Genomic DNA, 72,089 nt, shown 5'->3' on the forward strand with positions numbered 1-72,089 from the left:
TCTGTGCTTAGAAGGCTCTATATGTCTTCTATTTCCTGATTCATTGTGGTTCAAAGAAGGAAGGGTACTCATTTTTCCCAATGTATAAATTTATACCATAGTGAAAATAGTGGCGTGTTTTAATTACTGGGCTGATAAGAAATGATAGTTAGGATCTTGAGTTTTTCAGGTTTCAGAGTCACTGGGAAGCTTTATAAATAACATTTCATGTTATCTTTCTAATATTCTGAAAATAAAAATCTTAATTCACAAGAAGAAATAGAATATCTATTCCCCTGTGGTTATGATGTTGATGGTCATGCATTTTTGAAAATATAGATTTTATATTCAGACAATCTTTAAACAAGTCAGATGCAAAGCAGAAAAATGTATGTCATCCTTGAGACCTGGGTACCAAAGATTACCTGGTTTCCACTATGTATCAAATATCAGGAAGGAATGGGAAACAAAAATCTAAAAGCCAACACGCATACCGGGAAGTCAGGGAAGACCTGCGTTTTGCAACAGCATCAGCAAAAGAATGAGAAACAAAAAGGGATCAGGAAGACACTTTAAAAGGTGGTTTAATTACAAAGTCAACCCAAACACATAAGTAATTGGAGGCCAAGAAATATATAGTTAGGTAACATAAAGGACGATAATATCAGGAATATGTGATTGTTCTGGAAAGCTCTGCTCTAATCTTTTACAGAGTTCTTATGGGGCAGAAACCAACCCTAGTAGATGGAACTGATTCTTAGCCAACATGTGGAAATAGAGAAAGAGAGTGAGAGAACAATGAAATGCTAGAATAGGAGATCTCTGATATCACCAGGCTCAATAATCTTCATTTTATACATGAAGAACCTGAGGCCCAGACAAGGTAAACACTTCCTAGAAAAACATAGAATGTTGAAGTCACACCTGGAACAAAACCACAATTTCTCAGCCAGTATCTAAGCTGTCATCTAAGGTTAGTATTGATAAAATCCCGAAAACTAATATTAAATGTGCGTATATGCATAAACCATTTAGGAAGTTTACAGTATTTACCCTTCTCAAGTCCTTGGTTGTACAGAGGACATTAAATTACAGACCTTAGATGTACAAGAACAGGAACAATATTATGAGGTCATAGACCACATTTGCTTAGTCATTTCTGCCTCATGATTCACTTAACCTAACTTTGATCCCTCACCCAATATATTACTTATTTCTAAAGGTTCTTTCTGTTTTCTGAGCAATCGTATCACTGAAATCTTGGCCCCAAATTAAAATGAATGGTCATTTGATGAGGCATTCACCTTGGGAAGAAATTTTGCTCTGAACTACAGTGAATTAAGATCACCATTTATACCACTGACAATCAATAACAGTTTGGTTGCTTAGATCCCTCTCCAATGTGAGTGTGTGTGTGTGTGTGTGTGTGTGTGTGTGTGTGTGTGTGTATTCCCCTCAGTAAAAGATTTAACTCAAAGATGGACTATATAGTCAACTGTAATTGAAAAAAAAAAAAAGGTTGGAATGTGTGTTATTTAATAGAGTAATATAGAATTTCAAAAATTACTATTCCTATTATTTCTTGCAGCTCTCTAAAGCCATTTGAAATTCCGTCCATTTCTTTGTTACTATTCTCCCAAATGCTAATCTGTAGGCCAGTCTCTGAAGCTGTTTTGTAATCTCACAAATCACTTAGAAGTGTGCATAGAGGCCCCAGGTGAATTCCTTATGTTGTAACTGAATTCATATATTAAAGACACTTTGTGAGACTGTTTCAGTTAGTGAAATGTAAGCCCAGCAGAATAATAATGGCTGGTATGTGTTAACGTCCTGTGTCCCCTGTGAGATGCTAAATGTTGTGCATTATCTCAAGCCCAGGTGATAGTCACTCCTGCAAGGCCTAAAGCTTGACCGCATAGGATTGGTGACCTGATGGAAGATTCCACAGAAATATATTTCTATAAAAGAATTGAAAAATTCACCAAGTTTAAACTCAACTGAAGACAAGTTGTTTAACCTCATTAGCTGATCCAGTAACAAAACATAAAAAACTTTGGCTTTAAATAAACTGATGTCCCCGAACCCAGACACCTGAAGTCTGAGGTCTCGGGAGCCTTATGGCAGAAGCCATAAGAAACACAGAAGAGAAGTTTCACCAAAAGCTCCTGGTGGCTTTGGAATATAAGTGGTATGTTCCTGAGGTTCCTCTAGGTGAGTGTAATGCAAGGTGAGGAGAGGGAGGCTCCCCTTCATCTTGGAAACAGGTGATGGTTGGACAATTTAGGCTTTTCTGAATTGGGATTCCCCTCATCAGGGCACATTGAAACAATCCAGGAGATGGTGGTACTCAGCACCTGGCTAGGACAACGTTGCCCAGAGTAACGGTTGGGGGGTGCCAGAAATGTGACTGCAAGCTGGAGAGAGAGTAGCAAGTCTTAGAGAAGCTGGTACTTTGCTCTAGGGAAGTCTATAAAGGCTGACAAAGTGGTAATTATGCCACCTATCTATTCTTAGATATCCTGTAGGAAAATTTGCAGTGGACTTCAACTTGTATTAGAGGACAGAGACACATTATATAGGCATTATTGCTGTTAATGAGTATTCACAGGTGGATAGGGCCATTCAGTTGGCATACTTGCAAGTTTTGTCTCCTATTCACTAGCCAGTCATGGGCATTTATATGCCCTGTAGCAGCTGAGTTCTTTTTAATCAAAATCTAAAAAGATTTCACGTCCCTGAAAATCAAAGCCAATATTCTAAAGTGAACCCCTTTTGGCTACCTGATTCCACTCTGATAAGGACTCTTCTCTGATTTGCATATCAATTATCACCTGTACCATTCCTTTAGTGAGCATTATTATATAGACTTATTTGGGTCATTGCTTATATTGTTGTCCTGAATGCCTGAAACTACAGAGATGTGCTTTTAGGATTCTCAAGAGGGATATCTTCCTCACTAGACTGCAAACTCTGCGATTGTTGGGACTTGTCTATATTTAGCTTAGAGTAGTTTCTACTATGTTACAGTAATGATGGATACTCAAAAACACTTGAATGAATGCATAAATGAAATATTTCATATTCCATCACTAAGGCTATGATGGTCTGACAGAGGAACATACCCAGTTGCTGTTACATGTTTTGATTCATCTATTTACACTATATTGTAACCAATGATAAATAAATGGCTGAATTCTTCCTCTCAGTAAGGTGTAGGGATTTCCTTGGACAATTTCTCATTTATCAGAATTGCATTTTGATAAAAATACAAAGAGAGACGTAAAAAAAAAATGGGCAAAAATCTGCTGATAAATTTAAAAATTTTCACTAAAAACACAGCAGTAAAACAGCTGAAGCTCAAATGTAGAGAATCATGTCTCCTGAAAATAAATATCCCCCAAGCTCATAAACACCAAGGCTAGTGGTCAGGAATGAACAGATGTTTATTGCCTCATGCACCCTCTGCTACTCTGGGATAATCTCTTAAATATCCCAAATCCAGTTTGAATTTAAATTAGATTCATATTTTCTTTCACGATTATTCCATTAAAAATATCATATGATTAGCCAATTAAATGGAGGGAAAAAATCAGTAGGAGAGCAATCCCCTTTAATATTTTCAATTAAGATGTAGTGTGGCCAATAAAAACGGCTTACATTTTCATTTTATGGGTACCTATGGAGAGCATTATGACACAAATGACTCAGAAGAAGGTAATCGTTTCAAAATATATTGTAGTGGAAGACTGTAAACAGTGCAGTGTGTTAGCTTACAGGGGATGTGATGAAAATATAAAGTTTTTTTCAAAGGGGATTCATGTTTATTTTATAGTCTTTTAGGGTGCTTGAGCCTGCCAATTTACAGCGCGTATTTCTAAAATGCCATGTACTGTTCTCTCCTAGGGAAGGGTGGGAAGGTGAGGAGATACCCATTAGGGGATAATATGTTTTTAAGGAGAAGAGAGTCATGTAGCAACTCCATCCTGTCTACTGCCTAGATTTGAAATGGAACTTCACCAGGGCATAGTATAAAAACCTTATTTTCTTACAGGACCATAAGGGGAAGGCTGAAAGGCTGGGGCTACATGATGTCAAATGCAGCAAAGAATATGGAAAATTTCTAACTCACAGCACAGCATCAGACATTTTGAGATCTGTAACCACTGAAATTTGGACTGAATCAATTTCTCTGACTTCTCGAGATTGTATGACTTCAGTTAATATCAATCTTAGTAGTGTTAATGGTTATAGTATGTCATAGCATTTTTAAAAATATAAGCTCTTCCTTACATACGCTTTTATTGAATTACGCTAGCAATGATAACATTCTCATAGGCTGGAGAAAATGCTCAACTACCCCATATTAATTTTTTTATTGTAGTTTGTTGTACAATTTAAATACTTGATTTTGACTGAGAAAAAGTTCATCAAGACCCTACTGGCTAAGGATTGTTCCTTGCACATAGAGATTTAATAAATATTTATTTAGTCATCTATGTAAAAGAAGACCAATAGTGTTGAGAATGCTTCTCAACAAATTGAAGCATTAATGCAAAAATAATCAAAGCAACTGGGGATTCAAACACATGCTACAAATAATAGAAATTTTAGTTTTATAAAAATTCTTTAAAAAAATTGCACTTATCATGCATTGGATTCTAAACTACATCTTTAATATATATCCCTCAATCTTTTTCACAGTCAAGTGATATGGATATTGTCATCAGACTCAACAAAGACCAAATAGCTAGCAACTGGCAGCAAGTTGGAGCATAATTGCAATATCTACAGTCCATATTTGTACGTAGTTCATTGCATGGTTATATGTGCATGACACTATTCTAAGCACAGGAAATACTGAAATAAGCAGAGGTGAGCAACTCAATCAAAATGTCTTCCCTCAGGGCATTTGCATTTTATCTTATTTTGTGTATAATTAAAATTCGTTTCCCAAGCTATTTGATAAAGTTCCTATTGTTTTTAATGAATATGATGAAGAATTAAAAATGTGAAGCAGGACGTTGGACCGAAGCCTTTTCTCTCCCTGTAGCTTGTTCTCACGTAGAATAGGCCTATGTTTTCTATTTTTTGTCTTTACCCAGTAATCATATAAACTACATTAACAATTAATTCAAATCCCAGACTTCATGGATGAATTAGATTTATTCATTGTATACAGGAAAATTCAGAAGAACACTACAATTATTTTTGGCCACAGGCAAACTTAAGTCTAGAAATTTGTTTCGTTCATCACTTCACACCTACACAACTCATTTAGATTTCTTGAACCATTGTGTAATTTTATTTTCAAAAATTGTCCTATAGAAAGTATTTTAAGTTTATTCACCAGGATTTGGGGTGTGAGGAAGGGATGAAAGGCAGAGCACAGAGGATTTTGCAGCAGTGACCCTACTCTCAATGATGCTGTAATGGTACATACGTGTTGCTGCACATTCATTCAGACCCTTAGAATGTATATCAAGAGTGAACCCTAAAGTAAACTGTGGGCTTTGGGTGATTATATGTGTCAATGTAGGTTCATTTACACCTCTGGTAGGAGATGTTGACAATGCGCGGGGAGAGTTATGCATGTTTGGGAATGGGGGTTATTCAGGAAATCTCTGTACCTTTCTCTCAATTTTGCTGTGCATCTAAAAAAATAAAGTCTTTAAAATAGCTTGTCAGTATTAAGTGGTAGTCAGGAGAGAGAGCAAATCTAACTATCATGAACTACTGGTTGGAATACAAAATCACCAAAATTCCAATTGTCCTTCAACAGGTGAATGCATAAATATCTTGTGTACATCTGTGCATTGGAATACCTCTCAATAATAAAAAGGAATGCACAAGTGAGTCACGCAACATGCATGAATCTTAAGCACATTTTGCTAAGTGAAAGAAGTCAAATGAAAAAAGCTACATAGTATAAGGTTTGTTTGTTTGTTTGTTTTTAACTTATGTAGCAATCTGCCAAAGGTGACACCTAGAAAATGTTAGGGTTTGGGGTAAGAGAAATGATTGTCTACAAGGAACAGCATGAGGACATTTTGAGGTAAAGGGATTGATTTCTTATTACTTTAATGATGTATACGTGAGTGTATTCATTTCTTGAAACCTGTAGATCTGTACACCACAAATAATAAATTTTATAGAATGAAAATCAAAAGAAAAGTTCACCCAAGATGATAGAAGAGCCCAAGATAGAATGCCCATCGTACCAAATAACTAATAGTATGAGAAATTGGTCACATAATTGTATTAAAGGAAGTATATAAGAAAAGAGCTGATCTAAAAAAAATTCGAGAAGCAGTTTGTTTTCAAAATGTTTTTCTAAAGTTAAAAGAAAAAGTAAAAAAAAAAAACAAAATATTTATTTATAGCATTCATATATTTAAAATAAATATTTATACTACTTATAATTTATAAAATATATAGCAATATGTTTACTATATATAGATAATATAACATTCTCTCTCTCTTTTTTTTGTTTTGAGTCACAGGTATTGTAGAAGTGTATTCTTTCTAAGTAGTAGATCAATTCCTAGTTATCTTTTTGTTATTGATGTCTAGCCTAAATCCACTGTCGTAAGGTATCAAATGATGAATATGTGCAATTAAAAAATGTATAGAGAGGTTGCCAAAAAAATGTATACACATTTTAAGAAAGGAAGAAACTATTAAAATTGTAATACTCAATATATACCAATAACCAAAGATACATACAAGTCATGTTTGACTTCTGCAATTACAAGAGGTGCTCAAAGTGGTTACCATCAGCGTCCAGACACTTCTGATTATGGCGAACTACTGCTTGAGCATGTTGACCAGTGTCCACTTGGATGCATTTTTTTGGCATCCCCAGTATATTGATTCTTACTTTACAGAGCGATGTGTGGTCATTTTTGGTGAATCCTCCATGTGCATTTAAAATGAAGATACATTCTGTCATGGCTTGGGACAATGTCTATCTATGTCTATTAGTTCAGTCTTGTTATTTGTATTGTTCAAATCGTCTATGTAACTTTACTGATTTTTGTTTGCTTTTTCTATGTCTATTGAAAAAAGTGTGTCAAATACAGACGATTATATAATAATGGGTTTGTTTCATTTTTGTTTTTTGAACATTTCAATTTTCTTTTGCTTTATGTATTTTCATTCTGTATTATTGAGGATGTGGAAATTTAAGATTATGTTGTATTTCTAATGGACCAGTTGTTTCATCTTTATGAATTGTCACTTAAATATTGCTTTGGCATCGTGTCACAAGTATTTATATATTGTATTTTCCTTTTAAATCAGATATAAATACTGTCAATTTTTCTTCTTTATTTTTTCTTTTACTCATGAATTACCCAGAAGTATATTCTTTACTTTCTAAATATTTATAAACTTTCCAGACTTATTTTTATTATTTACTAATTTAATTCCTTTGTGATTAGAGAATAACTTCAAACATTTTAAATTTATTGAGAGGTTTTTATTTATTTATTTTTATTGGCCCAGCATATGGTCTATCTTGGAAAATGTTCTGTGTGTACTTAAAAAGATTGTGTGTATTCTGAGGTTGGTTGGCATGTTCTATTAATACTACTTAAGACAACTTGATAAATATTGTTGTTCACATCTTCTATATCTTTATAGATTTTCTATTTGTTCTATCCATTATTGAGAGAGGAATATTAAAACATCTGAGTGTAATTGCGGATGTATTTATTTCTTCTTGATATTCTTTTAACTTTGTTTTTAATATTTTGAAATTCTGTTATTAGATACATATGTGTATATGATTGTTATGTCCTCCTGATATAAGACTTTTTGTCATTATTAAATTACTTTCTAAACTCCTAGTAACTTTTTGTCTCATATTAATATGGGCACTCGAGCTTTATTTTGATTATTGTTAGCTTGTCGTGTTTTCCCCATCCTTTATTTTTATTTTATTTTAATCTAGTAGTGTCTTGTATTTAAAGTGCATTTCCAGTAAGCAGTACATAGTTGGGTCTTAAATCAGGAATCTCTTTAAATTATTTACAATTAATGCAATTATTTAAGTGGTTAGATTTAAGTCTTTCATTTTGCTATTGGTTTTCTATTTATCCCATCTATTGTTTATTGCCTTTTCCTGTTTTTCATCCTTTTTTATTTTTTAATTCTTTCCTAAATTTACATTATGTCTTATTTATTGGCATATTAGCTATGCCATTTTTATTTTTATGTTTCTTTAAGATTTGTAGTATGCATTTTTAACTTATCACAGTCTACCTTGTAGTGATGTTATATTCTTTCTCATAAAGTATAATAACCTTGCTATAGTATACTTCTACTTCTTACTCTGTGTCCCTTGTGTTGTCATACGTTTTATTTTACATGTCTATAAAACCTGTATTACATTATTAAATTTTAGCATTTGATTATCTTTTAAAGAGAGTAAATGATAAGAGATAATTGTTGAATGATAACTCATATTGTTACCATTTTTAGTGTCTCACATTCTTTTGTATAGATCCATCTCTCCATCTGGTATAATTTCCCTTCTTCCAGAATCTTTAACATTTATGGTAGTAAGGATCTACTATTGATACATTTTTTAAGTTTGGTTTTATTTGAAAAAGTCTGTATTTGCTTTCAGTTTTAAACAAACTTTTTACCAGGTATAGAATTTTAGGTTAATTGTTATTTCATTTTTGTGTTTCAACACTTTAAAGTTGTTGTTCCATTATCTTTTGGCTTGCATTGTTTGTGAAATATCTTCTAACATCCTATATGAGGTGTGATCACAAAATACGGTGAATGTTTGAATTAGGGGAAAAAATGTATTACAGTGAAAGACACATTGCCATTAATTCCCCTCAAAATACTATGCCTCACTTCAAATACACTTACTACCATTCTTACCACTTGAGTGTCTTTAGTTGTGCTGTTGTGGATGCCTCCATGTCCTGAATCTATTCAAAACATTTACTTTTAATTGTCATTTTGATTTTGGGGAAGAACCAGAAGTCGCATAGTGCCAGATCTGGTGAATACGGTGGATGAGGACACCCTGTAATGGTTTTATCTGACAGCAATTGCTATACCAGAAGTAATGTGTGACACAGAGCCTTTCCATTGTGATCACAAAATATGAATGCTGCTGCCAAGTGCCATCCAACAGAAAGGCAGGGATCTTCAATACGGAAAGCAGACATCACACTTCAGTAACAGTGTGTGACAAGTTTCAACTTGTTCAGCACAGTCAGGTGTGAACTAAGGTTGAAAGAAGGTGTTGTTTCAAGTTTTTTCAATCCTCTGTCATGACAATGCTCCATGTCACACATCACTTCTGATATATGGCCATTTTTGTCAAATAAAAACATTATGGTGTGTTCTCATCCACCTTATTCACCAGATCTAGCACTGTGTTACTTTTGGCTCTTCCTTAAAGTCAGAATGATGCAGGACATTGAGGCAGTCACGACAGTGTAACTAAAGACACTCATAAAAGAAGACTTCCAGAGCTGCTTCAGAAAGTGGCAAGAACGATGGGATAAGTGTGTTTGAAGTGAGGGGGAGTATTTTGAGGGGAATTAGTGGCAATGTGTCTTTTACTGTAATACATATTTTTTAAAATTTAAACATTTCACCATATTGTTTGATTATACCTCATATTTGTTTCTCTGCAGATAATGGGTCTTTTTCCCCCTAGATTATTATAAGATTTCCTCTTTGTTACTGATTTTGACAAATGTGATTATCATGTACCACAAGATAGTTTGTTTCATGTAATTTTGCAGTTGGGTTCATTTCATTTCTTAGATATGCAGGTTTTTCATTTTTATTACATCTGGATACATTTTTTGCCATATTCGTTCAAGTACTTTTCTCTCCTCCTTCTCTTTCCTCTTCTTTGTGGACTCCAGTTACACATATAGTAGTAAACTTGAAGTTTTTCATATATCATTGATGCTCTGTTAATTTATCATTATTCTTTTATTTTCTCATTTTTCATTTTTGATAGTTTCTATTGCAATATCTTCAAGTTCACTTATCCTTTTATCTGCAATAACTAATCTGCACTAATCTCTTCCAATATATTTTTCATCTTAGCTATTATAATTTTAAATTTGAGCAGTTTGATTTGCATCTTTAAAAACTTTTACCTATATCTACTTCACAGTTAAACATACTTGTATGTTATACAATTATTGACTTTTCTTTTCAGCATGGATCATGATGTCCTGCCTCTTTGGATGACTATGAACTTTTGATTAGAGTCCACCGACTATTAATTTTACCTCTTTTGGGTGGTGGATGTTTTTGAATGCTTCTATGTTTGAGCTTTTTAAAAACACAGGTAAGTGACTTACACACAGTTCAGTTATCTCAGGCCTCACTTTTAAAATGATAGGTGGGACTAGATCTGTGTTTAATTCATGGTGAATTACTTTTCACTACTAAGGCAAGACCAGTCTGATTACTTTAACATCTCATGAGTTACTCCAATGTCATATGACTTATGGTATTTTCCAGTCAGTTTGGTAAGAATAGGCACTATTCCCAGCTCTGTGTTAGTGTCCCTTACTGTCCCCATAATTATTTCTGGTGATTCTTCCCTTAGACACAGATAGTTATCTCACATGTATACATTGAATCTTTACCATGCTGAATACTCACATCTCCAGATGTTGGAATTCTCTCACTGTGCAGTCTCAACTCTCAGGTACTCTGTGCTGCTAACTCTAGCTGCTGTGGTCTTCCTGGACTCACTGGGGATATGTGTCTGGCTGGTTTCCACTTCCCTATGCTGCAGCCTAGAAACTTTCTCAAGGCAACAACCTGGGATAATCACAGGGCCCTCTTTGTTTTTTGTTTGTTTGTTTGTTTTCTTGTCTCTCGGGGATCTCCGTCCTCTATTTCTTGATGTCTAATTTCTTAAAACAAAACAAAACATTTTTTCCTTAATTTTTGACCATTCTTTTGAAGGGGAGTGGGTTCAGGTGGGAGGGTAATCTAGTCACGTTTTCTTCACCCTGTCCTGAAGCATAAGTACAGATAGCTGATCTTTTATAATAGTTTTTGACTGACATAATTTCTGTCGGAATGTCAATATGACATTTCACTTATTTTGGGGTACTTCTAAAGTCACCATTTATGAAATGGTCTTTTGTTTTCACATCCTCAAGATGCTAATCTTAGCACTTAGCATTCCTTACAGATATCTTCAATCTTATCCCTTTAAGTCCTGATGATTGTCAATGACATCCCTGAAGCTGTCCCTGCATCGTTGGATTGCAGCTGTTCCTGCAATGTTGATTTACGTTGGGACCCTATGACTTCATACAGTTAAATTTAACTGCATATTCTTAAAGTTTCTTTAATGTCAAGATTGTGTGTTGTACTTCTTTTCTATCATCCATAGCACCTAGCTCATTTTATAAGTACATAGTGTATAGTCTATAAATAAACAGTTTCATTGCCAGAGATACAGACTGAGATTATAACATTAGACCAAATCACATTAAACAATATCCGACTCTAACTTCTTCTACTTTAATTTCTATGAAACTGCATGATTTATCGCTGTGATAAAATATGTGCAGTACTTAAAAAAATTACTACCTTAAAGAATAGTTTAGAAATATGTAAGCAAAAAATACCTCCTGGGGATTTGGCATAATGATGGGAGGTCTTATACCATGTGACAGACATACTTTATGATCTTGTCTTCCTCAGAAGAGAATATGAATCTAATTCTGATCTTCTCAAGAGAAAAAAAAAAATATATATATATACACATATATATATATGTATATATATATATATGTATATATATATATATATGTGTGTATATATATATGCATTTAATTAACACCATGAGGCAGACAAAGATAGCTCAAGTGATCTTTATCTCTGATGCTTGCCTTGGATGCTTTCAGGAATAGAAAGCTTTCAACAATTTCATGCTTTTGTAGTACCCCTTTAAGGTAACTTCAGGCATCATGCACATAAGCTACATGTATAATATGGCTTTATTTATGGGGACACTTGCTGAAGCTTGTAAGAGCTGTTTTTATATTATTATTCAAATACCGAAATGAATATACTGTGTTACTTATGTAAGCACCTCTGGGAAAATATACTTTTCGTCTATGAAAAATAAGGTTTAAGTCATCCACATGAAAAATACTATTGTAACTCTTCCATAAGCCGAGATATAATTCTGCAGGATTTTCAGAAACTAGCTGAACTGACTTGGCAGATAATTATTGGCTTTTTCATTTTATTTATTTGTCACTTTCGTATTATAAAAATAGAATCATAAAGTCAGAATCTTCAGTACAAAATAAGGAAAATAGTAATCACTGATTTGACAAATATGCCAGGAAATATTTTTGATTACTTTCCTCCCAGGGTAATATATATATAATTGTCTTTTAATTTTTTTCTTTGTTTTAAAATATTTTTTATTATGATATAGCTATCATACAATATTATATTAGCTTCAGGTGTGCATGATAGTTCTTCAACAGTACCCACCTAGCATTATACAGAGTTATTACTACATTATTGATTTTATTCCTTATGCTAACGAAGTGATCACCATGATAAGTCCAGCAACCATCTGACACCATACCATGCTATCACGATATTATTGATTATATTTCCCATGCTGTACATTACATCCCTATGACTTATTTATTTTATACCTGAAATCTTGAATCTCTTATTCTCCTTTATCTCCCCCCCTTTTTAAATTTTTCAATTACAGTTAACATAAATATTATTTTATATCAATTTCAGGTGTACAGCATAATGGTTAGACACTATATGATTTACAAAGTGATTCCCCTGAATTGTTTAATACTCCCCTTGCACTATATGTAGCTTTACCATATTATTGATTATGTTCCTTGTACTTTATTTTATCTCCCCATGAACATTTTTTTGATAGAAATTTGTGTTTCTTAATCCCTTCACCTTTTTCACCCTCTCCCAACCCCCTTCACATCTAACACCATGATAGTTCTAGTACCCATCTGACACCATATATAGTTATTATAATATTATCGGCAATGTTCTTTATGCTATACCCTACATCCCTGTGACTACTCTGTAAAAAACACTTTGTACTTCTTAATCCCTTCCCCTTTTTCACCCATCCCTTTTCAGCTTTTTCACCCAGCTGAAAACCATCAAAATGTTCTCTGTATCTATGGCTTGTTTCTGATTTGTTTGTTCGTTTATTTTGTTCTTCAGATTCCACTTATAAGTGAAATAATGTGATATTTGTCTTTTGCTGTCCGACTTACTCCACTTAGCACTATATTCTGTAGAGCTATCCATGTTGTCAAGATGGCAAAATTCCATTTCTTTTTTACGGCTGAGTAATATTCCATTGTATATATGTACCACTTCCTCTTTATCTATTCATCCATTCCGGGACACCTTCGGTACCTTCATGTCTTGGCTATTTTAAATAATGCTGCAATGAACATCTGGATGAACACGTCCCCTCAAAGTAGCGTTTTGGGTTTCTTTGGTTAAATACCCAGAAGTAGGATTACTAGTTCCTTCTCTGTCTCTTGTTATAGTCTTTGTTTTAAAATCTATTTTGTCTGGTATAAGTATTGTGACCTCACCTTTTTGTTTTTTTTGTTCCATTTTCATAAAATATTATGTTGATGCAAAAGTAATTGCAGTTTAAAAGGTTAAAAATAATTGCAAAACCCGCAATTACTTTTGCACCAACCTAATATCTTTTCCCATCCCTTTGCTTTCAGTCTGTGTGTGTCTTTCAACCTCAAGTGAGTCTCTTGTAGGCAGCATATTTAAAGGTCTTGTGTTCTTATCCATTCTTCCCCCCTATCTTTTGATTGGAGCATTTAATTAATTTACATTGAAAGTAATCATTGATAGGTATGTTGGTATTGCCATTTTATTATTCATATTTTTTATTTATTTATTTTTTCATCTTAAGTCCCTCTAAGATTCCTTATAATACTGGTTTGGTGGTGATGAACTCCTTTAGTTTTTTTCTTGTCTGGGAAGCTCTTAATTTGTCCTTAGATTCTAAATGATAACTTTTCTGGGTAATCTTGGCTGTATGTCCCACCTTTTCATTGCTTTGAATACATCATATGAATCCCTTCGAGTCTGCAAAAGTTCACTGAGAAATCATCTGATAGTCTTAAGGAAGTCCCTTGTAGGTAACTAACTGCTTTTCTCTTGCTGCTTTTAAGATTCTCTCTTTGTCTTTAACTTTTGACATTTTAATTATGATGTGTCTTAATGTTGGTCTCTTTGGGTTTCTCGTGTTTAATACTGTGTGAGCTTCCTGAACTTGTATATCTATTTTCTTTGCCAGGTTAGGGAAGTTTTCCATCATTATTTCTTCTACTAGGTCTTCAATTCCTTCTCTCTTTCTTCTCCCTCTGGTACCTCTATAATGCAAATGAGGGTATGTATGATGTTATTAATATTGTCCTAGAGGATAATTAATAAACTATCCTCATTTTTTTTTTAATTCTGATTGGATGTTTTCTGCTACCTTATCTTCTAAATCGCTGTTTTGATCCTTTGCTTCATCTAATTTATTCTTGATTCTCTGTAATATATTCTTCATTTCCATGATTATGTCCTTTATTTCTGACTGGTTCTTTTTTATGTTTTCTATCTCCATTTTTATGTTTTATATCTCTTTGTTGAAGTCCTTCCTGAGATCAGTGAGCATGCTTATAACCAGGGTTTGGAACTTTGCATCTGGTAGATTGTTTGTCTTTATTTTGTTTAGTTCTTTTTCTGGAGCTTTGTTCTTTTATTTGGGACAGGTTTCTTTGTCTCCCCATTTTGGCTGTCTCCCTGTATTTGTTTCTATGTATTAGGTAGGACTGCAATGTCTCTCAGTCTTGGTAGTTTGGCCTGACGTATTAGGTGTCTTATGTGGCCCAGGGGCACAGTCTCCCTGGTTAACTGAGTTGGGGGTTCCAGGTGTGTCCCTTGTGTGGGTTGTGCTTGCCTTCCTCTTGTAGTTGAGACTTGGTTACTGTTTGCACATTAATGGGTTTGATTGAGCCTCAGGCTGATTGATTGTGAGGACTGGTCATTACCACAGTGGGGGAATAGTGGTACAGGGGCTGACCCTACAGAGCAGGATCTGCCTCAGCAGGGCTTGGTGCCTGCCCAATCCATCCCTGGGTGTGTCATCCTTGCAGACATCTGGATGATGCTTCAGCTCGTTTTGAACCTGGCCACTGGGCACAGCAGCCCCAGGGCCATCTGAAAGGGGACCCACTGCAGGTTAAGTTTAGTCACAGCCTGTGCCCCACCCAGAAACACCCAGCAGGAGCCACAAAGCAAATTGCAAATGGCCCCTGCCCATGCCTTGCTTGAAAGTGCCTTGGCAGGCCAAGTAAAGGACAAAGGTTGGCTGTTGTTAATGCAGGGCTTAGGGCTGCTCACCCATAGGTATAGGACATGACTATGCCAAATGATGCTTGTCTGGATTCTGTGAACCTTTGAGAGACCCTAGGAAAATTTGTAGCACGAGCCAAGGCAGGCAGTTTGTATGAAAAAGCCTCTGGAAATGGCTTGGGTGTGCTGGAAAGTTAGGTGGGGTGAGGTCTCATAATCACCAGGATGTGGTGAACAAATGGTGTCAGCTAGCTTGATGAAGACTCAGCTATGACAGCCACCTGTGTCTGCATGCCAGGAAGTGGGACAGCTCAACAAAGAAACAATTGTTTCCACCAGCTTACCCATCCAGGAGAAAGCTCCCCCTCCAGCACTTGTTCTGAAGCCAGACAATTCAGTTCCCTGCCGCACCCCGCCCGTATGTCCCTGTCGCCTCTCCAGCTGCTGCCTCAGCACTGGACTTCAGAGCAAGTGATTCTGTCAACGAGTAAATCCATGCATGGTTCCTTTATGAGGAACGCCTGGGACTCCACATGCCCTCCATCTCACTCAGCCACAATCTCCACTGATTTTCATTGGTGGAGGGGACTGGTGAAAATGGGGACTTTTCTCCCTGACTCTGGAACCCTGGGCTGGGGAGCCTAGTGTGGTGCTGGGACCCCTTGTTCCTTTGGGAGTCAGGGTACCTCTACAGCTGAGATATCCCTCCCAATTTTTGATGGTCACATGTAGGTGTGGGACCAGCCTGTTCTGAGTCTCTGCCTCTCCTAGTCTTGAGTTGTAGGGCTTTGGTTCAGCAACACTTTAGGTGAATCTCAATGATGGTTGTTTTGTAGTTTAGTTGTGATTTTGATATGGTCGTGATAGACAATAAGCACAGTGTTTACCTACTCTTCCATCTTGACTAGAACTCCTACAATAAAACTTTAAAAGCGACAAATGAAACTTGAAGTCATTTTATTGGAGCTTAAGGAGAGACAAAGGGTAAACAGATAAATAAATGAAGCAGGAAAATATCAGCATTATCTAGAGAATTTTTAAAAGGATGACATTATATAGAATGCCATGTAGATGGGTCTCATTGTGATTATTTAAACTAAAACCTAAATGACAAAAACTGAAATATGAAATAATAAGGGAAGAGGGATCTTAAGGTAATCTACTAGCCAGGAAAGGCTAGTTTTACTATTAGTTAACATAGGATAGATTACTTTTCAAGGTATTTACTTAGCAGGTTTTCTGCTTCATCAAAGCTTATTAGGATCTCAAGATTAGACTTCTCCTGAATGAAATCCTACCATATTTTGGCTGTATCATATGCAACACAAGGCCTTAATGCATGGTAAGGCAAGGGAAGCGAAACAGAGAATCACGTATAGGCTTTTCACTGACTTAGCCTGGAAGGGACTTGTCACTCCTGCTTATATTTCATTAGCCAGATCTTATCAAACACCCTGCTCAGTTGTAAGGAAGGCTTAGAAGTGAAACTTTACATGACTAGCCAGAGAACTAGATATTGGTGAACCCTGATAATAGCTCTCCTAGCTAGAACACAGCTTTAAAATGTAAGAAGCACAATAAAATGTCGAGATGAGGAGAAAGTCCTGTGAGGTGCTGTTAGAGATAGAGGTAAGGCCTTTTTAAGGGTTTTGTAAGCCAAGAATTAGTTGTTTGGGTTTTATCCTAAGTGCAATGGGAAGCCATCGTATGCTTTAAAATGGTCATGTGATCTGATTTACATTCTTAAAAGATCAGTCTGTGTGGTATATGGGAAGCAGATATTGGTCACAATAAAGAGAGCGGCCAGTAGTGGGCAACTGAAATCTTTTAGGAAATGGGTTAATATGAAAATTAGTAGTAAAGATCAAGAGAGGTAGATTTATTTATGATGTGGTTTGGAGGTAAAATTGATAGAATCTCCTTATATATTGGTTGTGGAGGGAATGATAATGTTTAGATTTTTGTCTTGAGCAATGACATGATTCCTACTTACTGAGATGGGGAGGACGTGTGGGTTATGGGTTTATAGCATAAATCTAGGACTGTCTTTTGATAGGTATATTAGAGGTCATTCAGGGTATATTGAATAAATGCTGTTCCTAGTGATTCAGGAAGTCCTTGAGAATGGAGAAATAGATTTTGGAGTCTTCAGCATATAGATGGTGTTTTTCAACCATAGGCAGGAAGTTTACCTGAGCAGACCTGATGAGTGTAATACAATAAGTTTATTGTTGATATAGGAGAAAGAAAGCACCGGGATTCTTAATCTTAACATTTTTTCCATTGTTACATGTATTTTTCTGGAACAAACTATACACATTTTCAACATGACAAACACCATGGTAAAGTTTCCAGGGAGTGAGGCTTAAAAATGGCCGGCCCTCCTCTCTAATCAATAAGAAACTATTTTTAAGACAGCTGCTATTTTCTGGTGCAGAATGCATCTCAACATTTCCTGGCTGAGTGGTTCTGGAGGCTGCTTCATGATTGCATTTTATGTTACTTATGGAAGGGCCCACAATTACTCTGCCATCTTTCACAGCAAAAGATGATTCTGTTGACCGTCCATTGGTAAAGCATGTCAATTATAGAATGGGTTTTTTGTCGATGTTCACGTTGTCTTACCTAGTTTCTCAAGAAACAAACCAAATACGTGTTTTAGAAAGTCTTTGTGATCATAGTTACCGAAATCTATTAATCAGGGCCAAACTCAAGTCTGAAGTTCAGTACAATCTCACCATGATGATCTCTATATGTTTCAGTTTGATGTGAAAATGTATAAGATTCAAATTATTAATCTAATGCTTATATGTATAATATGTATTATATATTATATGTTACATAATATATATAACATATATATATATAACATATATATTATGTATATATGCTTCCTCTTTCCTATAAAACAATTAGAATGTGTAATTTTATTTTCCTCTTTGAATTTCCTTAAAAAAAATTTAGCCTCGCTTCGCGCACATGGGAGTTGTTCAGTTGACTGTGTTTTCTGCATATGTTGTTTGTACACGTGCACATGTGTTGTTTTGTATGTGTGTGAGGGAGAGAGAGGGAACGAGTGTCAAAAGGCTAATGAGTCTATTTTTGAAACAGGGCATATATTTTTAATTGTTTTTTAATATAATATAATATCTGTGTTTTTTAATGATTTGAAATTCTAGAAATATTCTAAGAATTATATTTTATATAGCTTTAAATATTTTGGAATTTCTGCATGTAGCTATAAATTATACTGTTATCGAGTTGAATTATATAATATACCATTTTTAAATCAAAACAAGCTAGACATTGACAATTTCAAATAACTTAATCTAATCTATTTTAATGTTCATGTATTGATTTTCCATAATATATTGTGTGCATGTTTTCTGTCTATAAATGGTTCTCAAACATATGATTTTAATTGGTTGTTCAGCAATCCCTGATTTACATGTTGATTTATTCAGCCACTTCAAATATTGTTCATCATTTGTTTCCCTTTGCTATTGTTAATGAATATAAAATTTACTACATTAATCCTTGCCTATATACGTTATTTTCACTTTTATGTAATCCTGTTAAGATATCACTGACTTAAAGGATACTATCATTTATAAGTTTCTAAATTCATCTCAACAAATTTATACCTTGAAACAGAGTATTAATTTACTCTTCCATTGGAAGAGGATGAAAAAATGTTTTAATGTACCTTCTTTGTATCTTTTCTAATGCAATAAAATGCAATAGTATAATTTATGCATCTTTGATGACTATTGATGGCACACATTTTTCATATTTTATTAGGCATTTCCAATTTTTCTGAAATATCTACACCATTTACACTTTTTTATTTTATAAATTTAGTTTTCTCACTCACTTAAAGATTCTTAAAATCTCTTAACATGCTAGCTATTAATCTTTTCTCAAATATATTAAAATATTTCCAAATCTTTTCACTTATGTTTTAATTATTTTGTCAAATTTAAAGTACAAAGAAATAAAATTTGGGGTGGTAAAACATTGATGTTTTCCTATAAGTATGTTTTTATTCTTAAGATTTGTCAATTTTCAGATCAGTTTTTAGCTGTAAATTCTTCAAATGTTTATTTTTTATATAATTTTACAATGTATAATATTTAACTCTTTAATCTACCACTATGTTTTCTAAATGATATGAGCTAAGACTCAAATGACTTTTATCAAACACTTCCTTAAGTTTAAGTTCTATTTCTCAGTTATAGGAAATGTTATCTTTATTGTGTATTATGCTACACACACACATACACACACACACACACACACACAAACACGTCTGTTTCAGAAAACCAACCTATTTTCTTCTGTATTAATTTTTTGTTTTAAATTTTGACCTGTCATTTATTATGTCAAAAGAAAATTTAAAGAGCTTTACTTGCTATGGATATGTTATTGAGTGAGAGGAAACTATTCTCAAACAGGGATACTTGGAACATGAAACTGGTAAGATGCTCAGAGGCATCCTGTCACAGGATGACTTATAAAACGAAAATGAGGAAGTTGTGTAAACTTTATGATGATTGCTTATTGCAGTGGGGGTTTGCAGATAGGAGAAAATTTCTTAAAACTGATTATCTTATTCCTTTTTAGGAAGATGGCTTATATTTCACTTATGATTAATTTACAAAGAATAACCTAAATTACATTTTGCTTACATTTGTGAAATAAACTAGATCAAGTTTTACTTAACATAGCTTCACTGGTTTTGTCTGTTTGGGGCATCTTCAAGCCTGTTCTCCATTTTATTTCAGTTTAAGAATAATAACTCATTTAATATTTGAAATATTGAGAAGCAAGATTTACTCATGTTGTTAGTTTTTAAAATAATTAATTTGATATTTAGTTTTGGAAAAATTGTAAATAATATATCAAAGTCTCCCCTGCACAGGCATACTTACTTCATCGCCTTAAATAACTAAATAAATTATGTTAACCCTATAAATGCTGTGACTGTTTCTATATTTACTTGGGAAAACTAACTTACTTATAATATAAATTACTTTAAATATGTTTTTAAAGAATCTGCTTTGCAGCATTGTTAAATATTTCAATGGGTTATTTATGATACACAGGACATATATCACGCCCACAGTTTGAGACAATAAATTATGTTGTTAATTCTAAGCTTATTTCTGTATATTTGATTTTCTACATATATAATTTAGAACTAATGTTCGCAGTGATAATTTGTTTCCTCCTTTCTACTAACTACTATTTTAATACTATTTTATGTCTTACTGAACTGGCAAAATTTTTTTGAAAAGTTTCCACAAAAAAAATGGTTACAAATTTGTTGAGAATCCTAATATAACATGGTGACTTCTAAATTTGTAATAATTATTACATTATTTCATTGTAAAGTACACTTTTATTTTTAGTTTACATATACTTTTATATTATTTTGAATAACATTTGTGAAATCTATCATAAGTATCGTAGTTCTCCTTAATGATCCATTTTATGGAGGATGCTTATAGTTTTCAAATGATTAAATTACTCATTTTCTAATAGTAAATCACAAAAAAAAGATCAGGATTCTTTCTTTACAGTGATTCAACTGACATGCTGTTAAAATTATTTGACAAATATTTTAAGATTTTGAATACACCATAGACACAAACACACACACACACACACACACACACACACACATCCACATCCACCCCTGAAGGTAGAAATGATTATTATCCAGGTAGTGGAATGTTAAGTTTCAAAAATTAATTGGAGAGTTTTGAGAAATTCTTATATACTTAAACAAATTATATACTATGGAAATTATTTCCTATTTGAGAATTTGAAGTCATTGAATGGTAAAACTATCTTTCCTTGTGGAAATTTAAAGCCATCATAAATTTGTCAACATTTTTGATGAGTTTGTTTCATTATTCACTTGTATTTTTGTGGTATGTTATATTTTCATAGAAATTCATGTATTTCAAAAAGCTTATCAAACTTTTAGTAAATGCATTATAAAGCATATATATAGCTTTGTAGAACCTTTTAAAACTATGTATTTCAGATTGTTTTTATTTTGTCTCTCATCAAAGTGTAATTTGTATTTTATTTTGTTTTAAATAATAAGTATTTGGATTAAACTTACATACTTTCTCTTTTAAATTTATATGTTCATTGATTATTTTATTTTTCCTGTGCATTAGGTTGTCCTTATTTAGCTACTATTTTCCAAACTGACTGGCAAAAGGTATATTTTAGAACTTTTTCTGTTTGTTTAATAATGAAAATTTGTGACTCTGTAAGGACTTTGGCAAAATCCTATGCATTTTGATCTGTTTAGTTTCAGTCTTGTTTTAAAAATAATTTTAATAATTAATAATACTTATTATGCATTCCATTCAAAATATGTTCTAGGTTTTGTTGTGTGTCCTTGACGTATTAATCAGTCAACAGTCCATTTTAGAGATAACAAGAAAATTTAAGTGAAGAAAAGTCGAGTAACTTAGCCTAGGTTATAATTAAAAGCTATGTGCCTAGATTTGTAAGTTAAGCAGTTTACATGTACTTGCACAAAATGCTCTCTCTTAGAAAGGGCTAGTTACCCAGGTGTAACTGTTGTTTTGTTTATTTTTCATTTTTTTATCCATTTATTTGTTTGATTGATTATACATTGTAAATAGTACATAATTTAAAATGAATGGATTTTAAGCATGGTGTTTGATACGTTTTGACAGCTACATAAACAAGTGTAACCACCAACTCTACCAACCCACGTGGAAATTTCCATCAACTCAGATTGTTTCCTTGAATACTTTTCACGCAATTTCCATCCCTCAGCCACTGTTCTGATTTATATCAGCATAGAATTGTATCTGTTCTAAGACTTTATATAACTGAGCACTCTTCTGTCTGGCTTCTTTAGATAAACATAAAATTTGACATTCCTACATTTAGTTGCATTTATCTGTAAGTTTTTTGTTGGTTTTTGTTTTGTTTTTTAACTTCTGAGGCATATTCTGTGTATGGATATATCACAATTTTGTTTTCTCTATTATCTCTTGATGGACATTTAAGTTATTTCCAATTTAGAACTACTGGGAATAGAGTCTTTCAGGACATAGGTTTTCATTTCTCTTGGGTAACTACTAAGAGTACAATTGCTGTGTTATAAGTCAGGCTTATTTTTAACTTCATTAAAAAAAATAAATCTGTTTTCCAAAGTGGTTGCTACATTTGTAACTGCAACCAAAATATTATAAGTTTCTTTGTTCTGTTGTCCTCAAGAACATTTTATACTGAGATGCCAGTATTTATCAATACTAGTGGGTATGAATTGGTATCTAGTAGTTTGAATTTGCTATTTTCTGATAGCAAACAATGCCGATCTCTTTTAAATGTGCTTGTTAGGTATTCTTTTGTCTTATTTTGTGAGGTTCATAAGTGTTTTGCAGTTTTGGATTTTTATCTTTGTGTTGATCTGTAAGAGTTATTAGTATATTCTGATGAAAGTTCATCAGATATATTTATGGAAGTATTTTTGTACAATTTATAATACATAGTTTTCTTAATGATTTATTTGGAGGAGCAAATATATTTAATTTTGATGTGGTCCAGTTTATTATCCTTTTCCTTTTGTTCTTAGTGCCTTTTATCTTATCTAAGAATCAACTCTATCCCAATATTGTATAATATTTCCTATACTTTGTTTGAAAAGCTTTATACCTTTAGCTTTGATCTTTAGATGTATCTATGATCAGTTTCAAATTAATGTTTGTGTATGTCAGCAGGTAGAGTATTGAGGTAATTCTTTATTTATTCTTTATTTTTTTTTAATACAGATATCCAGTTTATCCAACATCCTGTGTTGAAAAGTCTTTGTTTTTGTTTTTGTTTCAGCAAACTGCCTTGATATCTTTGTCAAAATCAACAAATTTTGGACAAATAATTATGTGGATTCATTTGCAAATCTTTTGTTAAGATTAATTATATTAATGAGGTTTATTAGTCTTAAATATAATTTTCTTGTAATATTCTTGCCAGGGTTTTTGTGATATTCAACTCTCATTTCTAACACTGGAAGTTTTTATATTCCCTTTTTTTATCATTTTTCCTGGTTTTATCAATTTTCTTAATATATAAAAAAATCATTTGGCATTTGTTGGTTTTCCCTAATATTTTCCATTTTCTATCACATTAATTTTTTTACCTTTGTTATTTATATTATTCTCCTTATTTTTGGTTTATTTGTGTTAATTTTCTAGATTCTCAAATTGGAAGCTTAGATCATTAATTGTAAAACTTTCTTCTGTTCTAGTATAAACATTTGAAAACATAAATTCTAATAACTGCTTTACCTACATTCCTCAAACACTAATGTGTTGTGTTTTATTATCATTCATATTGAATTATTTTCTTATTTTCTTTGTTATTTCTTCTCTGATCAATTACTATTTAAAATAGTGTTGCTGTATTTTCAAATATTTGTTGTTAACTTAAAGCACATTGTATATGATTACATTATTTTGAAGTTTATTGAGATTTCTTTTATTGCCCAGTATGTGGTCTATCTTGGGACTCTTCCTTGTGCACTTAAAGATAATGTGTATTTTGCATTATTGAATTTAGTGTTGTATCACTGTCAGTTGGGTAAAAATTTTTTTTCATCATGCCATTAATCCATTCTGTCACCACTTTAAAAAATGTTTCTTCTTACTTAGCCTCAATTTTTCCCCCAGCTTGTGATTTAGTATTTTTATAAGTAGATTTTAATTAATTTATATTTACTTTGATAATTAGTATATGTGATCTTATTTGTGACTGTATCCTTAAATATTGTTAATTTGTCGTTTATAGCTTTGTTGTATTTAGTCTTGTTGCATTCTCTGTCTATGTATGTATATATTTATGATATAATTTAATCTTAGCCATTGAAAATGATAAAGTAGATGCTGTCGTATGTTAATTTGTTGAAGCTTTTTGAAGTTAAGTAACACAAAAGCCTGGAAATGAAGTGAGGTTTATTAAACCTGAAAGCCCATTCTCTTAAACAGTATATTATATTTTCTTATGTCAGTGATCTCCTTTTTCATTTCTATTTCTCATCTTTGCATGCATCATATTTTCTTTCCATATCAAGTTATTGTGCCTTAATCCATTTTGTCTATGGGTTTTTTCTTTTTAATATTTTCATATGGCACATTATATGCTATTAGGATGTCATGAAGATCTCTAAAATTTCATTTTATAATTTAAATAAATCAAAGATTTACTGTACTTTTATTTTGCAATTTCAGAAAGGGTATTTTTCTCCTTAACCGAGAGTTACAGGGAACTTCAAAGAATTATATCACTATAACTTCTCTGAGACTTTGTCTATAGTCGAATAACTTGTGTTTTAATGTCTTCTCACCTTCTTATAACAGCACCTAAAAACAGCATGCCACAATTGTAATTAGGACTCAATAACCGGTTTTTGTATGAATTTATGAAATTAGCAGGAAAAATACAGACTTGTGACCGTCAATAGATAGAACATGTGAATAACTTTTTTTTTTAATCTTACATTTTCCATTTTGTTGCTGATTTAAACTTTCTTTTAGAGTAATAGCAGGTCCAAACATTAGTATCCAATGTCCACTCACTTAGAGTACCTGATGGCTTGAGAGACTTAAACACATGGACTAGTGTTTTAACCCTTTTTATAGCAAACAAAAAACTATATGACTAAGCATGTTGGGTTACCAACACTCTTCCTTTCTTCTCCATTGCCATTGAAGTAGACATGTTTTATGTCTGTTCCACTTCTCCTTGATCAGCCATTCTCCCATGAATTAATAGTAGTCATATTCGTTCCATGGGGTTTGAGTTAGACTCACCCTACCCATGTTTCTACCATAGAACATATGACATAGGCCTGCACAGTCTCATGGCTCCATCTCACTGGATTCAGTTAAATAGTTTTAAGGATGGGAATATTAGCCATGTCAGGTCAGAATCCTCCATGTGCTTGCTTTGAACCTATTTGAAAAAATGTGTTGCTTTCCCAAGTGTTGCTAACATGATAGCATGAATCTTACATTACCAGTGGCATTCTTTGTAATCATTCAGAGAAGGCTTGCATGGGAATAAACTCAACTCATACGAATCTAGTGCTGAGAGATGAAGTTGGGAAAGAAAGAAACCCTAAAACAATAAACATTCCTGAATCTAGAAAGAAACACGTATGAATAATTTAATTATATAATGGGGTGCAGGGATTGGCACATGTTTTCCTTAAAACCAGATAGTAAATCTTTTGAGGGCTAGATAGCCTCTGTCTCAATTATTCAACTCAGCTAGGGTAGTGTGAAAAGAGTAACAGACAATATATAAGAATGATTGTAACTTTGTTCTAATAACATTTCTTTATAAAAATGAACAGTGGCAATAGGCCAAAATTTTCTGACCCTGATATAAAATAATAAATCCTATCTTTTTTTTTTTTTTTACTTCAATTAGAATTGGATGTATGTCATTTGCTGTCGTAAGATGCTTGACTTAGAGAAAATTTTTCAGTCTTGTGGAAAGTATACCTTCTATGCATGGCGTATACTCTGCAATAACTAAACCTGCTTGCCTTTCCTGCCCTACTTCCTACTCTTTTTTCAAGTAAACGCTATATTGTAATGGGCATAAGAGAAAGGTGATATTGTAGCTCAGAAAGGGGACAGTGATCTGTCCATTTAAAAAAGCAATGCCCTTGCAGTGGACAAAAAGCTGCTTTGTTCTCTGACTTTTACATTTCCTGGGTCTCTGAGGGAGACGCTTTCTCCCCATTTTATTTCCAGGGGAACAGACTGCCCCACTAAGGGAAGTGAACAAGAGCAGAGCCACCTATTATTTTCTCAACCCTGCTCAATTGTCTTTTTACTTAATGCCAAATCTTTCCAGAGAACAGCAAAAGATTTTCTGTCAGTTGAATTTTTGGGTGGTGGTGAGTTTTCAATGCTTTTTCATCTTCTTTCTTCAAAAGTGTTTCAGCAGAAAATGAGTGTGTATTTAGAGCTCCCGGACCAATGCTGTTTTGGACTCGGACATTGTTCAATATAATGAAATAAACACAGTACGCAGCTTTGGGGCTTTTTTTTTTTTTTTTTTTTTTTTTAGTCTGAAATTTTGGACAAATAAAAGAAAGATGAAAGGGCAGACTCTGGCAGTAATTAAACTTTCCCAGAAACCTATGAGTTCCCCAAACTCTTGGCAACCTTATTAGAAAGGGTCTGATTCAAAAACAGGTGCCAGACCCAGTAATTCAGCAGCATATGCATTATCTCAACCTGGGGAATGGAAATAAAAGAAGAAGCATTAATCAGAACTCTAATCAGTGAGTGATACAATAAGGTTGATCTCACCTTATTTAGTAAGAAGCTCACATTGAGGCAATATCCAGGTAGTCACCATTTTCATACTGATTATATCAGGAAAAATGAGGGTAATGATTCAGATTTGGCAGCTGTGGTGTTCTCTTGTATGAGAAACTAATAAAAGGACACTAAATCTTGATATACTTATCACATTCGGGCTGTCAGGAGTGTATAATCTTCTCCAAAGTTTCTTGGCTTTGTTCAGTGCAGCGTATTTCATTACAAAGAAAAGTCCCTTTACCCCGCCTTGTAGAGCAGTGCTGAAGGAAACAACCTACATCTTCCTAGAAAAGCAAGTAGATGTTGTTCTGGTAACAATCTACTTATTAAAGAGCTTTCAAACACACATAGACACACACATTATCTACACATTGATGTCCCAATTTAATTTACTTGGGAACAAAGTAGCTTCAGATTTGTGGAAGTCTTTGCAGGAAATATATTTATACGTAATATATGATTTTGACCCAATACCTGTTGCCACGTGCATTCTGAGATTAGATCGAAAGAGAGAGGCAAGTGAACAAAGCAAAGAATGCTTCACATCTAAAGTGCAATACAGACAGAGGTAACCCTGCCTCTGTGTGTGTGTGTGTGTGTGTGTGTGTGTGTGTAAAGTTGAAGCTGATGCAGATAAGTACTGTCAGTTTTACATTTGCTATGAGTTTTTTCGGTTCACCAAAGACTGGGAGAGACACACCACTCTGAAGAACAAGAGGTATCATCACTCTTGATACACTAGTGGAGTGATTGTTTAGGCTGTAATGGTTGATCTTCTAACAACACAAATAGAATGGAGTAACTAATTGTCCTTTTTATTTCATTGCTCTTTCATCTGTTTCAGGACATCTTGTGGATACAGAGCTTCTCACTGTGTCAGAGCTGTTTTGTCACAACACGTGGCCTCTCTTAAGGTAAGACTTTTTACCTCTCTGAGGTAAGACTAAAGTTTCTAGACATCTTGTAATGCACTCCCTGCTCGGTATCCAGTGGTCCTTGGCTCTCCTGCTTTTGAGAATAAACTATCTCAGGATTTTTTTTCTGTATCAATATGTTAATGTGTGACCATTTGCATGAACATATATATATGCATTTTATGTACACTCTTAGCAAACAATTAAAGATATAGACATACAGATTTGGAAGGAATCTAGCAAGTATTAATATGATCTTCTGAACAGAGAATTTGTGGAGTGTTGGGAAAATTGCTAAACTTGAAGTTAATAAACCTAGCTTTGAACTTTACCATCCCCCCACCAATAGACAACAAAAGTACCTTAATCCAGAGTTTTTCATCTGAAAATGGAGGACATTTTCTGTGCTATGGACTGTACTAGATTTGTAAACTTGTATAAATTTAAAATCAAAAAGTTTTTGATAACACAAACACCTTTCATAATATATAATGGGCTAAAAGAATTTGCATTGGAATCATGAACTTTACTCACTTAACTCACTTCTTTGGCTACCTTCCTTTTTCACAAAAGCCCCAAAACAACGTTTTGATTCCTGAAGAGTGTTTTGTTTGTTTTGTTTCATTTTATTTTGCTGTCTTATAAAACACTCTTCTCCAGGTATCTGCTCACTTCCTCCAGGTCTCTACCCAAAGACAGCGCTGACCAACTGATCTAAAATAACTTCCTTTTTCCTAATTTTATTACTCCCCATTCCGTTATCCTGCTTTCTTTTCCTCCCTAACATTTATTATCACCTGATGTGTTATATATTTAAGTCCACATTTATTTTACCTCCCCAATCTTGAGTTCCTTTTGTTTACTGCTATAAATTATATTCTCAAGTAATAAATTCCATTAAATGGCATCTAGTAAATGTCTGTCTAATAAGTGCAATATATAATATGTTCATAATATCGTAAAGATAATCATATCCAAAAGAGTGACTCTAGTATAAAAAAATGACAATTTCAGTTTTTATTGCTGTGGGAGGAAATCTAATTTTATGCCTAAAGGAACGTACAAACACTCTTTACATCAAAGTGATTTTTCCAGCAACATAGAGAGTTGTTCTTAAATTCATAGATGTTTGACCTCTTTCCTTTAGCAGGAATGCATGTGTGACCCTGCCATAAGAGCTCACAGTTTGAGCAAGATCTGCCAGCTCTCTAAGGAAATGTTTACCATGTGTAATCATGCTGCTCATATGTTTGTCCAGACCTTAGAATTATATAAGATATTTATTAGTTTTAACCAGAAGATGTGTCATAAGCATGAGTAGAGATGTGTCTGAGTATATAGTGCTTTCAGTATGTAAGTCATTCATATGACATCGTTTCTTTTATTGTTTTGTGGTTGCCAGGAGGATGGCAACCATCTCACCAGTGCCCAGATGAAAAAGAGAACTCAGCCTAGTGCTCCACCATGAAATGACATATGTATCATTAATCTCTATGCTTTATCTCTACACTTTCTTTGTCTGGTTTAGCATTATATCGTCTGTAGAAGTGGGACGTTTTGTATAAAAACACTACTATATACTTTTGCGTTATTTCATCAAAATTATTTATTTTGATAGTTTTCAACATGGGAAAAAAATAGAGAACTCATTATCGATTCAGATTTAGGAAAGATTAAATATTGTGATTACTATCCCCATTGCAGAATGAAATGGCATACCAAGGTAGACTAAATACATTTTACCTGAAAGTAGGTAATTAAGTGATATCCAAGGAACACAGTGAAACTTAGAGAATGATGCATCTCTATCAGTTGTTCCTGTTCTTGTTGTTGTTGTTGGGTAGCATGCATAGTTGGTCTGATTTTTATTGAATTGTCTTCCCAACATCTTTTTGGATGAGGATAAGGACAAATGGTGTCCCCTCTTCCCATAGAAGAACAACGACAGGGCATCCAGAGCAGTCAGAATGGCAGATGCTTTGTGTATGTTTGTGCATATGAGTGTCTGCTAAGTGTTTAAAACAGACTTTGTAAATACTACAATAATGAATAGTCATGTAGATTTTAACTTGGACATTAAGGCTTAACAGGAAATAAGACTGTTCTCTTTGGGAGATAAGTTCATCGTGAGAATTGTGTTTACTGATTTAGGTAGAAAAGTGGTTGTGCAGACACCGCTCATTGCTTTTGAAGTCAATACAAAATTTGTATGATTCGGTATCTGTTGTTTCAATAAAGGGCTTTAGGAATGTGCCTGTCAAGTCTGGAACACATCATAAAAGGCAGAGTCATTTTAACTCTGACACTGTCATCAGCTCTAAGTACTAACAAAATAATAGCCATAAGTATTTATATAGCATTTCTGTATTGATGATATTTATCATCTATAACAGAATTTATCTCTAAAAATACAGATTCTATTAGTAGTGTGTGGACACAGTCAGATATTAAATATTCCCCAAATGCTAGAATGATAAGTAGTGTTAGGAACAACAAATATTTGTACCGATCCACTTTTTAAGCCATTTGAAATGTCTTTTTTTCATTCTTCCTCACAACATCCCTAGGAGCCAGTACAACTCTGTTGTGAGCAGTATTCTTCCCAGTTGACAGCTAAAGAAACAGAGGCACACGAAGCGGAAAGAAAATTATACAGAGACTACACAGGAACTGAGTAAAACACTAATATGAAAGTTCTGCTATATCTTATAGCCAAGGTTTTTGTTTATAGTTGCACTCACCCAATTTTTTCCTACATTCTAAGCTGGCTTGCTCCATTTTTAAGGGATAGATTTAAGGAGGCTGTTGTTTTTAATACAATTTTGTTTTGTTTGATACTGATGTGTTTAATCATTATTGCTGCTGGCTATTGTTCCTTTTCATGTATTTTAATACTTTAATCAATGGGAATTTTATTGGTACTTATATCCTGAGGCTATTGAAAGTGGAGGGTGCAATTTTATAAATATACAATTGAAATAAGGAAAATACAGAACAGATGGGCATGGAAGCCATGTTGGTAATAAGGTGATAAAGTCCTTCAGGAGCTAGATAAAGAGGCAGAGTTCTTTCCAGATGAGTGTTTGCATTAAACTCAGTGAGTTAAGGAAGTTGGTTCAGCTTTTGTTCATTGCATTTTTCTCACCCAAAATTTATTTCTCTTTTCTGCTTTTTAAAAAATCGTTTCAAGTGCAAAATTCCATATGGAACATTAATCTGAATAATAGTATCTCTTGAATAGCTTGGCTACATTTTATAAATCTAAGCTGTATAATTTATTTTTGTACTTGTTTGTAAGTGTAGTGACTACCTTTATGCTGGCTTATAGTTCCCTCTATTTGGTTTATATCTAATTGTAAATGTTATCCTTTATTTATGCTTTTCTCCTCTTTCCTAAATACATTTCAGAATCTCAAGCATGTCATTATCAGATGCTTCTTTGATATAGCCCCCAGGAAGTGATATAGCTCAATTTCTGTAACTTCTTGATAAATACCTGTGGGGTTAACTGGAAACAAGTGGATAAACCTAATGTTGAAAAAAAACTTAATGTACTCATTCACCATTGAATTTCTTCTTCTTTAGTAACCTGTTCAATAAGCATAGAAAATTGTTTTTCATCTGTGCTTCAACCTTTCTGCCACACTTCGCTCAAGTTTCATTTCCTATATTCTTGTTCTAATAAAGATGATACCAAACTGACAATTTATCACGATCTACCCTATTACATCATAGGACAGAGGGCTGAGGAGATACTAAAGAAAAAGATCTACAATATTTAATTATATCCAGTGCTGGAATAAGTACTGGGAAATACTATAATACTCTTGCCTGTATCTAAAAAATAAGTAGGAACAACTATTGGTTTTCTAAATTTTATTTTATTTTATTTTTCCCCCAACTGCTAGGAGTAAAAAGAGACTTAATGTTCCCTTAGGACTCTTTAACAATAAGGATTATCTACTTTCTTCATAATCATTAAATTGATGGAAGTGGACCGGTAAATGTTTGATGGACTGACCTTCAGATGAAGAAGGATGTTTCCATTCTTTCCCAATCGTGCTGAAAGTTGCATTTCTTTTAATGACTCCACTTAGAACAGCAGGAAGCAAAGTGATCATCACCAGCAGGTACTTAGACGAGAGTGAGAGGTTGGATGTGGACTGCTCTATTAAAACATCCCCTTCTAAACAGGGCTTCCTGGAGCTTAAGTGCCCATTGCTGCAGAAGCCAGGATACCATCTGTGAGTGAGCAGCAAAGCTCACAGCTCTGTCTAATGAGAGGAACTGCATCAAGAAGACATCTTTAAATAGATGAAAGATCCATGGCATCTAATGGACAATTAGTTAACTTCATTCTTCAGAGTTTTTAAGCATCTGATAAATGGAGAAATAAAGAAAAATGCTCCAAGCGAAATACTAAAGGGAATTAAAAGCAGTCTAAAAGGAAATGACTTCCAACTTTTATATATTTTCAATGTCATTCTGTGTTTGAAAGTAAAACAACTAGTAGTCATACAAAGATTGCTATTTTTTTTCCCTTTGCTTAAAATTCTGAAGACTATGGCCAATGCCATTTTGTTGTGGTTAGAAAACATGTTGGGCCAATTTTTTGAAACACACATGGAACTAAGTTCCCTCTATTTGGTTTATATCTATCATTATATGATATATAATGATAGTATATATAATGATATATATATATATATCATGATAATGATATATAATGATATATATATATAATGATAGTGCGTACCTATCATTGTCAAATTTAAGAAAATAATATTCAGTAATACTCAATCGGGAATGGACCTTAAGGTCACCTGTTCAATTTTGTTATTAAACAGATGGTAAAACTGAGTCCCAGAGAAAATTAGTTGGTTTTCTAGAAGTCAGTTCTAAAATGCAGGTTTGAAGGTTTTTTTAACTTAGTATTTCTCTCTCCATTCCACTGTTCAATTTAAGGGTATAGGGAAAGCAAATAAAAGATGGCATTGTACACTTAGTCTGTGTAAATTAATTTACATCATTTTAAGATAAAATACAACCAATGAGTTCTAATTTCTTGTTTCACACTGAACTAGCTTGCCTCAGAACCCTATGGAAAAAGCATGTAGTGTATACTCACTCTCAAGGAATGTATATCTACATTCCTTGGGAGAGAGAGATTTAGGCATGAAATGATAGAATGCAGTGTATGAAGAAGGACTCAAATGGATAATAAATGTCCTCAGCGGCTCAGAAAGAGAGAGGTAACATTGAGCTAGCCCACCTGGGAAGATTCAGAAAGTAAGGAAAGTTCTCTCTAAATGGTCAAAAGGTTGGAAGGATGCATATTGTTGGTTGAAGAATCGGGATTCATGAGTGTGGCATTTAACTGATTGATTTAAATGTAGACTATTTTTAAATCACCTCCATTTGTTTAGGGACAGTGAGTAGAGCTGTTTTTCTTATTAATAGAGAGTTGAGATTTGAGTAACTAAGTACACCATCAAATGCAATGGGCACCATTCGGTAATGCTAATAGCAATACCGATCACAATAACAACACTGTTATTCGATCCCTTTTCTTTTTGAGTCCTTGATCCAACGCCATGATTTGGGAACACTTCTTTTTCCCACATTGTACATTAGGAAATTGAGGAACAGAGAAAAGCAGATTGGTTCCCAGAGGGTGTGGCTCAAAAACCATAGGCTCTAAACTGTTAAATTTTATTTTAAAAAAATCACAAATATTATAAAAATATGCATTGCTTAAAAAGCTAAGAGTAAAACATTCAATATAAATTTCTCTCTTATCATCATGCTATTTTTTTTCCCAGTGTGAACAGGACAGATTCCTAAGGAAATCAAATTTTCCCAAAGATTTTCAGATTCTAACACTAATTTACTCTAGTAATGTCTCCTTTTAACTCAGCACCAGAGGTTGGTATCGATGGCGGCTGTTCCTGAATCCAGAGACGTGAATAAGCTCCGGAGAACAGTGTCTGTCATTAAAAAGTTGCCATCTGTCTTTATTTGATATCCGCTGCGCTGCAGTAAGTCACAGTATTTCCCTATCCTTTCAATGACAGCTCATGGTAAGATAAACTCGCCATGATAAGATAAATGGCAACTTTTTAATGAAAACCACTATGTGTGAGCTGCTTGGTTAGGTTACAGTTCCTCAAAGTGCATCTCATACCTTATTCCCTAATATCAAAACCAATGACCTATTCTTCAAAGGATTTTCTCCTCAGTTCTATAACCTACATGATTTACAAAGTTCCCTTTGCCATTTTTTTTTTTTTTTAATCCTCGCAGAATGAGACCTTAAATGACCCTATAAACTTAACTTCTTACACCGGATTTTTTGGAAGTGCTTGTTTAGAAGACAAAGACAGATTTTCACTGTTTTGAAAATCATGTTTGAATGAGGCTGACGAAGTAAGTGAAATAAGCAATCTTTATTTATTTAAATTACTCCCTCCCCTATAAAGATAAAAGTACTTTGAATAGTGGGAAGAGTTGGATCTAGAACTAGTTCTAATCCATCTTAACTATTCTACAGCTGGCTGGATCATGATTTCTCCAGGTTTCTGACCACCTACCTGTCAGATGGGAATTTCAGCACAACTTAATCTAAACCTGGTATTAATGCCACATCAGTTTGACATGCCAACTTGCCTCAGAAATACTTCCTTAAGGTCCATTCTTATTGCTGCTAGCTTCCCTGATATTTTTCAGATTAGAAGGTGAAAAATAACCTCATATGATGTTTATAGGACCTTATACAACAGTTAAGATAGTTTAGAGAACAGTTAATAATTTGCAAGCTTACTATAGTAAAACCATAGCAAAAAAAGAAAACAAAAAACAAAAACACATATACGCGCGCGCGCGCGTGCACACACACACACACACACACACACACACACAGAGATACAGCAGGGGTGCCAAAAAAATGTACATAAGTGGACACTTTGGTCAACTTTGCTCCAGCAGTCATTTGCTATAATCAGAAGTGTCTGGATACTGATGGTAACCACTTTGAGCAACTCTTGTAATTGCAGAAGTCAAACATGACTTGTATTCATCTTTTGTTATTGGTATATATTATTACGATTTTAATAGTTTTTTCCTTTCTTAAAATGTGTATACATTTTTTTGGCACCCCCTGTATATGTAAGGTACACATGTTTTACTCTGACCATCAAAAACCATATCTAAATTCCCCAAATACTTTTACTTACCTCAGACATACAAGTTGAGGATTCAAAACAAAATGTTTTCTCACTATGAATTTCAAAAGACATCAGGGTCATCCTTGTGAACATAAGTTTCTAGATATTTACAGGCAGAGATGGAGAAGGTTATGGATGGATTGAGTCAATTTGAGCTGAACCAAACACAAGAGATTAAATTTATTTTCTTAATATTTTTATTAAGAAGGTATATATTTCTATTTGCTACCCCCCCAAATTTGAGATGTTTTGTTTAAATGATAAAATTATACCTTTATTTTTACTTAATTTCAAAGTTTGATTAAGCCAGATTTTTTTGTACTTCATTTACTAAGATAATTTCTTACGTAGTGAGTAACTAAATGATAATTATGTATATCTGTCTATCTATCTATCTAGCTAGCTAGCTAGATATATGTGTATATATCTATATCTATCTATCTATCTATCTATGCCATCTATATCTATCTATCTATCTATAATATATGTATTTACTCAAGAATTATTTATTGAGCACCTATCATATAACAGGCACTAATCTGGGTAATGAGAATTCAATGTTGAATAAAAGTTTCTGCTCCCATGGTGAGAACCATTATATTTAAGGTTTGTGGTGGTTGACCAATAATAAATACTATGGATTTAAAAAGAAATGGAGTCAGAAAACAAGGAAATAGAATATAATAGCAAGTGTTATGGGATGCTAACAGATGGTTTGTCCCAATAGTCATTGAAGTTGCCATTTGTGTTAATATCTTATGATAGGGAAAGATCTAGGGAGGGTAATTCCAGACAAAGCGCCCAGGAAATGCAAATAGTAAGGAGTTTCAGATGTATGAAGGTAGGATGGATTGCCTTTGAGCTAGAACATTGCCAATCAGAGGCAAAGTGTTAGGAAATTGAAGATGTAGGCAAGGGTGAGATCATAGAAGGCCATTGAGGCCAACGCAAGTTTAGGTTTAATCTAAGCATGGTTGGAAGCCATAGAATTTTAAGCACGAGCATTGCATAATCTTAACTAAAAAGGAATCACTTTGATGATCATGTGGATGGGCCACACAAGTATAAGAGTACACACAATAAAGAAAGAGAAGGCTTTTACAGCTGTCTCTGAGCAATGAGAGTGATTTTATCAGAAGTGGTAGTGGTGAAAATGGAAAAAAAATGATGAATATGATGAATGTTTTGAAATAAATATCAACCAAATGTGCTGATGGGTAAGCCAATGAGGGAAGTGGTGTGAGGGAAAAGAATGAAAGATAACACTTAGTTTTTTTTGGACCTGAGCAACTACTTGAGATGGAAAAGTCTGGAGAATAGAAGATGTATTTGGAGAAAATATATTTTTCTTTGTTTGTTTGTTTATTATTTACTTACATTTGAAATTCGAGATGCTTGAATGGATAGCCAAGTACCAATCATACATGATCAATTGGATATATGAGTTTGGATTTTAGCAGAGAGCTGAAGATCAGCAATAGAATTTTGTATGTCAGAAGCATGTTTTTGCCATTAAATGATATAGGATTGGGTAGGTTCATCCAGGAAATATATGTAGATAAAAGGCATGTAGAGGTTAGAATGAGAAAAGGGACCAAGTAAAGTCAGAATAGCTGGTGAAGCAGGAGAACCAGATAAGTATGCTTTCAAAGAGCTTGAAAAAAATATTTCAGACTTCAAAAAGTAGTTAATTAGGTAAAATGACATTGAAAAGTAAAAAAAAAGGAAGACTGAAAACTAATCTTGGAATTTGGCAAGTAGTTACTTATACAAAATGCACATGCATGCATACATATGCACATGAAACAAAAATACTCATGATTTTAAATTACAGTGCTTGTTGCCTGACTCTAGTCAGGAAATAGTCAAATGCTAGTTCCTTATATGCTTAATAAATTGAATGACCTGAATTATACTACTTTCTGTTAGATCCATGCCTGTGGTTATAATTTTATAGATTTTACAGAGATTTTACAGAGGTTTCTCGCCTTTATAACAGATAGTAAGTTATATTTCAGATAACAGATAGTAAGTACTAAATACATAAGCTATATGTATTTAGACCCACTGAGATGATTTTATAAATCTTTCCAAGCGACTATATTTTAATTGATGGAAGAAGTAAATAAAGTGAAACTTATCTTTACCAATGATGAATGAAATAGGAGAAATAACACTTTTTGCCTTTTCCCAAATACTATACAAGTATGTCTTTATAATAAAAGGGGTAAGAAGGCAGTCCAAATTTCAGGAATCTTTATTTATTTAAGTTCTTATTTAAAGGGATGGCTATTATTTGCATGTTATCTTGCATTTCACAGTGATGGATCTCTGAAATTTAACAGGAGAAAATTAAAAGGTGAAGTTAAAAAAATGGTCTTATATTTCTTTGTAGTTAACCAGTATATATCAATTGATATGTTTTATCAATAGCTTTTCTTTAATAGAGTAGAATTTTAGTATATAATTTAATTTGGAGGGTGTCTAGAACTGCCTTCATAAAAATGCAATTCTTAGTAGGTGTGTCTATAAAGAAAAGAAAGTTTTATTTAAATAATAATCACAAACACAAAATTTGCAAATGATGAATAATTGTGCTAATAATAGAAGACACAGGCTTTGGAACATTTTGAAGCATTGCTTTTCCAGTAGTACACTGTAGCTCTTTCTCATTTCTCCCCTTTCTTTTACTTTTATTATTATTATTATTATTATTATTATTATTATTATTTTAGCATGCCCCTGGCACAATACTTAAGAGAGGCCAGTCTTCTAGCAGTTACATGGGTGACTTGCCTGTAGTCATCAGTGGCCACTTACTGTATCAATAGAGACCTGTTTCCTCTCCTCCTTCGTGATACAATAGTAGACCAGTCTTTCTTAACTTTTGGGAGGATTGTTGATACAGGAGAGTTAGCATGTCCCTAGGTAGAGAGGGAGGTCCCTGGTGGAATAAAGAAAAGACAGCCATATCCTAAAACTTCAGGTTTTAAAATCACTCCTTCACTCCAAGACATAATGAAACAAGGCCTTGAGGTTAATCATAAAATTCATTTTGGCCTGACAAACGGAGGTAATCTGATAGATAAGAGTGGGTTACTTTGCTAATCCCGTTAGGATGGGCAAGCAGAACAAACCTGGTAGACAAATTTCATTGGAAGGTGCCAGTTCCCTGGCACCTTCAAACAAGTTCCCTCTTCAAACAAGTTCCCTTCTTCAAATAACTCCCCTTCCCCAAGCAGGCAAGGGAAGGTATAAAAGTAAGAGCTTTTGCCTCAGTCATGGGGCACCCCCCATTCGGGACCCCCTCCCGCTCAGGAGCTGCGACCTCTTTCCCTGCCTCTAATAAACTGTCCTTAAAAAAAAAAAAAAACTTTTTGCCTCTCCCTGGTCGTGTTTCCATTCTTCAGATTCATGAGACACTATCCCGACCCACACTCAGAAACTGCAAGCAGATCCAACATCACCTACGTCATTATGAGAATGGAATGAAGTCTATGGATCCTTTCCACGAGGGGGGAAGAAAAAAATATGTGATCACAAACTCAAAAACATTTTGCATATGATCTCAGGTGTATAAGAACTTCTGGATTGGAAGGCAGCCAGATTTAATGTCTACCGTGGCTTCCATAAACCACAAGAGTTAGCAGCAGGCCGTGCTCATATACTAGAAGAACAGAGACCCAATTCACATTGATTTATAGATCTTGTTGTGCCTTTGCTTGGTCAAGTGTGAACTTGTTCTTCTTCCTGCAATAATACAATAGATGCCTCTGGCTGCATTTGGTAGTCATTCCTGAAGCATGGCGGGGATTAGTTTCAATCAATAGAGAGTATGCACCCCCTGGGCTATCACAGGCTCCTGTGGCATTTGGAGCATTGCTGTCTAAACGCAAGTTTTTAGGAGGTCTCCTTTTCACCTTTGCTTAATTAAGCATGATTCAGAATCAAAGCCATCTTATGTATCAGTATCTCAAATCTCCTCATAAGCATTGAGCTTTATGTTTGCATTTACAATTCACTGAAGGATATCAATTCTTAATTCTTAGGACACAATCATGGCACAGTGTGGGCACTTACTACCTGATAATTAATTCATCTTTTTAACTTTTTTATAGCCAACAGGCAAACATCAAAGAGAAAAGTAGCTGCTTTACCATAAACTATTTAAATTACCCTAAGGTAAAAGCTGAGATAAATCATGTACTTAAGACAACATTTATGACTATTTTACATAACTGTCTCATAGCAGGTATGACAAATATATGATGGAGTTTGACAAACAACCAGACTCTCATCAGTAGAATGATGATGCACTTTATTATTATTATATTTTTTATGACAAATACCTATATTAAGTAAGGGAGACAGTAACTTGCAAGTGAAATCTGAGGTGCTAGATTTTGGTAAGAACAATGGAAACATAATCTTTCAAATTCCAAGTAATTGTCTTTCTTAAGGCTTTTTATTATGGGCTGAATGAATGGGTGGACAGCTCTCTCAGATAACTGAATACTAGTTTATTAAATGTTCTTGAGGTTAAGGTTAGTTTTTCTTTGTCGAGGATTACAGGGCACTTCTAATTCCAACAAAGTTTTTAGCAAACGCATTTCGCCAGTTCAAAGGAGGACTGGAAAAGTGGCTATGAATGGTAGAAAATTATTTTCTCATTAGCAAGGCCGTGGTAATAACAGCCCTTGACCAAATGAAACAAAACACACACATTGAGGGTATTTTCTTCATAAAGGTGGCACTTTTGAAAGGGAAGCTAGATACACTATTATTTAGTCCTGTTGAAGCTGTTATTCACAGAGCAATGTGAAGCGTGGATACCCCATCCTCATGGGTGACAGCTCTTTTCTGTCGGTCACAGAGTTGTGCCCACAGCCTCCTCATTCATGCCACTTCTTTCTGTTACCAAGTAAATGCAGCATCATTTCAGAGAGAACGGATGTTAATAAAATTAGTCGGTCACACATTGGAGCATTTATTGAGATCCTCTGGTTGTACATTTCCAGATCACAGTTTAGAAAGAAAACAACCTGTAGACCAATGAGAAAGTGCATCAGAAGCTGCAAGGGCAGCACATTTTTTTCTAATATCATCTCTTCTGGGAAACATTACCCTCCTGTGCTCTTCCAGACCATTGATTCCATTCTGAACCCATAAAAAAGAGATTATAAATCAAGAGAAGGAGGTACTGGTAGAATACTATGAATGGTTTATAAGTTATTTTGTGAACAAAATTGAGACCATTAGAGCTGCTGAGCAGACTTCTACCTCTAATCATTTTTTCCATTAAGTCTTTTGCCCACTTTAGAGAGAGTAGCATGATTTTTATAGCAGTACCATTTTAGTAGGACTCTAAAGCATCAAAAAGACAGTGCTTACCAATTGCTACCCATTCCATACGTCTTGTAAAGATGTCAATACCTAACATGGGTACCCCGTCCTCTTGATATTTTTCCAAGATATAAACCACTGATTAGATCTCTCTAATATAATAAAGTGATGCAATGAAAATGATACAAGATTAAAAGTTAGTAGACTATAGTTTAACTCTTAATTTCACTTTAAGCTGTTAGGAATATTTAGCCTGTGGAAAAATTGCTTAACAAAACTGAATCGCAGTTTCCTTCTAAGTACAAAGCTAAATATGAAGCCATGGGTAAATCATAGGATGTTACACAGAAAATATGAGATTGCATATGTGGAATTCTTTCAAAGCAGAAAAAAAGAACATAAAACAAACAAACACTTTTGAATATAACAGCAAAATATAGTATTAATCATTTATCATCTTATTATTTTCATCATCAGTTCTATAGTGTTCTAAATTCCCATTTTCTTGTTCTAACGAATGCCATGCGTATACTGAGATTATGCTATTTCTTTTTTCTTTAGATTAAAGTTTATTGGGGCGACAATTGTTAGTAAAGTTACATAGATTTCAGGTGTACAATTCTGTAATACATTATCTATATTTCATATTGTGTGTTCACCACCCAGAGTCAGTTCTCTTTCCATCACCATATATTAGACCCCATTGACCCTCTTTCTAGGTCACTATGTGTTTCTTCCTAGGTTTTCATAGACATCGACTGTTTCCACAGCCTAGCAGCAGACATTCATCCTCTTCTGGATATTGGTACCCAAATTTCTGTCTAAGACCATGCTTTTCCTATCATTCATCCATATCACTTCATATGTTTCCAAACGTCTTGACTCTACCTCAGTGCCAGATGACATGAATTAGGTCTAAATCAATAGGCGATGCATTCTTTGTCTTCAAATAACTAGTTCAAGGAATGGCCTTTAATAAAACTTTAGCTGTAAATGCTCTTATCCTTTTTCACTTGATATCAACTAGGAAATATATAGCCTTGGAAACTACTAGCAGCAATCATGGACTATATTCAACATATGTCAGAGAACAAAGTCTTCACAGAGGTTGTGGACCTAGACATGAAAGACAAAAGCAGATTTTGATGAGATTGTTTAAAACCCTATGTCAAGTTGTGACTAAATCCATATTTACCCTTTACTATTCAGTAATATGACCCAGTAAATGTCCTCCCTTTCCTTAAGTCAGTTTTGATTATGTTTTCTGTCATTTGCAAACAAAATAACTCAAGTACATAAACTAAATATAATTTTTTGAATTAATAATTTCTGAAAATGTAATTTTTCAGTACTTCTGTGTGCATTCAGGCATTCTCAGAAGACCTTCATACCTTTATACACCTAATCCTTTCATACAGCTCTCTGAGATAGATATTATTTTTATTCCCAGATTAAAGATGAAGGACTCGAGATGCAATTGCTCAAGATCATACAGCTAGTACGGGGAAGAGCCAATATTCAATTACAGTCTGTCAACAGAAACCATACTTTATGCAATAAGGGTTTCATTGTTTATGGAAAAATTCTTAACAACACATAATCAAGAAGCAAGAGTATAGAAATTTTTGGACAGTCTTGGAAGTTTTAACTGTACCAGCTCTGTCCGTGAACATGCCTTCTTCGGGGGAACCTGTGGAAAGCTGAAAAAGAGAGACTCAATGAAGAGTGGAAAACTGACCTTAGGACAGTAAAATTGAACATTTCCATGGTGGCAAGGAGAGAGAGACATTTTCTTCTGATTATACCTAGGAATTCCACTGTAGCATAGCTTGCCTCTGATGGAATATGAAGCTTTGTAACTTAACAGTTCCAGAGTGTTTGTTGCCATAGCACTCTGACTGTCAGTAATTCTCTGCTCAATCCTGCCGACACAGGAAATACTGAGGTAGAAAACCCAGAAAAGGGAATAGAAGGATAGCTATATGATGCTAGGCCTTCACACTTGTATCTGGTGGAAACTTACAGATCTAGAAGAAAATGTGTTATCATCAAAAGTTACTATTTTCTATAGTTCTAATTCTTGAGGAATTATAAAATACCTTGAACTTTATTTTACTGCATTAGGCCACTTTCAGCAAAGTTTGGGGATTCATTTTATGCCAGGCACACAATATGCACTCATGGCTGAGCTCTCCCAATAGTTATAAATGAGCAGCATAGTCCGATAGGGTTCACTTCTTTGTTCCTAGGTGGTTACATATCATCACTCAAAGGAATCACTTAAGATAACATTGATGTATGAATTATTTTCCCCGACCAAAAGGAAGCTCTTTCCAGTCAATTGACACTCAGTCTTGAGTGTCTGAATGTCTTACAGTTAAATTATTAGAAAATGACATTGAAAGTAGGCAAGTTTTTCTTTTTCTTTTCCTTTACCTATCTTTTAAATGACTTTAGTACACAGATGAATGTACACTTTAGTACACAGACGACTTGCTAAATTTCAAATAAATACATAAGAATTTTCATTTAAAATTCAGAACAATTTTCAATGTCAAATTCTAATTCTAAGCGTCATTGTTACTCCATTTTAAATAACAATAACAATTCTAACCCCCTTCCTTTCGGAAACACAAAACCAATGGTGCCTTCAAAGGGAGAATGAGGCACTAATTCATGTCCCCATTATATCTTGGCTGGATTGCTGCAGTACATTATAGGCTTTCTCGACTGTTTACTTAGGCAATAAATCTTGTCATTACATGTACTATATCTGCCAGGTTCAAGACAACTGCACAAAGGCCCTATTGCTATTATAAACCTTAAATTTAAAAAATATATAATTAAAGAAGGGCAAATATGTTATCTGATGCTTGAAGCAGTGGTGATTTGGAGTCACACCAACATTTAACTGTACTTACTCAATAATTGCAGAAGTGAGATAAGTGGGGTGATGAGGCAGTGGGTCCACATAGAACACAATCCCCAGAGAGACATTGCCTCACAGTTCGGGCCTCATACTTTGCTTCTACCTAACCACACTGGTAGGATTCTTATCTCTAAGATAAGAAGAAAGGCAACTAAATTCAAGTAGAAATGGCTTAGGAGGTAGGAGGCACCTCAGCAGGTTGAATGTTGATTCTAATTCCTTTGGAATTCCTCAGATTAACCCATCCAGTGATTATCATCAAAATTAATCTAGAGCAGTTATCAAGAGACTCAAATTCTAACATATTTCTTTAAGATTTTCATTAAAGTATAGCTAACATACAACATTATATTAGTTTCAGGTATACACAATAGTTATTCAACATTTACATGCTTAAAGAAGTGATCACCATGATAAGTCCAGCAATCATCTGACACCATACCACGGTATGGCAATATTATCGACTATATTCCCAATGATGTACATTACATGCCCATGACTTACTTGTTTTATACCTGGAGATTTGAGCCTTTTATTCCTCTTCACCCTTTCCCCGCTTTTTAAATTATTGAATTACAGTTGACATTCAATATTATTTCACATTAATTTCAGGTGTACAACATAATGGTTAGACATTTGTATAATTTAAGAAATGACTGCCTGACTAGTCTAGCACTTACCTGGCATTATACATAGTATTATCATGTTGTTGAATATATTCTCTATGCTTTAATTTACATCCCCATGATTATTTTGTAGGTACAAATTTGTACTTTTTAATGCCTTCACCTTTTTCACCCTGTCCCCCAACACACTGCCCATCTATCACCCCCAAAAAATCTACCCATCTGACATCATACATAGCTATTACAATATTGTTGACTGCATTCCTTATGAAATACCCTACATCCGCAAATTGTGTAACCACCAATTTGTATGTCTTACTCCCTTCCCCTTTTTCACTCATTCTCAACCTCCCTCTCATCTGTAAAGCATCAAAATGTTCTCTGTATCTATGAGTTTGTTTCTGTTTTGTTTGTTTGTTTTGTTCTTCATATTCCGCATATAAGTAAAGTCACATTGCATCTCTCTTTCTCTGTCTGACAGTCCACTCAGCACTATTCCCTCCAGATCCATCCATGCCACTGCAGATAGCAAGAATCCGTTCCCTCCCTTGGCTGAGCAATATTCCATTGTATATGTGCACCACTTCCTCTTTATCCATTTATCCATTGATGGACATCCAAGCCATCTCCACATCTTGGTCATTGTCAACAATGCTGCAATGAATATATGGATATACGTGTCCCTTAAAAATAATGTTTTGGGTTTCTGCAGATTAATATCCAAAGCTGGGATTACTAGGTCCTTCTTTGTGTCTTGATATAGCCTTTGTTTTAAAGTCAGTTTTATCTGGGATAGGTATTGCTACTCCAGCTTTTGTTGTTGTTGTTGTTTGTTGTTGTTGTTGTTTGTTGTTGTTGTTTTGATTTTCATGAAATATTTTTTCCCATCCCTTTACTTACAGTCTGTGTGTGTCTTTCAATCTGAAGTAAGTCTCTTGTAGGCAGCATATGTTTTTTGTTTTCTTATCCATTCAGCCCTCCTACGTATGTCATTTGAGTGGAGCATTTAATCTTTATACATTTAAAGTAATTGTTGATAGATATGTAGCTATTGCCATTTTATTATTCATAACTTTTGTCTTTTTCCCCCCCTCTGTCTTAAAGAAGTCCTTCTAGCATTCCTTGTAATACTGGTTTGGTGATGATGAACTCCTTTAGCTTTTTGTTGTCTTAGAAACTCTATCTGTCCTTCGATTATAAATGATAGTTTGCAGGGTAGAATAATCTTGGTTGCAGGTGCTTGCTTTTCATCATGTTGAATATTTTGTGCCAATCCCTTCTGGCCTGCAAAGTTTCTTTTCAGAAATCAGGTGACATTCCTATGGGAGCTCCCTTGTAGGTAACTAACTGCTTTTCTCTTGCTGCTTTTAGGATTTTCTCTTTGTCTTTAACCTTTGCTATTCTAATTATAATGTGTCTTGGTGTGAGCCTGTTTGGGACTCTCTGCATTTCCTGGATTTGTAGGTCTAGTTTCCTTCATCAGGTTAGGGAAGTTTTCGGTCATTATTTCTTCAAATAATAAGGGTTCTAAATCCCTTACTCTCTCTCTTCTCCTTTGAAAGATACCCCTATGGTGAGAATATTGTTACACTTGATGTTGTCCTGAGGTCTCCTAAGCTATCCTCATTTTAGGGTGGAGGGGATTCTTTTTTTTTCTTTTTGCTGTTTCAGTTGGGTGTTTTCTACTACCTTGTATTCCAAATTGTTGATTTAATCCTCTGCTTCATCTAGTGTGCAGGTGATTCCTTCCAGTGCATTTTTCATTTCAGTTCTTGTATTCTTCACTTCTGACTGATTCCTTTTTTTTTTATTATAGTTTTCATGTCTTTTTTTATGGGTGTTATTTTTGTTGTTGTTATTGAAATTATCATTAAATTTCTTGAACATCCTTCTAGCCATTATTTTGAATTCTATTTAGTAGGTTACTTGCCTCCATTTTGTTTAGTTCTGTTTCTGGAGTTTTCTCCTGTTCTTTCATTTGGGATGTATTTCTTTGTTTTCTCATTTTGGCTGCCTCTCTGTTTGTTTCTATGTATTAGATAGATCTGCTATGTCTCCCAGTATTGGCCAGATGGCCTTATGTAGTAGATGCACTGTGGGACCCAGTGTCAGAGTCTCCCAGGTCACCTATGCTGGATGTTCCAAGAGTGTCCCTTGTGTGGGTCGTGTGTGCCCTCCTGATATAGGTGAGCCTTGGTTGTTGTTGGCATGTCAGTGGGTGGGATTGACCCTCAGGCTGATTGGCTGTGGGATTTTGCCACTTCCACAGCTTACAGGCTGCTGCTCAGGGAACTAACCTCACTAAGTGAGATTCGCCCCAGTGGGCTCTGGTGCCTGTTGAGACCACCCTTTAGCTGTGCCACTTGTGGGGCTAATTGAGTAGTATTCTACTGTGATCTGAAGCCAACTTCAAAGTATGTTGGTTCTGAGGCCTCATGTAAGGGGCTCTGGTGCAGGCCCAGGTCATCCACCACCTGTGATTGGCAAGGGACTACCTGGTAAGAGCTACAAAGCAATGCGTGGTTATTCGCTGCCTGTATTAACCACATAGGTGCATGGGGGAGTCAATGCTGTGAACCAAGGACATCTGCCACAGTACTGGGCCTGGGGTAGCTCCGCAAAATGTTAGGACACCCCAAGGCTTGCTGCCATCTTCCAGGCCCCTTAAGATTCAGTCACTGATAAAGCCTCATGCAGTATGCAAGTTGAGTGAGGAAGGGTCTCAGGGAGTCACTAGAGCGGGGAGATTTGTGTTCACCAGATTAATGTAAATTCTGCTTTGGTTCCAGTGCTGAGCTCAAAGACACTCAGCAAAAGTCTCAGAGTGTATTGAGGCCAGTTGCCACCTTTCTGGGGTCTATCAGACTCTGATAATTTTCCAATGAATAGTGCAATAAGGAAAGGGCTGGCTGTTCTTGGAGAAAGTGCCTCTGGCATCTGGGGTGTTGAGAGGGTGGGGTCACAGTGAGTCAGCAGGGTGAAGCTGTGGAGCTCACCAGACCAATCAGATTTATATTTGGCCAAAAGTGTAGGGGGAGAGCTCAACACAGGGAAGATGATGCCAGCCTGTCAGCTGCAAGGGAAAAGGACCTTTCATAGGGATAATGTCAACTATCCTCCAGCCATCATATTGAAGCCACACAACTCAGTCTGTCCTCATTTTAATATAAGACTGTGTCTTATATAATATTAGGTTGGTGCAAAAGTAGTTGTGGTTCTTACAATTATTTTTAACCTTTAAACTACAATTACTTTTTCACCAACCTAATATAATATAATATAATATAATATAATATAATATAATATAATATAGGGTCTTATATTAATTTTTCTCCAAAAGACTCATTAGATCTGATTGTCCGGCTAGGTCTTATTTTCAGGGAAACACGGTAATGAGTGAGAGAGTCTGTGCATGGGCCCTTTAAGAGGATGCCTGAGTTTCCTGCTGCCTTCCATCCCACCTGGATGGTCAGAACCTCCAATGTTTTTCATAGCCAGATGTTGTGGGGGCTCCTCTTCCTGGTACCAGTACTCTAGGCTGGGTAGGCCAGTGTGAGGCTGGGGTCCCTTTCTCCTCTGGTGGGAACCTCTGCAACCCAGGTATCCCTCCAAGTTCTCAATCACCACATGGAGATTTGGGGTTAGCCAGTTCAGCATCTCCGCCCCTCCTACCAGTCTCCACTTGGCTTCTTTATATACTTAGTTATAAAACTTCTGTTCAGCCAGACTTCAGAGGGTTCTCCAGGTTGACTGTTAAGTTTTAATTTGTTATAATTTTAATTTTTCATGGAAGGTTTCAGGCACAGTGTTTATTTACTCTGCATCTTGGATCTGAAACTCTTAACATGGTTTACTTTCTCTAGACTTCTGTCTTTCAAAATGAATATTAAAAATGGCTGTCAATTATTTAGTGACTACTATCGTGTTTCCCAGAAAATAAGACCTAGCTGGACCATCAGCTCTAATGTGTCTTTTGGAGCAAAAATTAATATAAGACCTGGTATATCATATCATATCATATCTTATCATATACCATATTATATAAGAAGACCCATATATATATATATATTATATATATATGATATATATATCATATTATATATTATATATATAAATATATACATATTTATATTATATTATATAATATAAAAATTATATTAATTTTTGCTCCAAAAGACGCATTAGAGCTGATGGTCCAGCTAGGTCTCATTTTCAGGGAAACATGGTAGGTGCTAGGCACTCTGCTCAGCACTTTATTCACCACTTCCTTGTCAAGAGTCTCTTAAAATAGGAAGATAAGCACCTCATTTAAATATAAGTGAATTAAGTAAGAATTTAAGTTATTCTCTGGGACTGAGATAAAATTTTATTAATGTGTCTGCAGTCTTTAAAGCTGTATCATGACCATGATGTTCTCACTCACACAGAGTGTTTTGGAATTTCCATTTGCTAAAATCCTGAACAGACCTGATTGTTCCAGAAGAGTAGCCCTTCAGCTCTGTTTTCCCCAAACCATGCATACTCTCCCCAGATGATCTCATTTCACCTCCAAGCTTCAATGTCTATCACTTCAACTGCAACTCCCAAATTTATATCTCTAGCTCTAACGTTTATTTTGTCTTCCAGAATTATGTTGCCAATTTTATTTTTATTATTATTTTTTTTTAATTTTGAAATAATTTTGAGCTTACAGAAGAGTTTCAAAGATAGTACAGAGAGGCCCCAGATATTCTTCGCTCAGTTTGCCCTAATGTTAACATCTTATATAACTATAGTTTAATTATCACAACTAAGAAGTGAGTATCGGTACAACACTGTTAACTAAACTAGAGGTTTCATTTGGTTTCATCAGTTTTCTATTAATGTCCTTTCTCTATATAAAAATCTAATCTAAAACACAATATTGCAATTGGGAATGATGTCTCAGTCTCTTCTTGTGTATGGCAGTTTCTCGGTCTTTATTTGTCATGGCATTCACATTTTTGATCGGTTACTTTGTAGAACACCTCTCAGTTTTTTTATCTGGTGTTTTCTCGTTACTATACTGAGTTTATGTATATTTGGAAAAAATGGTATAGACCTGAAATAAGGTCCTTTCTCATTTCATCTTATTTTATGTCTTATTAGTGACTTGGTGAAAGGGGTATATTTCAGGTTTCTCCACTGTAAAGTTACTATTTTTCATCTTTCCATGATTCATTTTTTTAGAAGTGAGTCCTTAAGTCCAGTTTACACTCAAAGGGAGGGAAATTAAGCTTTAATTCCTGAAGGAAGAACTTTGAAAGAGTTTTTAAATATATGTTAAAAGCACCACAGCAATTAAAAATATTTAGAACATGGAAACAACTGAAATGCTTATCAGTAGATGACTGGATTAAGAAACTGTGGTACATTTATACAATGGAGTATTACACAACCATAAAGAAGAAAGAAATCTTACCATTTGCAACAACATGGATGGACCTAGAGAACATTATGTTAAGTGAAATAAGTCAGACTAGAAAGACAAATACCATATGATCTCCCTTATATGTGGAAACTAAAGGAAAGAATAAATGAATGAACTAATCAGAAACAGTTTCAGAGACATAGAGGAAAAACTGAGGGTTGCTAGATGGGAGGGGGGTGGGGATAAGGGGGAAGGTGAGGGGATTAGAAAGCAGTCAGTAACCACAAGATGGCCAGGGGATCACAAAAGTTAATTTGGGGAATGTAATCAATAATGTTGTAAAGATTTTGAAGGGTATCCGATGGACACTTGTCTTGTTAGGCGGACCACCACAGGGAAGATATAGATGCCTGATTACTGCACTGTACACCTGAAGCTGAAGCTGAAAAAGAATGAATGTCAACTACAAATTTATATATATATATATATATATATGGTTACAAGAAGCGGAGTACAGCATTAGGAATAGAGACAGTGGAAATGTAACGGCTGTGTGCGATGTCAGAGGGGCAGTGGATGGGGGGAGGGGGTTGACACAGTGTGAGGGATATAAATGATAAATGTCTAACAATTACATTGTTTTGTGCACAGGACACTAATTAAAAAAACAAACAAACAAAGAAAAAACGAGAATATGTGTAAAATGCATAAAATAAAAAATATTTGGAGGGAAATACTTTCAACTATAAGGATATCCTGTTTCTCTTTAAAATTTTACCAGTAATTTTAGCATTTACAGTGAATCTTGCCTGTAACTGTTATCCCTGTGGTGTTGTAATGGGGATTTTTTTTTTTAATTTCTCACATAATTTTTACATTTGTTAACTCTTCTGTAGGAAGAGTTGTATTTATTTATTTATTTGTTTATTTATTTAATTGTTTCTATTGGGATGAACTCATGGGTGTATATTTTGGAAAATAACTTAATACTATCATCATTTTGTTGCTCAAATTGTTCCAGCTTTGGCCATTGGGTACTCTCTTATGTTGGTTCCTGTGTCCCTTTGATTATGTGCCATCCTTTCTTTTTCTTTATAGCACTTCTCTACTTTGTAGCCCCACAAGATTCTCTAGGGCCTCCTAGTATTTTCCTCCCCTAGTTCAAGATTTAAACATTTTTCCAAGGAACCCTAGGTCATTCTAGAAAATGGTATTTAGAGAAGTATGCTTATTGCTACTGAAGTTTAGCTGATTTTAGGGCCTCTTAGCAAACATGCTAGGAAACGTGTGTATTTATACTAACCATATACATACATATTTATATGTATGTATGTATCGATCTATCTAATGTGTTAATCAAAATAAGTGTGAGTTAATTCTGATAGCTCTTACTCTGACACACAACTTTAGGGTTTATATAAGCTTCTCCTACTTTTCTTACTTTTAACTTCCTTCTTTTACCAGAAGTCTGGGTCTCAGCATCTATATATATTTGCTTGTCTAAACTTTGTATACATGTAAAGTAGTTAGAATCCATGCTAACATGGATTCCTGTGAAAAATAAAACCAATTACAGTAAATTGTTTGTGTACAGTTTTTTGTTTTGTTTTTTGTAACCTAATAGTATTTTGTCAAAATACTACTTGACAGATATTTAAGTTAGTGCCTTCCTTCCCAATGCTTTTCAACGTACAGATGTCATATCTGTGATATGGTTAGATTCCTTCTTCACATTTCTGTATATTTCATCTTGGGTTCTCCTATCATCCTTGTTTTTGTTTGTTTGTTTTTTTCCTTTCTATTTTCTTTAAAATGTTATGTACAGCGTATTTATATGAAATGTATAAATTATGAATACATCTTAATTACTTTTTTTACAATGTACACATGGATGTAATTTTCACTAAATTAAAGATATAAACTATCACTGGCACACACAGAACCCTTAGGACCCACCCAGTCATTATTTCTCAAAAAATATATATATATATATATATATTTTTCTTCTCCAACCATGGGTTAGCTTTGTCTGATTTTGAACATGCTATCAATAGATGCCTTTTCCCCCTCAGTATTATGTTTATGTGATCCATCCATGTGTTGACGTATAAGAATGACTTGTTCTTTTTAATTGCCCTATGGTGTGCTTTAATCAACTTTATTAAGGTAAACTTTACAAACAATAAAATGCACCTGTTTTTAAATATATGGCTTGAATTTTGACATATGTATGCCCTCACGTGACCACCAACATACTGAAGACATAGAACACTCACATCACCACAAAAGATTATCTTATGCTACTTTATAGTCTGGACCACCTCCCCCCTCCACTGCATGCCTCATTGATCTTATTTCTTACCAAATTTGTCATTTTGAAACATTAATCTCTCCATGTTCCTCCCTGGCTTTCAAACTTTTCAGTCCCCCATTGCTTTGATGATGAAATGGAATCTTTTGAATGGCCTTTTATTTTCTACCTGAGCTGATGTCTGCTTACTGTCACTTCTTTCTCTATTTACTGTCCTTCTATATAAAACAATTTACAATTGCATGAATGTGTATAGTCTTTACTTCAAGCCTTTGTGTGTGCATTAAGTTCTTTAAGTCAAGAGTAACTTTCCTGTCCTTTCCCACCACTGATCACCCAATTGGACCGTTTTGGTTTATTCCTTAAAAGTAAACTCTTCTCCGACACTTGTAATAGCCTTCAAGTGTACATCCCTCACACCTTATTCTCAACTCCTTCATTATGTTTATCATATGATATTTCTGTCAATATAAATTTTATTGTCTAAATTATCATACTGTAAAATTTACTTTTTAGGATATTTACTTCTATGAATATTTACACATGTGTAGGTTCATGTAATTACCACAATTAGGATGAATAACAGTTCATCCTTTAAGAAAACTCCCTCAGACTACCACTTTATAGCCATCCCTTCTCTTCCCCTAACCCCTAAAAATGAAGGATCTGTCCTCCAATACCTTTGCTTTTCTTTATGAGAATGTTATATAAATGGATCGTAGAATATGTAACCTTTTAAGATTGGCTTTGAACTTCATTCAAGTTAGTGTGTATATGTTCATTAAATTTTTATATAATACAATGTTTTATATAATACAATATATTTTAGATATTGCTTTATACAAGTTTTAAAAATCAGTTAAGAGAACAGGAAGAAAAAACTATGTGTATGTATGTATACTGCCTTTATAATTGGCTAAATAGTTATTATTATTAGTGTTCTATATTTCTTCCCATTTTCAAATTATCACCCAGTATTAAAGTATCACTTTCTTTTAGCCTGGAGAACTTTATTTAATATTTGGATTCCAGTAATATATTCTCTAAGTCCTTTTTATCTGGAAATATCATTATTTTGCTTTCATTTTTGGAGTATGGTTTTTCTGGGTGTAGAATTGTTGGTTGGCACTTTATTTTTCCTTTCTTTCAATATCCTGTCTATACTTTTGCATTTGTCACTGATTTTGAGAAGTCAGCTATTAATCTTATTATGATTTTTCCTTGTATATAATACACCATTTTGCTATGGCTGGTTGCAAGATTTTGTCTTCATCTTTGTGTTTACATTACTTAGAATTCATGGAACTACTTCGAGATGTTTCTGTTTCACATTTTTCTATTTATTAAGACTTTTGTTCCTTAGGGGAGATGGAGTGGATGGATCTAGTTGGAAGTAGATGCTGTTCTACCTGTGCCAGCACCATGATGGTTCCCCTCCTCCCCCAGTATTCTCTGTGAGAGCCTGGTTGGGTTTGTGGAGGAAAAGCCTGCAAGACAGTGCAACCTCCCCTTCTCTTATATCTTTGGTGCCCATTACTTCACACTTACTCTCATGCTAGTCCACATTCAACATTTACTGTAATTTCTTACCCACTTATACGTTATCTTATATTTTCTGCATAAGTCAGTGAATGCACAGATTCTTTTTACCCTGTAAGAGCCCCTCTTTATGCAAATTTCAACTTATTTAGTTGCCCTGTTATCTCAGTTCTTGATACTAAAGAAAAGTTATTAATGTGCAAGTTGTCCTGTCTTTTCTTTCTGTAAGCATAGAAGTGCTGTTTTTTCTAGCTCTATACATTTTTAAGCTGAAATTGGAAGTCTATGTCACCAGTTTTTATATGACTGCACTTTGATGTACCATTAAGTACCTCAGACTTAAAATAATTCAACCTGATCTTATTTTTGTTTTCTGCAAAATGTCCCTCCCTCTAGTTTCCTTATTACTGAAATGCTACCATTACTCATCTAGTCCAGCAAAGTAAAAATCATCAAGTCTTCCCTGCTTTATATGGTGCCTCGTTCTCTAGAAGACACTGATGCTTATTTGATGGTAAATATGGCAGAACACATGTAGAATAGAAGCATTCAATTGTTCCTTTCTTGAATCATTTTTTCCTACTGCCACTTTGCCCCCCCCACCCCCAATCATATGCCAAATCACAGAATCAAAGTGGAAGGATACTACCAAAGAGTGTGCATACTGAGAGGTACAAAAAGGAGACCATTTGTGCAATCAGTCTACCATCCACATTAAAGTTTGAAAAGCACTGGTCTAATTGGAACTTCTGTACCTTTTTTGGAAGTTCTGCATTGTGATCTGTATTGATTGACCAAACAGTGATGATAAAGCCATAAATACTACAGGGTACTCTTTCAAAAGAACTTACAACACAGGTATGAATCTCTCCAGGTTATCCCATGGAGAGGTTTATTGGGTGAGGCACACCTGAACACACCACGGATTGTACTCCAGAAGAGAGACACTGGTCTTCTGCTGTATTGCATATTTATGGAGGTTTTAGAAGGGGGCAAGTCTCTCTGATGTGCCAATTTATCATTGAATACCCAAGGAAGATATACCAGTATCACTAACTAAATTTGAAATGTGGTATCCATTAACTTCATTCCTCAGCAAAAACAGAAACATTGAGAAGTCATTTTAATATTCTGTTAGATGAAGGAAGATTCAAGCTGGGTATCACAGAAAACTATTGAGTGGGATTGGACTTTTTCTGTGAGCATGTTATACCATGTTTCCCCGAAAATAAGACCTAGCTGGACCATCAGCTCTAATGCATCTTTTGGAGCAAAGATTAATATGAGACCTGGTCTTATTTTAATATAATATAATACTGGGTCTTATATTATCATATCATATCATATATCATATCATATCATATCATATCATATGACATAATACCAGGTCTTATACAAAATAATATAATATAAGACCCAGTCTCGTATTAATTTTTGTTCCAAAAGATGCATTAGAGCTGATGGTATAGCTAGATCTTCTTTTCAGGAAAGAACGATAGATGGTTTGAGTTTATCTTATTTATTTCATACCTCTAGGTCTTAATTTCCTGAGTTACATATTGTCACCGTCTCACCTTGGTTTTTTTTTTTGTTTGTTTGTTTGTTTATTTTTTGATGGTTAAGTATACAAAGTATGATTAAGTGTATATGAACTAGAACTAAGACATCAATGTGTGTGTGTGTGTGTGTGTGTGTGTGTGTGTGTGTATGCATTTCCATTATCATTCTGATTCCATTGTGGCTGATATAGTTCTAAATCTCTCTATTCACTGGGTCATACCAATTACCCACGTCAAATTAACTTTGGAAGAAATGTTCAATCTATGCCAGCAAATAAACTAAGTATAATAGACCTCTGCACTAATGGATTTGAACTCTTTTCCTGCTACCTCCAAGTTTCTATGACTCCCCAAATTCATTCTTTTCTTTTCTTTTCTTTTTTTTTTTTACACAAGGAAAGACAAAATTCCTTAGGAGCAGACTTGGGTTGATGTTCTGCAAATACCCCATACTTTATGATATTATGCAATTTTTTCTTTGTAAATTATAGTTTCACTCCTCTGTAATAAGCATAATATTAATATCTTGTGATGGTGAAATGAGATAATGTATGCAAAAATGTAATTTTAAAATAATAATGATTGCACAAGTTCAAGACCCTATTATCATCTGTCACAGATCTTATGTGCATGTTTTTTAACATTTTAATAACTCTGAAGTTAAGATTGAGATTTTTTGGAGTTTAAGTGGTAGTGCTTTTTCCCCCTGTTAGAGCAGCATGAAATAATCATGCATGTTATAATTGACAGTATCTTTGAATCAATGGAAAAATAATATATTACAATTATTATAAATCCCAGTATTTCGAAGCACATTTTGTCAGGAAAGAAATCTTTATGAAAACTGAATGTGAAAAAGTATTTCTAACTTGAAACTATAGGGTAAGAAGTCAAAGAAAATTGAGATGAGCTCCAATACGTGCAAGTACAGCCATTCTCATTTTTTTGGCAAGTATGATTCAATACATTTAATAGCAGGAAATAAAAGGAAAGGTTGACAGTCTCATTTTGCTAAGGATCACATACTTGTAGTAATAAGTTGTTTCAAAATAAATATACTTATGTTACTAATATCATGTTGTAATGTTTTATATTACATTTACATACTTCAATTTTAGTTTTTCTTTGTATAGGATCTATTACGTATATATGCAGGGCAAGTATATATTACCCCTTTTCACAGTTAGTGAAACGGAGGCCCCCAAAATGAAGTTGTGTCTCCTCAGTTAATGGTGTAAATAAGAGTTTAGAATAAGAAACAGGATTTGATTCCTAAATCCAAAATCTTAAATTTTTCTACCAGGACAAGCATACTTTTCTTCTAGTGGATTCCCCAGGCACTAAAAGCCTAAATAAGAGACTTTTTGACTGACCTTCAGACCAATAATAAATGGAAGTTCAAAGAAAAGGAAGAAACAATAGTGCTTCATGTAGTTGAAAATGCACAACTCGTTCTTCTCATCTGCCTGCCTTGCCTCTTGATCTTTTCTTTGTATGGAATCAATTAAAATATTTTCATCCTATTAAGGGACTCGGCATCCTTCAATAATCCATGACTATTGATTCTGTACCAATTATTGGCTCATACGCCCAGAACTAGCAAAAATATCAAGAAAAAGTCTGCTAATATTTAATAAAATGCTCACTCTAAGTCAGACCGTGTACTATGTGTTTTACATTATTTACCTCATTTTATCCACTCAGAAAGCAAGTGCCAGACTGGATTTCAACCCTAGTCAGTATGTCTGGATAGACAGGGCTGTTTCTATAGCACAATGCTGCTTTTCATTAAAATAGTAAGTAAAAACAAACAAAAAATACACCTGAGATGTCTAAGTCAGACATCGATTATAAATAACAAAGTTAACATCAAATTAAATAAAAGTTAATGTAAATCTAGTATTCCACAAACTCTAGAGGATTTCATCTACTTTTGTAGTTTCAGTTACCACGTAGATGGCTTAAAAATTTATCTTTTGGCTAAACTGTAAGATCCTGGTATTTCTTCAGTTGTATTCCCACCGGTATCCCAAATAAAATGCATCTTCCTCAGAGCTGTAAATGATGCCACATTTAGAGTTTCTCAAGCCAGACACCAAAAACTCACCTTCTTTTTCCCTGAACCTACCTCCTCTTACAATTGGTCACTGTGTCTTGTTGCTCCTCCCGCTTTCAAGCTAGTTGAATGTGCCCCCTTTTGCAAACCCCACTGCTTATTCCTTGGATCAACTTCTCAAAATTTCTTACTGAATGACTGACATGATCTTCTAACTGCTCTTAGGTTTTTAGGCTTGCCTCTTTTCAATCTATTGTCCAATAACATCACCATGTTTATCTCTCTTAAATGATATTTGATCCTGTCACTACCTAAAGCAGGGCCTGTGAGACCTCTAAATATGCCTCCCTTGAACTCCAGCATATACTTGCCCATCATGCTCTAGGCATTTTGAAATGTAGTGTAGTTATACATTACTCAAAACATTGCAAAAATTAGTGTGTTTAGCAAAAAATTGATGCACTATCGAAATCTCCTTTGAAAATTACCATAAAATTCAATATCTATATTTTATGTATACTGCATTCTCTCTCCACAAGTCCAATGTAGCCAAATTTTCCTCAATAATTAAAACAGATCTTCTTTTCATTTGTTTTTGCTGCACATTTACTTTAATTAGTGCATGTTAAACATGCTTATGATGTAATTTCCATGTGCTTCCCTTCTCTGAATGCATAGGAATTCTCTTTCTGCATTTTTCTGACAAAACACATTCTCTTCTGTGTTTTTCTGAAAGTTTACTTGACCTTCAGGATGCGACCTTGCAGCCATGTTATCCAGATTTCTCTGATCACCCCTTCTGTGCACTGTGAATTAAGCTTTCTTCCTTTGAGATACCACGATGTTTAGGTAATCGTCTTATATCTTAGCATTATTTGTTTAATTGTCACAGATTTCTTGTGTGACACATGCTTGTTTTGGTTTTTACAAGGATGTGAGTTAAACCATTGGCAGTGCTCTAGGTTTATGTGTCTTTATACTTTGGTTCTTTAGGATGTTGCCTGGTATGTAGTAGGTGATCAATGGATATTTATTTCACATATGAGTAATATTATTATGTACAAATTTTGCTATGCTGCACGATCATAAAGAATCAGATGTTTACGTGAGAATCTCACCTGTAGGAAGAAAGGAATAGAAAAGAAATCTATATGCCTCTTCTGTAGGAAGAAAAGAAACAGAAAAGAAATCTATCTGGAAAATCTGTCAGGAAAATCTATCACTTTGAGATAGAGGTTTCTGTGGAATTATCCATATTTAAAACCTACAGATATCCAAAGCTCTTTCCTTTTTCGGAAGAGAATAAATATGAAGCCATTGGTAACATTTCTCAAGAACAGCCATTGGACACGTTTAACCTATTTAGATTGGCCAGAACACTGGAGTGCCATTGAAGTTAGAATATTACTGTTCTCTTTGATAGTGGCTGTAAATAATGCCTTTCTTCTCCTCCAGTGCACAGCCCTCACAGATGGAAACCTGTCCAGCTCCAGGTTCTGGACCCATGCTCATCCTTGTAGGGGTTCCCATCCCTGAATTGATAGATTTTGATTTAATTTAGCTTTCAAGTAGCCACTCTAGTACTCCAGTGTCTGCTGTGGGCTCTTATGTCTTCTATCTCTCATTTTTAAAACTTTTGTCCTTCTCTTTGTTTTTGTCCTCATCACATAATCCCTATAATTCAGTGTTCAGTTTAATGATCCTACAATAAAATTAGCAATATGTATGACAATGGCAACCCGTTATTAATAAGTGCCTGAATCTTTAAATATAATTCATGTCTCCAGAACCGAATGTAACTGTCTGTACACGTTTGATCATCAGCTTTATAAATTTTAACTACCAATTTCAGAGTTGTTTTTATCAAACTCCCCCTTTATGATATGCAATCATCATTAGTCCAAAAAAGGCCATTATTTTGTTTTACTTTTTATTCTCTTTTTAACCTAATCTTTATTTTCATTCCATTCTCTTTTATTGCCTCTGACTTTCATGTCAAAAGTCTACATATATATATATATACATATATATATATATATGCTTTCATCTAAAATGTATAATAATTCTTCGTATATGTATTAATTTAAATGTAATGCATGAATTTATTTAATTCTTATACATAGGCATTTCATTCAGAAAGTTTTTATTGAGCTACAGCTAGAATTATATTTCTTATAATTCTTGTATTAGGTTGGTGCAAAATTAATTGTGTTTTTTGCAATTCTTTTAGCCTTTTAAACCACAATTACTTTTGCATCAACCTAATATTTGTCTAATTCTTATGTAATTCTTACATTTATTATACTTTTACACTCAATGTTTTTCTAATTCTGTCTAGAATTTGGGGTTTTTATTTTAACTGTTCTATGATTTATCAGCTGAATTTTGTCCCCCTCCCCCTAAAAAAAATCATATTTTGAAATCCCAAACCCCAGTATGTCAGAATGTAACCGTATTTGGAGAACAGGTTTTTAAAGGGATGATTACGTTAAAATGAGGCCCTTAGTATAGAGCCCTAATCCAATATGACTGGTGACTTTTAAGAAGAGGAAGAGATATTAGGAGCACACCGGCACAAAAGCAAAGTCATGTAAAGATGCAGTAAGAGGGTTACCATCTGCAGTCCAAGGACAGAGGCCTCAGGAGAACCCAATCGTGCTGGCATCTTATACTACCAGCTTCTAGAACTATGAGAAAATACATCTTTGTTGTATAAATCACTCAGTCTGTGGTATTTTGTTATCATAGCCTTAGCAACTACAAGTGTATTTTTTTATTATATGTATGGATTCTATGCATATATGGACACATACACATACCTAATGTCACTCATAACTCCTGATCTAGTAATAGTGACTTCATTTGTAACCAACTATCAGCCATCACAAACAGTGCTGTAACAAACAAATCCATATATAGCTTCTGTGTACGGGATTCTTTAGGGCATGTTTCCATAAAGTGAAAGGCAGAATGACAGAGTGTGAACAATCTGTATTTCACTAAGTATGCTGGTTTGCTCACTTACATGGAAGCTTCCTACTACCTTCTAGCAGCAGCACATGAGATTTCCTTCTCTACATAAGTCAGCCAAAACAATGTCATTTGGGAACCCAATTTAGAACAATCTGAAGGTGTCAAATGGATCTTATTGTTTTAATGTATATTTATCTTATAATTAGTGAGAATTCTTACGTCCTTCAGTAATTTGAACACTTGATGGTAATAGCCTATTCAAATAGTTGGCCCTTTTTATTTCCTTTTCCCTCTTTTTCTGATTCATTTGTAGCTATTCATATGTAATTTTTTTTAAGATATGCATTCTTTATTGATTTTAGGCACTGGAAATACCTTCTTTCTATCGGTTATTTTCTGACTGAGTGTCTTATCCACTAAGTCCATTGTATATAATATAGTTAAATACATTGAATTTTTCCCTCATGATTTATGATTTGATTTATGTCTTTACCCCCATATCACAAAGAAACTCTATCATTTATTTTATTGTATTTTGAATTTTAACTTTTACCTCTAGCAATTAAACTGGATTTAACCTTGATAGTTGGGAAAAAGAGAAATCCATATTTATTTTTCTGTATACACTAGGACGATAATTCCAACAACATCAATTAAACAGCCTGCTATGTACACACACACACACACACACACACACACACACACACACACACCCCTACATTCCCCTTTGATTCCATTGCCTAGGAATCATTTTTGCACTGTTTTTATTACTGTGCCTTTGTATAATATCTTAATATTGATACGGTAGAATGAGATCCATGTTTTTTTGTCTTTTATTTCAAAATTGACGTAGTTAACGTAGCTATTCATGGATTTGTATATTTCACATAAAATTTAGTATCAGTTTCTCAAATTCTTCAACAATTCAACTGTAATTTCTTTTGAGAAGTATTAAATTCATCTGTTAACATCTTTATGATCTGAAATCATCCTATGTATGAACATCTTACATATCTACATTTATTTATGTCTTTTACATCCTTTAATATAGAGAGAATATAATAATATATATGTTCTCTATAAAAGTCTCTGTATTATTTGTTAGCTTAGTTTTCAATTATATTATCTAGCTGGCTATCCCTTATGTAGAAATGTTCTATTAATTTTTCAAATTGATCTTGTACTCAACTACTACAATACAATCTTCTTTTAGTTATAATGTTTCTTGATATCTATATCTATGTCTATCTATCTACCTAACATATATACCTAATATATTTATTTATTTATATAAATTATATATATATACATACATATATATATAAAATCTGTCTATCTAGCTACCTTTTTCACTATTTTAAAAAAGTTCTTGAATTCATCCATTTTGTATGTATATCTATATCTATATCTATATATATATAATACATAGGTACATATAGATATAGATAGATAATTATATATCTCTTAGATAGAGAAAAGAGAGACATAAGCATATATATATGTATGTATACAGATAGAAATACAGATTTTACATGTATATATACACATACATATCAATAGAGTAAATAGATATTTTATACATCATTGATAGAGATAGAGTTAAATATATTGACATTTTATTTTATTATATTACAATTTTTAAGATATAACTTATTTCATTTGGGTATATTATTTTTAGTACAAAATTGGATTATTTTAGGGAATATATTAGGAACTTTGCTTCTATATTCAGGAATAAAACAGGCCTGTAATTTGCTCTCTCTGAATTATCCTTATCTAATTTTGTGAAAACAATGTACATAGTAGCCTAACAACAGATATTTGCAGCTCTCTGCCTCTTCAGGAACAAGTAAGAATTATTATTATACAAGTGAGAATTATTAGTCCTTAAATTAGTAGACTTCAACTCATGTGGGGCATGACCTTTTTGAAACAAAACAATTTGATTAAAATGTTCATTTCTTCATCCTTCTTGATGTATCTAAGTTTTCTTGTTCCTCTTTCTTCAAACTTAATATTTTATACTTTATTCTAAATTTATCTATTTTTATCTCAGTCTGAAAATGCATTGGGTGGCACTGTTTATAGTATTTTTAAAAATATGTGTTACTATGATTGGCATATGAAGTAATTTACCATTTTCTTGTCTTTTTTTTTTTTTTAATCTGCATCTCATTTTCTTACCCTCATTATATTTGGCAGAGGTGTGTGTATTTTCTCTAAATGTTTTTAAATGACCAGTTTGGCTTTTGAATCTTTAACATTTTGTTATTTTCTTTATTGATTTCTGTCTTTGTGATTTCCTTTCTTATCTTTTCTATTTTTTTTTTTTATTTTTAGGTTTTGTTTTAGTTTTTTTTTTTTTTAGTTTTAGGTTTTTTTGTATATTTATTTGTATATTTGTATATTTATTTTTTAAGTTTATTTATAACTAAATTTGAATTTCCCTTTTGCTGTGGTTTCATACATATTATCTGTTACAGATTTCATGTCATTTAGTTCTAAGAGCTTCACAATTTCCCTTTAGATTAAATTTCTCTTTAAGTCAAAGATTATTGGGTAGTAAGGTAGTAATGAGCAATCTCTTGGTTGGGTGGAATTTTATATATGCATATGCATAAACAAGCCCACATAAATACAATGTTGATATAATTCTATTATTTAATGCCCAATATATATGTAGAATGTTTATGCTTCTTACTCATGTTATTTCAATAATCAACATATTTACTATTGATTTCTCTGTTGATCAGATTCTGAAAGGCTTATGACAAGATATTAAACTAGAATTACTGATTTCCTCTACAATTCTGTCAGCTTTTTTGTTCATAATTTTGTTATTTTGTTAGATATTTATATATTCATCATAATTATATCTTCTTGGTTGTATCTTTTTATTTACCAGGATAAAATATACTTTCATATTTGTATATTATCAAAAATTTTTGCATTGTTTACTATGTGGCAGGCAATAGAGTGCCTGTCTGGTGTTCTAGAGGGGCAAAGTTGAGGGCAAAGTTGTTATATTTCAATAAAGTACTTTTCAAAGATAAAGACCTACAATAGTTTTGTACATTAAAAAAAGAAGGAATATTGCTCAGATGAGTTTTCTGAAACTCTGAGGAGAAAGTGAAAAAAATGGCAGATTGAAACAAAATTTAGATGTGAAAGGAGGTGACAGAATAGAATATAAATGCCAGTGATCTGCAATTGTAGAAATAACAGATAACAAAATGGGGAAACGGGTTGGAAAGACGCAAAATGGGATAAACAATTTCATTTACTCATTTATAATAGCTTGAAGTCAAAGATTTCACTAGAAACTAATAAATTCAGTAGTAGATTTTAAAGACTAAGAAAAAATCATTTTATTCACTAAGATTGAGTAGGGAAGGAGAAAGTAGAAAGTGTGAAGAAGAGGATAAAAGCGCATGTTATTATTCATTCTAGGAAACCAAAGGATACTCTCTAAAGAAAGAAAAAGATAAGGCATTATATTAAAGTCACCACTGGACAAAAAGTCTTTCCAAATTAAAAAATAACTGATGAGGGACTCAAAATGAAAGTTAAATATATTTACAAATAATAAGTATAAGAAAAAAAATCTTTGTCATATCAATAAATGCAAATAAATATAAATAGGTACAACTCATAAATGTTTTCTGATCGGATCACAAAGCAAACTTACTGTCTGTATTGTAGAATGAGAAGCAGTTCTAAAGTAAAATGACTAACAAAATAAAAATAAATGTTCCACAGTTTCTTAATCCAGTCGTCTACCAATGGGCATTTTGGTTGTTTCAATGTCTTGGCTATTGTTCATAGCACTGCAATAAACACAAGGGTACATAAATTTTTCGAATTAGAGTTTTGGATTTCTCCGGATAGATACCTAGGAGTAGAATTGCTGTATTACACAGCCATAAAGAAGAATGAAATCTTATCATTTGCAACAATATGGATGGACCTAGAGAACATTATGCTAAGTGAAATAAGTCAGACAGAGAAAGACAAGTACCATATGATCTCACTTATATGTGGAATCTAAAGAAAAGAATAAATGAATGAACTAATCAGAAAGAGTCTCAGAGACATAGAGGAAAAACTGAGGGTTGCTAGATGGGAGGGGGGTGGGGATAAGGGGGAAGGTGAGGGGATGCGATAGCACAATTGGTAACCACAAGATTGCCACAGGGATACAAAGTCAATTTGGGGAATGTAATCAATAATGTTGAAGATTTTGTAGGGTATCCTATGGACACTTGTCTCATTAGGGAGACCACCTCAGGGAAGATGTAGATGCCTGATCACTGCACTGTACACCTGAAGCTGAAGCTGAATAATGAATTGTCAACTGTAATTTTATATATATATATATATATATATAAATATTGTACAAGAAGTGTATATATATATATATATGAGTATATATATATATATGTATATATATATAAGAAGTGTAATATATATATATTATACAAGAAGTGGAGTACAGCATTAGGAATAGAGACAGTGGAAATGTAATGGCTGTATGTGATGTCAGAGGGGTAGTGGATGGGGGAAGGGGGGTTGTAACTGTGTGAAGGATATAAATGATAAATACCTATTACATTGTTTTGGACACCTGAAACTAATAAATAAATAAATAAAGTAAAAAGATCAACACACTTATGAATCAAACTGAGATAATGCCTGATTTTTAATTATCTTAATTATCTTAATCTTTAATTATTTTATACAATAAATTAATGACAAAAGGATAAAAAAAATAATAAATAAGGGTAAATACAATGCTATGTTAGTTTCAGGTGAACAACATAGTGATTAGACATTTATATAACTTATGAAGTTAAATATCCATCCAAATTGCTTTTTATTTTTATAGAGTTGTTAATCACAAGTGATGCCTGAGATTTGATTTTTTTTTTTCTTGTGCAAATATTTCAGATCAAGTTAAATGCCTTTTTCAATGGTTATGGTTCATTTTAAGTCATGCTATTTGACTATGTCAAAAGGAAAAAAAAATAGAATAAATAAGGGCCTCCTCGAGGCCTTAAGCTCTAGGCCTGGCTCCCCCCAAAAAAAAAAACAAGAAAAGAAAAGAAAAATAATTAAGAATATGGAAACATAGATATAATAAAATTTCTATCATGTAGATGCAAAGGGAAAGAAAGAAGGTATTGTTCTGTTAAAGTCACATGAGGTAGAATACAGACAAAAACATAAAAGGTGAGGAAGGGTATAATTTCAAATTTATCATATTTATGAATAAGTATGCACCACACAGCCTAGCATCAACTTTCAGATGGGAAACAAAGCAAAACAGAAAAGCAAGATTTTTTTTCAGTCCAAATCTTACTTAGTGGATAAAATTTAAGGATATAGAATATGTAAATGACATAATAAATGAGATGTATTTGGTGAATGTATATGTTAAATACTGCACCATCATATTAGAGAACATACCATTGCTTCGAGGGACAAAGTAAGTCTCAAAAATTTTTATCAAAATTAAGTTACAAAGAAAATAATAGAATCTAAAATGTCCAAATGATAAAATATCAACTCTGTTTTTAATGCAGTAAAGCCAAAAATCAAGTACACAATCAGAAATCAATTACAAAAAAAGCCCTCTACTAGAGAGAAAGGACCTTCTCTTAAACAATGCTTGTGTCAATGGGGAAATAAAAACTGAAAAATAAATTGTTTACAGAACATTGATACTGAAATCATTATATATTAAAACTAGCTCTAAAAAGTACACAACAGGAAAATTTATGTACTACAATCAACATTTCAAAAAGAAAATAAATTAAACAATTACTTGTATATATGTAACTTTTGTTTTACACAAAGTATTTGTATTCCTTGCTACTTGCATATTAGAAGCAACTGGAAAGGTTTTTTAAAAGATTAATACCTGGTTTCCAATGCAAAAAGTTTGAAATTCTGTAACTCTACATCAATAAAAATAAAGTCCAGATAGAAAAAAAAATTCTCCTATTTAGAAATACAAACATATTATTCTTATAAAGCAAAAATTATTATTGCTAGCATTAAAATTAGGATAACAGTCACTATCAGGAATGCATATGGAATGTGTTGTTTTGGATAGCTAAAATTTAAAGATGGTTATTTTAGTAATGAAATTTTTAAAAGTCCACTTCTTTAGAAATAAATCTCAATCACTTTGTATTTTTTTATTCCCTGGAAAATAATTCTTAGCTACAATAATTATTTGAAATAAGCAAATAGAATTAGATTCTTCTTCTAGGCATTTTTAAAGCTGTCCTGAAATTAAGTAGAAAAATTGCATATGTATATGTGTTCATATGCATGTATGTACACTCACCTGACTTCAGATATTTTTGGATTGACTTTGGATAGTAGGATATATATTGTAAGCAGAGAAATTTGAATGAGTTACAATAATATAAGAAAAGTTCTATGTCTTTTTTAGATTAGAGTCTAAAAAGAGATGCCAGGGATATGTGCATTTGCTATGAACAAATCTGCATTACAAAATCTTATATACAAAGAACAGATTAAACAGGGGTTTATTATTTGTTTTATAAATTATTGTTCATAGTGCACTTTAATTTTTTTTCAATTTTTTTTTTTTTTTAGATTCCACATATAATTGAAATCATGCAATATTTGACTTTCTCTGACTTATTTCATTTAGCATAACACCCTCTAGGTCTATCCATGTTGTTTCAAATGGCATGATTTCATTCTTCCACTATATTTGTCTGTGTGTAATATATATATGTTTTTATTATACATATCATGTCTTTTTACATTTATCTATTGATAGGCACCTAGGTTGCTTCCATATCTTAGCTATTACAAATAATGCTGCAATGAACATAGGGTGCATATGTCTTTTCAAATAGTGTTTTTGTTTTCTTATGATAAATAATCAAAAGTGGAATTGCTAGGTCATATGAAGGCTCTATTTTTAATTTTTTTTTAACAATCTCCAAACTGTTTTCCATAGTGTCTGCATCAATTTACAATCCCACCAACAGTGTACTCAGGTTCCATTGCTCCACATCTTCTCCAGCACTTGTTATTTGTTGATGTTTTTTCATGATAGTTATTCTGACAGGTGTGATGTGGCATCTCATTGTGGTTTTGATTTGTGTTTCCCTGATCATTAGTGATGTTGAACATTTTTTCATATGTCTGTTGGCCATCTCTATGTCATTTTTAGAGAAATGTCTATTCAGGTTGTCTGCACATTTTTAAATATTATTATTTGGTTTTTGTTTGTTTGGTGTTAAGTTATATGAGATACTTATATGTTTTAGATATTTACCCCTTATTGGATATATCATTTGCAAATATCTTCTCTCATTCAGTAGTTTGTCTTTTCATTTTGTTGATACAAAAAAACTTTTGCTGTCCAAAAATCTTTTTAGTTTAATGAAGCCCCATTTGTTTATTTTTGCTTTTTGTTGCCCTTGTCCAAGGAGACATAATGAAAAAGATATTGCTAAGACTGATATAAAAATTTTTACTGCCTGTGTTTTCTTGTACAGGTTTTTATGGTTTCAGATCTTATAAACTTTTCTTTCTTTAGAAAAAAATATTTAGGATACTGTCTCAGTTATCTTAGGATAGCATATATTTTAAAACAATACAAAAAACAGAACAGTTCAAAAAGAGGAGATTCATAATTTGACTAATATATAAGGATTTTTTAAAGTATTATAAATGGTAATAAAATAAACAAAAATGGCCAATAATAGTGGAATGTTTAAAACTTATAAATAGATTTGCATATATACATATGCGCATATATGCATAGATATGAAAATTAAGACCTCATTTATGTTTAAATGTTCAAAGATAATGAGTGAAAATAAAGAAACAAATTGTATATAGATTATAATCTTAATGTTTTAAATACACATGAATGTATTTATACACATAAAAGAAGAAAGTAATACCAAAAGTAGCTCAGTGTTGTTTTTCAGGTGATGCAGTAAATGAGTGCTTTCTCTTCTTTTTTCTTGCTTATTTTTTGGCTAGTCTCGTCTCTTCAAATTCCTTCAATTACCCTGTATTCAATCTTTTTTCTGAAAGCTGTGGACGTTTGGAAATCATAGTTTTAGATATACTGAAGCAGTTCCACTTTAGCTCCATCCAGCCAAGGTTATGTCACTATATGATTAGGTAAACCTGCATTCTGCCTAGATACAGCAGATCTTCCCTGAATGTGAGTCTCTGCTCCGCCAGGTGGGCAGTAAATTGTTAAGTGGAAGACAGCCTGAAAGGAAGTGTGTTCCATTAGATAGAATTAAACACTACAATGACAGGAACATGAATTATGTTCATAATGTAGTAACTTACTTTCTGTTCAACTTTGAAAAAGTAATTTAACTTATGTGTTTCAGTTTCCGTTAAATTGATGGTAATAATCTTTCTTTGTTAACACAGTGCTTTGAAATCACTGTGTGACAAGTAATATATTGCCAGAAAGTATTCTTATTTAACTCAGCATTGTAACCTCTCAGGAAAAGGATCTATGCATCATTGTGAGTATTTCAATGTACAATGTTGGGGGAAAAAATGAGGAGATGATTGAGAATAATATGAAAAATACTGTAATGTTCCTTTGTAAGTCAGCGTTATGAACTCACCTTGAATGTTGAATTGACTAATAGGACATTTACATCAATGGAATAACAAATGTAAGGAAGTTTCAGAGAAAGAACAGTGGCACCCTATTTGTGAGGGAGGCAGGAAGAATAGAGGGTCATAGAACTTAGTAAGCAAAAATAGGACTATATTTCAAAATAGGCAACAGAATTGCAGGAAGTATGTACATATAAGTGAAGAGAAAAGAGGCTTATCCTATGAGGACTTGAAGTTGATTGAGGGACTTGCAGTATAAATAAATGGGGGTGACATTTACCAACTTAGTTCTCAGCTTATGAGACTCATTGTTCAAGAGGTGGCCAAGAGAGAAAATATAAAATGTAAAGAAAGGTTAAAATATAGGGGTTACATCCAAATTTGTCTATATACATATCTGAGTTGCTAGCGATACAAGCTTCTCCCTTTGACATGAATGCTAATGGAGCAGAGTCATGTTTTTATTAAGTCATTAATTGCTGTGGTGCCTTCTTGGTAGAGATTGCCCCTGATCAAAAACCCATAAAACTGAGCAGAAACACATTTCTGAATTAATTACATTTTTATTGCTCTACTGGGGACTTATATTTTATAAGGAATAAAAGTTAGTAAATATTTATTCATTATATATGATATCATAGGACCAAGAATACAAAATAACGTATCTGAAAAATATTTGTAAACCCTGAAGTATTATATGAGTATTTGTATACTCTCACATAGTCCTTTTGGAAATCATAAGATCACATGCTTTTTTGGCTTGGTAAGGAAACTTCACCTATCATTACTAACCTAAAACATTTGTCCCACCATAGTTCTGAAACATTCAGGAAATAGTATTTCCTTCTTGTTTTTTGTAGGTGGCATATAGTGTGACCTAGTGTCACGGTGAATTCTAATAGATTTGGCTTCAAATCCAACCCACCACTTACTATTCTGATGAAATTTCTGATTAATTTTCAGAATTTTTCTACAACTCTATTATATCAGCTATCACATGGAAATAAGACACCAAACTTAAAATTGGCTTGTGGAAATAAATGAGGTAACTTACATATAAATGGACAACAAAGTTTGAGGCATTTAAGATCTGTCAATAAGTATCATATTCATCAGCAAATAAGAGATTCAACAATTCACCATTATTTGAGTAATGTTCAGCTAATTACAGAATTCTCTAAGTGTCAGATTCCTCATGATAATAATAGCAAATTCATATGTTGAAATTATTGCAGATAAATCAGGGATCATCAATAAACTTCATTCCCACCTTTCTTCCCACCTACATTCTTCACTAGTTGTCTCATTAAAGACAACGCACCACGTTGAACAGTTACACAGAATAAATTAGTCACCAAGTACTTAAATGCTCAATCTGCTTTGCTTATTTTAATGTCTGAAATAATAACACTTAGCAAATTTACACAAGTGGGTTATAGGAACCATTTAATGCTGATGTAGTCTTTAGTGATCAATTTCTCTATAGTAAGGTATTGAACTCTCTTACATAGCTGCCGCAATATTGTTTTTGTTTTTTTCCCCCAAAGAATATAATGCTTTATTTTTACATATTATATTAGTTTCAGGTGTACAAAAGAATGTAATAGTTAGACATTTATACCTCCGACAAAGTGGACCTCTCCCCCAATCTACTACCCCTCTGACATCATACATAGCTGTTATACTTCCATTGACATTATTCCCTTTACTGTATGCCATATCTCATGACTATATACATGCATATATATATATATATATATATATATATATATATATATATATATAAAATTAGAGTTGACATTCAGTATTATTCAGCTTCAGGTGTACACTACATTATGCTAAGTGAAATAAGCCAACATTGTTTTCTTATTATTATTATTCTTTACATTTCTGTGGTTGCAGGAATAATAATAACATTTTGAGAGACTTCCAGTTTCCTGTTCTGCATGTAAGGAGCTTGGAGGTTGCCACTCTGTCCTAATGACAGATAAAAAACTGAAGAGTTAGAAAAATCAACAACTCTTCTTGGATCCATAAAAGGTGGTAGGACACAGGGCAAACTGCTGCCCCCAAATTGGGGAAACAGACAGGCAAATGCAGGTCATCATGGCTTACTAGAGCAGAAATTCACAGTGGACACCACCATAGGAACCAGTTTCAGAGTAGTTAAACCTGAACTATAATTGATAAATTGCTGGAGGCTTAGTGTAGACACAATTAAGAGTTAAAAACTACAGGGAGTCTCAGTCATAGGGGAACCCCCGACAATATTGTGAGATTTACCTCCAGGACCTCAACCAGGTTCTCACAGTAAGCATCAAAGAAAAAAAAAATTCTCCAATGTTTCTGGCAATGGAATGCAGAAAGGGACCATTTTGAAATATTCCAGAGCATTGTGTTCTTCTTAAGAAGACTTGGCCTCAGAGGAAACCAGTGAATCAGAGCCTCATCTCCTGGAGTACTGTCAGAACCTAACTGACATGGAGGAAAGGAAACACCCAACTCCAGGCAGCTCTAGCCTCCCTCACGGAAGAAGGGAAATAACAAACTTGACCTCACTCTGCCCATCCTGTACCACCTGTGGGAGAGAATAAAATAAAACAAAGCAAAACAAAACAAAAAACCTGAAAAGCAATTGCAAAGTTTATAGACCAGAAAAATAAACTTCCTAAAAGAACTAATTATAACACTATACAATACTTCCCTTTCTCCCACACCTCACTACCACATTACTAAAGTACTGTTTACAGCAGTTTCTTTTACAAGAGACAACATGTCAGGCTTTTAAGAAGAAATTACAAGTCATACCAAAAGTTGTACCACTCAATTTGAAGAGGCATAGCAAGCATCAGAACCAGGCATGTCAGGGATGATGGAATTATCATACAAGGAATTTCAAACTACTATGATTCATATGCCATAAGCTCTAATGGATAAAATAGACAGCATGCAAGAATAGAGAGTCAATGTAAACAGAGAGATGGAAATCCTAAGGAAGAAGCAAAATAAATGGTAGAAATAAAAGAGCATTGTAACAGAAATGAAGAGTAACTTTGATGGGCTTATTAGCTAGAACACAGCTGAGGAAACAATTTCTGAGCTTGAGTGTGTCTTAATAGAATCCTTAAAAACTGAAAAGCAAAGAGAACAGAGACTGAAAAAGAAAACAAGAACAGAATATCCAAGGACCATGGACAAATACATAAGGTGTAACATGTTAGTAAAAAGGAATACCAGAAGGAAAAGGAAGGAACAGAAATAAATGTTTGAAACAATATTGACTGGAAATTTTTCCAAACTATTGCCAGACACCAAACCACAGATCCAGGGAGCTCAGAGAACACTAAGCAGAATAAATGTCAAGAAAATTACACCTATGCATATCATTTCCAAATTACAGAAATTCAAAGGTAAAGAAAAATCCTGAAAGGAGCCTAGGGCAGGGGTGTGGGTGGGGGATATGGAATATAATTATCCAGGAACAAAAATAAGAATTACTATTGACTTCTCCTCAGCACCATGCATGCAAGAAGAGAGTGTAGTGAAATATTTAAAGTGATGAGGGAAAAAAAAAAAATCAACTTAGTATTCTGAAGCCTGTGAAATTATTCTTCAAAAATGAAGAAGAAATAGACTTTCTCAGACAAACAAATGAAAAGGAGACAGGATAAAAATTACTCATATCAGAAAGAAAAGATGGAACATACAGGTTCTATGAACACTGAAAAAATAAAGGAGTGTTATGAACAACTCTATACCCACAAATTTGATAACCTAGGTGAAATGGAACAATTCCTTGAAAGACACACTTTGCCAAAATTCACA

The sequence above is a fragment of the Rhinolophus ferrumequinum genome, chromosome 19 (genome assembly GCF_004115265.2).
Source record: "Rhinolophus ferrumequinum isolate MPI-CBG mRhiFer1 chromosome 19, mRhiFer1_v1.p, whole genome shotgun sequence".
NCBI classification, from domain to species: Eukaryota; Metazoa; Chordata; class Mammalia; order Chiroptera; family Rhinolophidae; genus Rhinolophus; species Rhinolophus ferrumequinum.